General features: G+C 44.6%; 1 protein-coding gene across 2 annotated transcripts; it reads left to right on the top strand.

Annotated features, from left to right (window-relative positions):
* The first annotated feature begins 45,051 nt into the window (after nucleotides 1–45,051).
* Nucleotides 45,052–65,839, top strand: LOC123398743 (serine/threonine-protein kinase PCRK1-like). Of its 2 annotated transcripts, none has more exons than XM_045093197.1 (12): nucleotides 45,052–45,352; nucleotides 45,689–45,862; nucleotides 45,950–46,214; nucleotides 46,309–46,537; nucleotides 46,618–46,768; nucleotides 46,897–47,115; nucleotides 54,399–54,447; nucleotides 54,783–55,045; nucleotides 55,228–55,363; nucleotides 55,476–55,615; nucleotides 55,699–55,822; nucleotides 64,957–65,839. In XM_045093197.1, exons 2-12 carry the CDS (start codon nucleotides 45,734–45,736, stop codon nucleotides 65,379–65,381), a joined length of 2,130 nt encoding a protein of 709 aa, XP_044949132.1. In that variant the 5' UTR covers nucleotides 45,052–45,352; nucleotides 45,689–45,733; the 3' UTR covers nucleotides 65,382–65,839. The 2 variants fall into 2 exon arrangements, with proteins under 2 accessions (XP_044949132.1, XP_044949133.1); XM_045093198.1 differs by having other exon boundaries at nucleotides 64,943–65,033.
* Nucleotides 65,840–72,089: the final 6,250 nt, after the last annotated feature.

Here is a 72,089-nt window from a genome sequence, read left to right as displayed (position 1 = left end):
ACATCTCGCTAGCTATCTTACGATCATGCAAGGGCAATATGGAAGTGACGACACAAGTCATGAGACGGAACGGTGGGAGTTGCATGGCAATATATCTCGGAATGGCTATGAAAATGCCATAATAGGTAGGTATGGTGGCTGTTTTGACGAAGGTACATGGTGGGTTTGTGCACCGGCGAAAGTTGCGCGACACTAGAGAAGCTAGCAATGGTGGAAGGTGAAAGTGCATCTATACCATGGACTCACATTAGTCATGAAGAACTCATATACTTATTGCGAAAGTTTTATTAGTAATCGAAACAAAGTGCTAAATACATACTCCTAGGGGAAGGGTTGGTAGGTGTTAACCATCGCGCGATCCCGACCGCTACACAAAGGATGACAATCAATAAATCAAGGGATCCCATAAATCAATCTTGCTCTGACTTCCTAACATAGCGGTTCACCATACGTGCATGCTACGGGAATCACTAACTTCAACACAAGTATTTCTAGATTCACAACACCCTACTAATCATAACTCTAATATTACCAAATCCATGTATCAAAACTTAATTGTTAGGAATCAAACTTCTCTTACTAATCAATGCACTTGAATATGGAAGTTTTTATTATATCTTCTTTGGATGCCTAACATCTTTAGGACTAACTTCATAGCACACGCCAATTACCAAGTTACTTAGAGAGAGCACTCAAAAAGATATAAGTGAAGATCGAGAGTTTTTATTTCTTCAAAATATGACACCGCCGTGCTCTAAAAAGATTTAAGTGAAGCACTAGAGAAAAGTTATCTAGCTCAAAAGATATAAGTGAAGCTCAATGAGTATTCTAACAAATACACGATGAGTGCATGTCTCTCACAAAAAGGTGTGTAACAAGGATGATTGTGAAAAAAGAAAAAAAGACTCCTATAATACACGACGCTCCAAACAAAACACACATCATGTGGTGAATAAAAATATAGCTCCAAGTAACGTTACCGATGGATTGAAGACGAAAGAGGGGATGTCTTCCCGGGGCATCCCCAAGCTTAGGCTTTTTGGTGTCCTTGAATTTGGATTGGGATGCCTTGGGCATCCCCAAGCTTGAGCTCTTTCCACTCTTTATCCCATTGTCCATGAGAACATCACCCAAAACTTGGAAACTTCACAACACAAAACTTAAACAAAAGCTCGTGATATCATTAGCATAAGAAAACAAACCACCACTCTTTAGGTATTGTAGCAAACTTGATTTCTATTTGGATTGGTGTTATATTACTGTATTCTCACTTTTCCATGGCTAGTACCCCCCCCCCCCCCCGATACTATCCATAGTTTCATCAAAATAAGCAATCAACACAACAAAAACAAAATCTGTCAAAAACAGACCAGTCTGTAGCAATCTGTATACTTCGTATACTTCTGGTATCACAAATTCTGCAAAATTATGACAATTAGGGAAATTGTCATATCAACTAGAAGAAATAAGAATCAACTCAAAATCTCTTTCTGGATAGGAATTAAAAATAATTTCGTGAGCGCAAAGTTTCTGTCTTTTTGAGCATGATCAAACAACTATCACCAGAACTAATCATAAAGGTTTTACTTGGAACAAACACAAAAAGAAACACAAAAAACACAATCATAACAGAATTATGATGGTGTGGACACAACAAAACAGAAAGCAAAAAGCAAATATAAATTCATTGGGTTCCCTCCCAACAAGCGCTATTGTTTAACGCCCTTAGCTAGTCATAAGGCGATAGAATCAAGTATCATCGTCTTTGGTGCTCAAACCATAAGTAGCCCTCATCATGGATTCATAAGGCAATCTTATTTCATTTCTAGGAAAATGTTCCATGCCCTTATTTAAGGGAAATTTAAATCTAATATTCCCTTCCTTCATATCGATGACAGCACCAATAGTCCTTAGGAAAGGTCTACCAAGAATGATGGGACATGTCGGATTGCAATCAATATCAAGCACAATGAAATCTACGGGTACATAGTTCCTATTTGCAATAATAAGAACATCATTGATCCTTCCCATAGGTTCCTACATAGTAGAATCCGCAAGATGCAAATTAAGAGAGCACTCATCGATCTCATTGAAGCCTAGAACATCACATAAAGACTTTGGAATAGCGGAAACACTAGCACCCAAATTACACAAAGCATTGCATTCATAGTTTTTTATCTTGATTTTGATAGTAGGTTCCCACTCATCATGAAGTTTTCTAGGAATAGATATCTCCAACTCAAGTTTCTCTTCAAGATATTTCATCATAGCATCGACGATATGATCGGTAAAAGCCTTGTTTTGGCTATAAGCATGTGGAGAGTTTAACATGGATTGCGTCAAGGAAATACATTCAATCAAAGAGAAACTATCATAATTGAATTCCTTGAAATCCAAAGTAGCAATTTCATTACTACTCAAAGTTTTGATATCCTCTACTCCACTTTCAATGCTTTTAGCATCAAGATAGATAGACTCCGGATCATTGGGGCGTTTCTCAACCAAAGTGGATTCATATCATGCCCCATCATCATTAGGTTTGACATTAGAAAACAAGGATTCAATGGGAGTCACACCAAGCACTGTAAGATCTTCGTGATTCTCATCACATATTTCAGGTTTAGCAGCCATTTTATTGACTAAGGTAGCCTGTTTATCAGAAATCTGGCCTACCAATTTTTCAAGACGAGCAAACTGAGAATTTAACGCAAGGAATTCTTTGACCATATCATCAACTTCTTTATTCATAAAAGCCATAAAAGAATTTTGCTCCCTTAGTTCTCTATGAAAGTAACTATTATAATCAAACTGTGTAGGCATGAAGCCTTTAACACTAGTTTCAATCTCTTCCAACCTTTTATAGTAAGCATCATAATCCTTTGGTTGGTCCATACAAGTCTTAGCAGGCAAACAAGCGCACAAGCGAACAGAAAGCAAGCGAAAGAAAAGGGCGAACGAAAAAGGCAAATATTTTTGTAATTTTTTGTTTTTCGGAAGTGGGGGAGAGGAAAACGAGAGGAAAAAGGCAAAAAAGTAAATGCAAGAGATGAATTTGCGATAGTTACTTGGATAAGCTTCACTTAGAACAGTCCTCGGTGCCAGAAATTGACACGTTGAAGGAAGACTATTCTTGACTTGATACTCCCCGGCAACGGCGCCAGAAATTCTTCTTGCTACCTCTTGAGCTTGCGTTGGTTTTTCCCTTGAAGAGGAAAGGGTGATGCAGCACAGTAGCAGTAAGTATTTCCCTCAGTTTGAGAACCAAGGTATCAATCCAGTAGGAGTATCAAGACAAGTCTCCAATGTACCTGCGCAAAAACAAACAAACTTGCACCCAACGCTATAAAGGGGTTGTCAATCCCTTCACGATTAACTGCAAGGTGAGATCTGAAGGTGGAAAGTGCAACAAAGTAAAAGTGTAGAGCTGAAAATATGATGTGAAGTAGACCCGGGGGCCATAGTGTTCACTAGAGGCTTCTCTCATGATAGCAAGTATTACGGTGGGTGAACGAATTACTGTCGAGCAATTGATAGAACCGCGCAAAGTCATGATGATATCTAAGGCAATGATCATACATATAGGCATCACGCCCGAGACAAGTAGACCGATACTGTCTGCATCTACTACTATTACTCCACACATCGACCGCTATCCAGCATGCATCTAGTGTATTCAGTTCATGACAAACAGAGTAACGCCTTAAGCAAGATGACATGATGTAGAGGGATAAATTCATGCAATAGATATAAACCCCATATTTTACCATTGATGGCAACAACACGATGCGTGCCTCGCTACCCCTTCTGTCACTGGGTGAGGACACCGCACGGTATGAACCAAAAACCAAGCACTTCTCCCACTACAAGAATTATAGATTAAGTTGGCCAAACGAAACCCACAACTCGAAGAGAATTACAAGGATACGAAATCATGCATATAAGAGATCAGAGGAGACTCAAATAATATTCATAGATAATCTGATCATAAATCCACAATCCATCGGATCTCGACAAACACACCGCAAAAGAAGATTACATCGGATAGATCTCCATGAAGATCATGGAGAACTTTCTATTGAAGATCCAAGAGAGAGAAGAAGCCATCTAGCTACTAGCTATGGACCCGAAGGTCTGTGGTGAACTACTCACGCATCATCGGAGAGGCAATGGTGTTGATGAAGAAGCCCTCCGTGTACAAATCCCCCTCCCGCAGTGCACCAGAACGTGCCCTAGATGGGATCTTGCGGAGACACAAGCTTGCGGCGGCGGAAAAGTATTTTTGTGGCTCTCTCTGGAAGTTTTGCATTATTGGAGAATTTATAGGCAGAAGAAGTAGGGCAAATGAGCCACGGGGGGCCCACAAGCCTGCTAGGCGCGCCCCCAGGCCGCGGCTAGGGGGCTTGTGACCTCCACCGGGGTCATTTGCCTTGGTTCTCAAGTCCCCTGCGTATCTTCTGTTATGGAAAAAATCATTTCGCAGGTTTTATTCCGTTTGGACTCCGTTTAATATTCTCCTCTGAAAAAGGTCAAAAACACGGAAAAAAATAGAAACTGGCACTTGGCACTGAGTTAATAGGTTAGTCCCAAAAAAGATATAAAATAGCATATTCATGCATACAAAACATCCAAAGTTGACAAGATAATAGCATGGAACCATAAAAAATTATTGATACGTTGGAGACGTATCATAGTCACCTACTATGTGTTATGACCCGGCAACCCCGGAGTGACAATAACCGGAACCACTCCCGGAGATGACCATAGTATGAGGAGTTCATGTATTCACTATGTGTTAATGCTTTGTTCCGGTTCTCTGTTAAAAGGAGACCTTAATATACCTTAGTTTCCATTAGGACCCCGATGCCACGGGAGGGATGGACAATAGATGTCATGCAATTTCTTTTCCATAAGCACGTTTGACTATATACGGAGTGCATGCCTACATTACATTGACGAACTGGAGCTAGTTACATCTCACCCCATGTTATAACTGTGACATGATGAATGTCATCCGACATAAGTATCCATCACCGATCCAATGCCTACGAGTTTTTCCTACTGGTCCTTGCTAAGTTACTTTACCGCTATTGTTGTCACTACTGCTACTGTTACCGTTGCTACCGCTACTATCACACTACTCTGCTACTAAAACTTTGCTGCAGATACTAAGTCTTTTAGGTGTGGTTGAATTGACAACTCAAGTGCTAATACTTGAGAATATTCTTTGGCTTCCCCTTGTGTCGAATCAACAAATTTGGGTTGAATACTCTACCCTCGAAAACTGTTGCGATCCCCTATACTTGTGGGCTATCCAGACTATTTTCTAGCGCCGTTGCCGCGGAAGCATAGCTCTATTCTCTAAGTCAGTTGGGATTTATATCTGTTGATCACTATGAGGAATCCGAGAGATCCAAAAACTAAAGTCTTGCCCTCAACTACGAGGACAGGTAAGGAACTGCCATCTAGCTGTGTACTTGATTCACCTTCAGTTATGAGTAAGTTTGCGACACCACCACCTACTAGAAATTCTGATATGTGGCGTGTGCTTGATGATGCTACTTCTGCTATCCATGATTCTTATGATGATGCTTTGCTTGATACTGCTTTGCCACTGGGTGCATTTCTTGATGCACAAATTGCTAGAGTTGGTGCTGAATGTGATGATACTTCTGAAACTGGTGAAATTATTGAAGTAGAACATGTTGTTTCACCTGTTAGAACTAGCTCTCCTAGATATGAATTGCCTAATATACCTGAAGGTTATGTTATGGAGGGAGAGGTAGCTGAAGACTTTCTTGCTTGTAAGGATAGCTATGATCTTGAGAATTTATTGCGCAAGTGGAAAGAAAAATCCCTGAGTGCTAGAATGAAATACGATCCTAAGTTTGCTACTTCACCCATCTTTGTTACCGATAAGGATTATGAATTCTCTGTCGATCCTGAGTTAATCACTCTAGTGGAATCTGATCCTTTTCATGGTTATGAGTCTGAAACAGTTGTAGCACATCTTACTAAGCTAAACGATATAACCACCCTATTCACGAGTGAGGAAAAAATTCGCCATTACTATATCCTTAAGTCGTTTCCTTTCTCACTAAAGGGTGATGCTAAGACTTGGTTTACTTCTCTTGCTCCTGGTTGTGTGCGTAGTCCCCAGGATATGATATACTACTTCTGTGAGAAATATTTTACTGCCCATAAGAAACAAGCTGCCTTGCAGGATATATATAACTTTGTGCAAGTTGAAGAAGAGAGTCTCCCACAAGCTTGGGGGAGGCTTGTCCAGTTACTGAATGCTTTGCCTGATCACCCTCTTGAGAAAAATGAAATACTTGATATCTTTTATAATGGACTGATCGATGCTTCTAGGGACCACCTGGATAGTTGTGCTGGTTGTGTTTTCAGGGAAAGAACTGTGGACCAAGCTGAAATTCTATTGAATAATATCTTGAGCAATGATAATGCTTGGACTATTCCCGAACCACCTTCGAAGCCAACTCTGAAGAAAAGAGGTATTCTATTCCTCAGTCCTGAAGATATGCAAGAAGCCAAGAAATCTATGCAAGTGAAAGGTATTAAATCTGAGATGTTAAGAATCTACCACCTATCGAAGAAATACATGGTCTTGATAACCCGACACTGATAGTAGAGGTCTATGGTGAACTAATCACGCATCATCGGAGAGGTCATGGTGTTGATGGAGAAGCCTTCCGTGTCCGAATCCCCCCTTCGGCAGGGCACCAGGACGTGCCCCAGATGGGATCTTGCGAAGACAGAAGCTTGCGGTGGCGGAAAAGTGATTATGATGCTCCCCTGATTTTTTGGGAATATTTGGGAATTTATAGGCGCAAGATCTAGGTCAGGGGACCTCCACGGGGCCCACAAGCCTGCATGGCGCGGCCCCCCCTAGCTGCGGGGTGGGGCTTGTGGGGCCCCTGGGGCTCTTCTGGCTTGGCCCCCAAGCTCTCCAATCTTCTTCCGTTCTAGAAAAAATCTTTTCGGGGATTTTCTTTCGTTTGGACTCCGTTTCAAAATCTCCTCTGAAAGGGATCAAAAACATGGAAAAAACAGGAAGTGGCACTTGGCACTGGATTAATAAGTTAGTCACAGAAAATAAATAAAAGGCATGCAAAACATCCAAAGTTTGACAAGATAATAGCATGAAACCATCAAAAATTATAGTTACGTTGGAGACGTATCAGTTCCTAAGAGGCTCTTCAAGCCGTGACCCCAAGGAAGATGAAAATGAGAAGAAGAAACCCAAGTATCCGATCCCCCGAGTTGTAGAAGTTAGAGCGTGCGAGTCGCCAAGCGATGTGTTCTTACGTGTCGCCGGTCTTTATGAGGATTTTTATTCCTTAGTGGAGAACGCATGCCTTACCGCCTTTGTTGAAGATAAGTGTCCACAATACCTCCTCCTCACTAATATTTTCGTGCAAAGCTTTAATTTCTATCCAAGGAAGAATCCTCCTATGGATGAGTTCAAGTTATATGATATCCCCCAGCGCATGTCACTTCAGGATTTTTGCAATGTTTGCAATTTACCTTATGTTGGGGATATTCATGAACCTCGTCCACGGGACTTGGAGTCTTTCATTGATACAATTGTTGTAGGAGAGGAGAGAGGAGTGTCTTGCGCTAGAGCTGCTAGCATATATTTTCGAGTGCTTCGGTATCTCTCGTTATTTGTGGGGAAATGTTTGATTGGCCGTGGGAAAGCTGGGGCTCTTAGCTCCCTAGATCTTGCGGTTTTGTGCGAAGCTCTTTATAATGATAAAACATATAGCTTGGGCGCTATAGTGGGTCAACGGTTGAACACGAACCGTACTAAAGGCGTTGTTTATGGAGGTATCTATGCTACCCGTCTTGCTAAACATTTTGAGATACCTATTAGATTGTACGAGGGAGAAGAGATGCTTCTTCCTGAGAGGTATTTAGATTATGATAGCATGGTTCGCCATGACTTTCTTGATAGAGATAATAATAATAGGATGATTTATAACTTGGTATTTAGCCAGGGTACTCGTGAGACTATTACTTTGCCTGCTCCTTCTTTGTTCAACCTTCATCTAGGCACGTACATTATTATGCCCTCGGACATGTACACATACTGGGGCATAGCGCCACCACATGCGCCCGTGCCCGAGCTACCTGTCGAGTACCAGACGCCAGTTTATCAGTGGGAACCAGAGGAGCTCACCCAGCAGTGGCACCCTCAGTACACTCCGGAGTACCCCGGAGACGGTTATTTCCCTCAGTGGGGGTAGACCAACTTAGGCCAAAAAGCCTAAGCTTGGGGGAGTACGTGTTTCTCACCGACTGTATATTCATGCTCACACTTTCACTTTGATAGTCAGTGTTCACACCTTGCCATTGTATCATCCAGGCTAGTTTATTTCTTTTTCTCGCTTTCTTCTCGTGTGTTTGTTGAAATTGAGAAAAACAAAAAAAATTAGTGGTAAGTTTACTTTCCAGCTTGCGTAGTGGTGTTTAAAAAGAGAACCCAAAAAGATTTCCCTTTCTTCTTTTGCTTGTTGGGAGCTTTCCCGTGTAAATAGTTTTCTTTTTATTTGGGTCAAGGTAGAAGACCATGGTTAAAATATTTAGTGGCTCTCACATGCATAATTGTTTATCCGTCAAAGAGCCATATTACTGTGTCTTCTCCTGTGTGTTTGCTTGCAGATTCCAGCTTAGTCGAATGCACGGACACTCTCATTATGATTCACATCATTCGGGTGTGCAAGTGAAAGGCAATAATGACGATATATGATGAAGTGAGTGAGCCTAGAAAAGTTGGTATGAACTCGACCTATTTTGTTTTTGTAAATATGACTAGCTCATTGTTCCTAATTCAGCATTGTTATGAGATAAACATGTTTGCAATGACAACTTAGAGATCATAGTTTCTGATGACATGCTTAATTAGCTAGGAGCTTATAATGGTTTGTCTTGGATGCCAACATGAATTTCAAGATGATTATGATGTAGTATGATAGGATGGTATCCTCCTTTGAATGATTCAAGTGGCTTGACTTGGCACATGTTCACGCATGTAGTTGAAACAAAATCAACATAGCCTCTATGATATTCATGTTTATGGTGATTTATGTCCTACTCATGCTTACCAGTCTTTTGCTAGCCTTCACTTGTACTAAGCGGGAATACTACTTGTGCATCCACTTCCATAAACCCAAAGTTGTTCCATATGAGTCCACCATACCTACCTATATGCGGTATCTACCTGCCGTTCCAAGTAAATTTGCATGTTCCACTCTCTAAACCTTCAAGTAATAACATGTTTTGTATGCCCGAACCGCTCATGTGGTGACAAGGGGCGGTCAGTATCTTCCATGCTAGGCGTGTTATCCTCGATACGTGTTTATTCACTATCACTCACGAGAAAGGGGCCGGTAATTGGAATGCCCAGTTCCATGCTCAAATCGAAAACATAATTGCAAACAAAACTCCCCCTGGATTGTTGTTGGTATGGACAGCACCCGAGGATTCAACTAGTCGTGGAGTGTGATTGATTGGTGGTGGGGGAGTCAAAACTTTACTTTTCTGTTTGGGAACCGCCTATAATATGTGTAGCATGGACGATGGTGAAAACTCTTGGTCATCGCGTTGACAATGAAAGCATGCCACCCAAAATTATTTATCTCTATTTTAAAAGCTTGAGCTCTGGCACCTCTGCAAATCAATGCTTCCCTCTGTGAAGGGCCTATCTATTTATGTTTCTGTTGAGTCATCCTCTTCTTATCAAAAGGCACCGATTAGAGAGCACCTTCGTCATTTTTATGCTTTGCTATTAATTGATATTGAGTATGAGTGTGACTGGATCTTCTTTGCCATGAATTACAATGTTCACTCAGCCCTTGGTCTTTGAAGGTGCTCTGCATTTATGTTTTGCAGTCTCAGAAAGAGCTAGTGAGATACCATCTGTTCATATTGCTTCATGATTGTTTTGATTGAAGTGTTGACATTTGAAACTTTTTATTATTGCTCGCTAGCTGATTTTGCCATTGATATGAGTACATCATGAGACCTAAATGTTATTGCTTATGTGGTTAGCTTATGATCTTGCTGAAAATCCGAATATGTGTTAGACATAATTACAACAACAAGATCAAACAGAGTTCGTAAAAGTTTTTCTTTTGTCTCTTTCAGTTTGTCAACTGAATTGCTTGAGGACAAGGAAGGCTTTAAGCTTGGGGAGTTGATACGTCTCCATCGTATCTACTTTTCCAAACTCTTTTGCCCTTGTTTTGGACTCTAATTTGCATGATTTGAATGGATCTAACCCGGATTGACGCTGTTTTCAGCAGAATTGCCATGGTGTTGTTTTTGCACAGAAATAAAAGTTCTCGGAATGACCTGGAAATTTACAAGGATTTTTTGTGGAACATATAAAAAATACTGGCGCAAGAATTACCTGGAGGGACGGAGCCAGGAGCCCACAAGCCGAGGAGGCTAGGGCCCCAATGGCCGCGCCTCGCAGGCTTGTGAGGCCCTCGTGGCTCCGTCGCCTCCAACTCCAGCTCTATATAGTCTCTCTCGCCCAGAAAAAATTAAGAGAGAAGAGTTCATCGCGTTTTACGACACGGAGCCGCCGCCACCACCTGTTCTTCCTCTGGAGGGCAGATCTGGAGTCCATTCTGGGCTCCGGAGAGGGGAAATCGACGCCATCGTCATCACCAACCATCCTTCATCACCAATTCCATGATGATCTTCATCGTTCGTGAGTAATCTCATCGTAGGCTTGCTGGACGGTGATGGGTTGGATGAGATCTATCATGTAATCGAGTTAGTTTTGGTGGGGTTTGATCCCTAGTATCCACTATGTTCTGAGATTGATGTTGCTACTACTTTGCTATGCTTAATGCTTGTCACTAGGGCCCGAGTGCCATGATTTCAGATATGAACCTATTATGTTTTCATCAATATATGTGTGTTCTTGATCCTATCTTGCAAGTTGTAGTCACCTACTATGTGTTATGACCCGGCAACCCCGGAGTGATAATAACCGGAACCACTCCTGGAGATGACCATAGTATGAGGAGTTCATGTATTCACTATGTGCTAATGCTTTGTTCCGGTTCTCTATTAAAGGAGACCTTAATATCCCTTAGTTTCCATTAGGACCCCGCTGCCACGGGTGGGATGGACAATAGATGTCATGCAAGTTCTTTTCCATAAGCACGTCCGACTATATATGGAATGCATGCCTACATTACATTGACGAACTGGAGCTAGTTACATATCACCCCATGTTATAACTGTTACATGATGAATGTCATCCGACATAATTATCCATCACCGATCCAATGCCTACGAGTTTTTCCTACTGGTCCTTGCTAAGTTACTTTACCGCTACTGATGTCACTACTGCTACTGTTACCGCTGCTACCGTTACTATCACACTACTCTGCTATTGAAACTTTGCTGTAGATACTAAGTCTTTTAGGTGTGGTTGAATTGACAACTCAACTACTAATACTCGAGAATATTCTTTGGCTTCCCCTTGTGTCGAATCAACAAATTTGGGTTGAATACTCGACCCTCGAAAACTGTTGCGATCCCCTATACTTGTGGGTTATCAGTGCTTAACTCGGAGAACTGTCACTTCATGGTCAATGAAGGAATTGTTCTTGGCCACAATATTTCTGAAAGGGGAATCGAGGTGGACAGGGCAAAGGTTGAAGCCATCTAAAGGATGCCCTATCCAAAGGACATCAAAGGTATTCGTAGTTTTCTCGGTCATGTTGGTTTCTATAGAAGATTTATTAAAGACTTTTCTAAGACTTCAAAAACCCTCGCTAATCTTCTCCAGAAGGACATTCCTTTTGTATTTGATGAAGATTGTAAGGAATCCTTCGAAGTTCTTAAGAAAGCTTTGATAACCGCTCCTATAGTCCAACCACCTGATTGGAATTTGCCTTTTGAAATCATGTGTGATGCTACTGACTTTGTTGTTGGAGCTGTGTTAGGACAAAGGGTTGATAAGAAATTGAATGTTATACATTATGCTAGCAAAACCCTTGATAGTGCTCAAAGGAATTATGCTACTACTCAGAAAGAGTTTTTAGCAGTAGTGTTTGCTTGTGATAAATTTAGGCCCTACATTGTTGATTCCAAAGTCATCATTCATACTGACCATATTGCTATTAAATATCTTACGCAGAAGAAGGATGCCAAACCAAGGCTTATCAGACGGGTCCTTCTTCTTCAAGAATTTGACTTGTAAATTGTTGATAGGAAAGGAGCGGACTACCCGGTAGCCGACAACCTTTATAGGATGGAGGATATACCACACGATCCTATTCCAGTGAATGATAGCTTTCCTGATGAATAGCTAGTTGGTTTGAGGGTACAATCTAATTCCGATCCATGGTTTGTAGATTATGCTAACTTTATTGTTGTGAAGTTTTTGCCTCCAGGTTTAACCTTTCAGCAAAGGAAGAAATTATTTCACGACTTGGGGTATTACTTTTGGGATGACCCATATCTTTGTAGAGAAGGTGTGGATGGGATTTTGAGGAGATGCATACCGGAGCATGAGCAGAAGGATATCTTGAGACAATGTCACGATAGTCCTTATGGAGGACATCATGCCGGTGAGAGGACCGCTCACAAGGTTCTCCAGTCAGGTTTTTACTGGCCCACTCTTTTTAAAGACGCTATGAATTATGTTTTATCTTGTGATAAGTGTCAGAGAGTTGGTAATATTAGTAGAAGAAATGAGATGTCTATGAATTATTCTCTAGTCATTGAGCCTTTTGATTGTTGGGGTTTTGATTTTATGGGTCCTTTCCCTCCTTCATACAAATACACTCACATCTTAGTAGTCGTTGATTATGTGACCAAGTGGGTTGAAGCAATCCCACTGAAAGTGCTGATCACAAGACATCTTTGAAAATGTTCAAGGATGTAATCTTTCCTAGGTTTGGTGTACCTAGGTACCTCATGACCGATGGGGGATCACATTTTACACATGGATCTTTTAGAAAAGGCTCTAGCCAAATATGATGTAAAACAAGTGGGCAAGTTGAGCTCACCAACACAGAGATCAAGTTGATCTTGCAAAAGACAGTGAACAGTTCTAGGAAGGACAGGTCCAGAAAGTTAGGAGATGCCTTGTGGGCATATAGAACTGCTTACAAAAATGACATGGGAATGTCTCCGTATAAGATGGTTTATGGCAAGGCATGCCATCTACCTTTAGAGTTAGAGCACAAAGCTTTCTGTGCTGTTAGAGAGCTTAATGTCGACCCAAAGCTTGCTGGTGAAAAGCGTCTCCTGAACTTGAATTTGCTAGATGAGTGGAGAAGTGAAGCTTACGAGAGCGCGAAAATGTTCAAAGAAAAGGTAAAGAAATGGCATGACAAGAGAATTTTGAAACGTGAATTTAATGTTGGTGATAAAGTTTTGTTGTATAGGTCTCATTTCAGGTTTTCTCCACGTAAATTACTTTCCAAGTGGGAAGGACCATACCATATCGAGGAGGACTACCGCTCTGGTGCAATTAAGATTAACAATTTTGAAGGCACCAAACCAAAGGTTGTGAATGGGCAAAAGACTCAAACATTACCTGGCAGGAGACCCTATCAATGTAGAGGTGGACGTGATACAGATAACCACTCCCGAAGAACATATTGCAACATTGTGTCAGACACCGGGAGAAGCAGAACAAGAATAAGTATGTAATAAGGTAAGGAAACTTCGCGAAATCCAATAAAAAGTTCCATATTATGTATTTTTGCAAAAATAGGAAAATTCCGAGCCGAAGTGGAGCCGGAGGGGAACTCCCGATGCTCCAGGCGACCTGGTGGCGCGGCCTACCCCCTGGCCGCGCCGGGAGGCCACCTCGGCCACCAGGAGTCTGCCTCCGACCCTACTTTGGCTTGTTACCTTCCTTTCGATGCAGAAATTTTTCCTATATATTTTCCCGGATCGCCCCGGCTTTTTATGTTGCGATTCCGTGCGTTTTCTTTTCGATTTGTTTGTGCCGAGAGAACTTTCAGCAAACCTAAGTTCCATGGCTTCTCCAAGTTCCCCCAAGGACAAGTTCCTCGTCAACGTCATCAACCCTTACCTCGCAGAGGTAAAGAGACACCCTCAAACACTTTGGGTGGAGGATGGTGTCCTCCACAAAGAAGATTTGAAGGGACCCGTCAAGGAGGGGAGCACCAAGGCCAGGCTGGAAGAAGTGGAGCAAGAAGTCTTCAATTACAAGTTGATGATCGAGCGTGGTGTCGCGGCCAACTGCGACATCATCGTCAAGATGAAGAAACATCGTGAGGAGGAGATGAAGGAAGTGCGGTCAAGCATGACCGCACTAGAAACCAAAGTGTTCGAACTTCACGGACACATCTATGACCTTCAAAACCAGAACTGTGAGTATGAACTAAAGTTTTTGCGCATAGGCTTAGCTGCCGAAAGCAGGATCCGGGAGATTGAAGAATCCTGTGTGGAGGGAGGACCTTTACCATGGAAGCGTTTCGCCAAGGACTACGTAATAAACAAGAACAAGAATGCAGAGTAAATATTCATGGGTAATGGCATTCCGTTGGCTTGTTCCAAGCTTGGGGGGTTGCCCAGTATCTTTATCTTTATCTTTTATCTTTTGTGGTCAAGTTTAGTGTCGTACCATGTCTAGGGAAGTTATCTTATGAAATAGGTGTTTGCATTAAGGTGTGTCACTCCTTTGCGGAGAGTCTAGTATCCGTGAGCGTGCAATGTCTATGATGGAATTGTTGGAATTATGCCCTAGAGGCAATAATAAATATAGTTATTATTATAATTCATGTATCAAGATAATCGTTTATTATCCATGCTATAATTGTATTGAATGAAGACTCATTTACATGTGTGGATACATAGACAAAACACCGTCCCTAGCAAGCCTCTAGTTGGCTAGCCAGTTGATCAAAGATAGTCAGTGTCTTCTGATTATGAACAAAGTGTTGTTGCGTGATAACTGGATCACGTCATTAGGAGAATCACGTGATGGACTAGACCCAAACTAATAGATGTAGCATGTTGATCGTGTCATTTTGTTGCTACTGTTTTCTGCGTGTCAAGTATTTATTCCTATGACCATGAGATCATATAACTCACTGACACCGGAGGAATGCTTTCTGTGTATCAAACATCGCAACGTAACTGGGTGACTATAAAGATGCTCTACAGGTATCTCCGAAGGTGTTAGTTGAGTTAGTATGGATCAAGACTGGGATTTGTCACTCCGTGTGACGGAGAGGTATCTCGGGGCCCACTCGGTAATACAACATCACACACAAGCCTTGCAAGCAATGTGACTTAGTGTAAGTTGCGGGATCTTGTATTACGGAACGAGTAAAGAGACTTGCCAGTAAACGAGATTGAAATAGGTATGCGGATACTGACGATCGAATCTCGGGCAAGTAACATACCGAAGGACAAAGGGAATGGCATACGGGATTATATGAATCCTTGGCACTGAGGTTCAAACGATAAGATCTTCATAGAATATGTAGGATCCAATATGGGCATCCAGGTCCCGCTATTGGATATTGACCGAGGAGTCTCTCGGGTCATGTCTACATAGTTCTCGAACCCGCAGGGTCTGCACACTTAAGGTTCGACGTTGTTTTATGCGTATTTGAGTTATATGGTTGGTTACCGAATGTTGTTCGGAGTCCCGGATGAGATCACGGACGTCACGAGGGTTTCCGGAATGATCCGGAAACGAAGATTGATATATAGGATGACCTCATTTGATTATCGGAAGGTTTTCGGAGTTACCGGGAATGTGCCGGGAATGACGAATGGGTTCCGGGAGTTCACCGGGGGGGCAACCCACCCCGGGGAAGCCCATAGGCCATGAGGGTGGCACACCAGCCCTTAGTGGGCTGGTGTGGGCTGGTGGGACAGCCCAAGAGGGCCCTATGCGCCTAGAGAAGAAAATCAAGGAGAAAAGAAAAAAAAGAGGAGGTGGGAAGGGAAGGAAGGACTCCCTTCGACCAAACCAAGTCCAACTCGGTTTGGGGGGGGACCTTCCCCCTTGGACTCGGACGACCCCCTTGGGGCTCCTTGAGCCCCAAGGCAAGGACCCCTCCCTCCCACCTATATATACGGAGGTTTTAGGGCTGATTTGAGACGATTTTTCCACGGCAGCCCGACCACATACCTCCACGGTTTTTCTTCTAGATCGCGTTTCTGCGGAGCTCGGGCGGAGCCCTGCTGAGACAAGGTCATCACCAACCTCCGGAGCGTCGTCACGCTGCCGGAGAACTCTTCTACCTCTTCGTCTCTCTTGCTGGATCAAGATGGCCGAGATCATCGTCGAGCTGTACGTGTGCTGAACGCGGAGGTGCCGTCCGTTCGGTACTAGATCGTGGGACTGATCGCGGGATTGTTCACGGGGCGGATCGAGGGACGTGAGGACGTTCCACTACATCAACCGCGTTCACTAACGCTTCTGCTGTACGGTCTACAAGGGTACGTAGATCACTCATCCCCTCTCGTAGATGGACATCACCATGATAGGTCTTCGTGCGCGTAGGAAATTTTTTGTTTCCCATGCGACGTTCCCCATCAGTGGCATCATGAGCTAGGTTCATGCGTAGATGTCTTCTCGAGTAGAACACAAAAGTTTTTGTGGGCGTTGATGTGCGTTTTTCTGCCCTCCTTAGTCTTTTCTTGATTCCGCGGTATTGTTGGATTGAAGCGGCTTGGACCGACATTACTCGTACGCTTACGAGAGACTGGTTTCATCGTTACGAGTAACTCCATTGCTCAAAGATGACTGGCAAGTGTCGATTTCTCCAACTTTAGTTGAATCGGATTTGACCAAGGAGGTCCTTGGATGAGGTTAAATAGCAACTCATATATCTCCGTTGTGGTGTTTGCGTAAGTAAGATGCGATCCTACTAGATACCCATGGTCACCTCGTAAAACATGCAACAACAAAATTAGAGGACGTCTAACTTGTTTTTGCAGGGTATTCTGTGATGTGATATGGCCAACGATGTGATGTGATATATTGGATGTATGAGATGATCATGTTGTAATAGAAAATATCGACTTGCACGTCGATGGTACGGCAACCGGCAGGAGCCATAGGGTTGTCTTTATACTAACGTTTGTGCTTGCATATGCGTTTACTATTTTGCTAGCATGTAGCTTTAGTAGTAATAGCATGAGTAGCACGACAACCCCGATGGCAACACGTTGATGGAGATCATGGTGTGGCGCCGGTGACAAGAAGATCGTGCCGGTGCTTTGGTGATGGAGATCAAGAAGCACGTGATGATGGCCATATCATGTCACTTATGAATTGCATGTGATGTTAATCCTTTTATGCACCTTATTTTGCTTAGAACGACGGTAGCATTATGAGGTGATCTCTCACTAAAATTTCAAGACGAAATTGTGTTCTCCCCGACTGTGCACCGTTGCTACAGTTCGTCGTTTCGAGACACCACGTGATGATCGGGTGTGATAGACTCAACGTTCACATACAACGGGTGCAAAACAATTGCGCACGCGGAACACTCGGGTTAAGCTTGATGAGCCTAGCATGTGCATACATGGCCTCGGAACACATGAGACCGAAAGGTCGATCATGAATCATATAGATGATATGATTAGCATAGGGATGCTTACCACTGAAACTATACTCAACTCACGTGATGATCGGACTTGAGCTAGTGTAAGTGGATCATGAACCACTCAAATGACTAGAGAAATGTACTTTTTGAGTGGGAGTTTAGCAAATAATTTGATTAAGTTAAACTCTAATTATCTTGAACATAGTCTAAGTCCACTTTGAATATATTTGTGTTGTAGATCATGGCTCACGCGACAGTCACCCTGAATTTTAATACGTTCCTAGAGAAAGCTAAGTTGAAAGATGATGTAAGCAACTTTGTAGACTGGGCTCGTAATCTTAAGCTAATCTTACAAGCTGGGAAGAAGGATTATGTCCTTAATGCTGCGCTAGGAGGTGAACCACCCGCTACGGCTGATCAGGATGTTAAGAACGCTTGGTTAGCACGTAAGGAGGACTACTCAATAGTTCAATGTGCAGTCTTGTATGGCTTAGAACCGGGACTTCAACGTCGCTTTGAGCGTCATGGAGCATTTGAGATGTTCCAGGAGTTGAAGTTTATCTTTCAGAAGAACGCCCGGATCGAGAGGTATGAGACCTCCGATAAATTCTATGCTTGCAAGATGGAGGAAAACTCGTCTGTCAGTGAACATGTGCTCAAAATGTCTGGGTACTCAAACCGTCTAGCTGAGCTAGGGATTGAACTCCCGCAAGAGGCTATCACTGACAGAATCCTTCAATCACTGCCTCCAAGCTATAAAGGCTTTGTGTTGAACTACAACATGCAAGGGATGAACAAGTCTCCCGGCGAGTTGTTTGCGATGCTGAAAGTCGCAGAGTCTGAACTCCGTAAAGAGCATCAAGTGTTGATGGTGAATAAGACCACTAGTTTCAAGAGAAACGGCAAAGGCAAGAAGGGTAATTCGAAGAAGAGCGGCAAGCCTGTTGCCAATCCGATGAAGAAACCCAAAGCTGGACCTAAGCCTGAAACGGAGTGTTACTATTGCAAGGGTATGGGTCACTGGAAGCGCAATTGCCCCAAGTATCTGGCAGATAAGAAGGCGGCCAAAGAAAAATCAGGTATATTTGATATACATGTTATTGATGTGTACTTAACCGGCTCTCGTAGTAGTGACTGGGTATTCGATACTGGTTCTGTTGCTCATATTTGCAACTCGAAACAGAAACTGCGGAATAGACGAAGGCTGGCGAAAGATGAAGTGACGATGCGCGTAGGAAATGGTTCCAAGGTTGATGCAATCGCCGTCGGCACAGTTTCACTTCAGTTACCATCAGGATTAGTGATGAACTTAAATCATTGTTATTTAGTGCCTGCGTTGAGCATGAACATTATATCTGGATCTTGTTTATTGCGAGACGGTTACTCTTTTAAGTCAGAGAATAATGGTTGTTCTATTTCTATGAGTAACATCTTTTATGGTCATGCACCAAATGTGAGAGGATTGTTCATATTGAATCTTGATAGCGATACGCATATACATAACATTGAGACCAAAAGAGTTAGAGTTAACAATGATAGCGCCATATTTTTGTGGCACTGCCGCTTAGGTCATATTGGTGTAAAGCGCATGAAGAAACTCCATGTTGATGGACTTTTGGAGTCACTTGACTTTGATTCACTTGACACGTGCGAACCATGCCTCATGGGCAAGATGACTAAGACTCCGTTCTCCGGAACAATGGAGCGTGCAAGTGACTTATTGGAAATCATACATACCGATGTGTGTGGTCCGATGAGCGTGGAGGCACGCGGCGGATATCGTTATTTTCTCACCTTCACTGACGATTTGAGTAGATATGGTTATGTATACTTGATGAAGCACAAGTCTGAAACATTTGAAAAGTTCAAGCAATTTCAGAGTGAAGTGGAAAATCATCGTAACAAGAAGATCAAGTTCCTACGGTCTGATCGTGGGGGTGAATATCTGAGTTTCGAGTTTGGTACTCACTTAAGACAATGTGGAACTGTTTCACAGTTAACACCGCCTGGAACACCACAACGTAATGGTGTGTCCGAACGTCGTAATCGTACTATATTAGAGATGGTGCGATCTATGATGTCTCTTACTGATTTGCCGTTATCATTTTGGGGTTATGCATTAGAAACAGCTGCATTCACTTTAAATAGGGCACCATCAAAATCCGTTGAGACGACACCATACGAACTGTGGTATGACAAAAGGCCAAAGTTGTCGTTTCTTAAAGTTTGGGGATGTGATGCTTATGTCAAAAAGCTTCACCCTGAAAAGCTGGAACCCAAAGCGGAAAAGTGCGTCTTCATAGGTTACCCAAAAGAGACAGTTGGGTACACCTTCTATCTCAAATCCGAGGGCAAATTGTTTGTTGCTAAAAATGGAGCTTTTCTCGAGAAGGAGTTTCTCTCGAGAGAATTGAGTGGGAGGAAGATAGAACTTGACGAGGTTGTCGAACCTCTCATCCCTCTGGATGGTGGCGCAGGGCAAGGGGAAACCTCTGTCGTTGCGACGCCGGTTGAGGAGGAAGTTAATGATGATGATCATGAAACTCCAGTTCAAGTTTCTGTCGAACCACGAAGGTCGGCGAGACCACGTGCTGCTCCAGAGTGGTACGGTAATCCCGTCTTATCAATCATGTTGCTAGACAACAATGAACCTGCAAATTATGAAGAAGCAATGGTGGGCCCAGATTCCAACAAATGGCTAGAAGCCATGAAGTCCGAGATAGGATCCATGTATGAGAACAAAGTGTGGACTTTGGAGGTACTACCTGAGGGCCGCAAGGCTATTCAGAACAAATGGATCTTTAAGAAGAAGACGGACGCTGACGGCAATGTGACCGTTTATAAAGCTTGACTTGTGGCAAAGGGTTTTTCACAAGTTCAAGGAGTTGACTACGATGAGACATTCTCACCCGTAGCGATGCTTAAGTCCATCAGAATCATGTTAGCAATAGATGCATTTTTCGATTATGAAATCTGGCAGATGGATGTCAAAACGGCGTTCCTTAACCGTTTCCTTAAGGAAGAGTTGTATATGATACAACCCGAAGGTTTTGTCGATCCTAAGAATGCTAACAAGGTGTGCAAGCTCTAGCGATCCATTTATGGACTGGTGCAAGCATCTCGGAGTTGGAACAAACGCTTTGATGAGGTGATCAAAGCATTTGGGTTTATACAAGCGGTTGGAGAATCTTGTATTTACAAGAAAGTGAGTGGGAGCTCTGTGGCGTTTCTAATATTATATGTGGATGACATATTGCTGATTGGAAACAACGTGGAGTTTTTAGAGAGCATAAAGGATTACTTGAATAAAAGTTTCTCTATGAAGGACCTAGGAGAAGCTGCTTACATTCTAGGCATTAAGATCTATAGGGATAGATCAAAACGCCTGATAGGACTTTCACAAAGCACATACCTTGATAAAGTTTTGAAGAGGTTCAAAATGGAATAGTCCAAGAAAGGATTCTTGCCAGTTTTACAAGGTACGAGATTGAGAAAAACTCAGTGCCCAGCAACTGATGAAGATAGAGAGCATATGCGCTCCGTCCCCTATGCTTCAGCCATAGGTTCTATCATGTATGCAATGTTGTGCACTAGACCGGATGTTAGCCTGGCCATAAGTATGGCAGGTAGGTTCCAGAGTAATCCAGGAGTGGATCACTGGACAGCGGTCAAGAATATCCTGAAGTACCTGAAAAGGACTAAGGAGATGTTTCTCGTATATGGAGGTGACGAAGAGCTCGCCGTAAAAGGTTACGTCGATGCAAGCTTTGACACAGATCCGGACGACTCTAAGTCGCAAACCGGATACGTATTTATTCTTAATGGGGGTGCGGTAAGCTGGTGCAGTTCCAAGCAAAGCGTCGTAGCAGATTCTACATGTGAAGCGGAGTACATGGCTGCCTCGGAGGCGGCTAAGGAGGGTGTCTGGATGAAGCAGTTCATGACGGATCTTGGAGTGGCGCCAAGCGCACTGAATCCAATAACCTTGTTCTGTGACAACACGGGTGCCATTGCCTTAGCAAAGGAACCACGGTTTCACAAGAAGACCAGACACATCAAACGACGCTTCAACCTCATCCAAGACTACGTCGAGGGAGAGGACGCAAATATATGCAAAGTGCACACGGATCTGAATGTAGAAGACCCGCTGACTAAACCTCTTCCACGGCCAAAGCATGATCAACACCAGAACTGTATGGGTGTTAGATTTATTACAATGTAATTCGCATGATGATGTGAGGGCTAGATTATTGACTCTAGTGCAAGTGGGAGACTGTTGGAATTATGCCCTAGAGGCAATAATAAATATAGTTATTATTATAATTCCTGTATCAAGATAATCGTTTATTATCCATGCTATAATTGTATTGAATGAAGACTCATTTACATGTGTGGATACATAGACAAAACACCGTCCCTAGCAAGCCTCTAGTTGGCTAGCCAGTTGATCAAAGATAGTCAGTGTCTTCTGATTATGAACAAAGTGTTGTTGCTTGATAACTGGATCACGTCATTAGGAGAATCACGTGATGGACTAGACCCAAACTAATAGACGTAGCATGTTGATCGTGTCATTTTGTTGCTACTGTTTTCTGCGTGTCAAGTATTTATTCCTATGACCATGAGATCATATAACTCACTGACACCGGAGGAATGCTTTGTGTGTATCAAACGTCGCAACGTAACTGGGTGACTATAAAGATGCTCTACAGGTATCTCCGAAGGTGTTAGTTGAGTTAGTATGGATCAAGACTGGGATTTGTCACTCCGTGTAACGGAGAGGTATCTCGGGGCCCACTCGGTAATACAACATCACACACAAGCCTTGCAAGCAATGTGACTTAGTGTAAGTTGCGGGATCTTGTATTACGGAACGAGTAAAGAGACTTGCTAGTAAACGAGATTGAAATAGGTATGCGGATACTGACGATCGAATCTCGGGCAAGTAACATACCGAAGGACAAAGGGAATGGCATACGGGATTATATGAATCCTTGGCACTGAGGTTCAAACGATAAGATCTTCGTAGAATATGTAGGATCCAATATGGGCATCCAGGTCCCGCTATTGGATATTGACCGAGGAGTCTCTCGGGTCATGTCTACATAGTTCTCGAACCCGCAGGGTCTGCACACTTAAGGTTCGACGTTGTTTTATGCGTATTTGAGTTATATGGTTGGTTACCGAATGTTGTTCAGAGTCCCGGATGAGATCACAGACGTCACGAGGGTTTCCGGAATGGTCCGGAAACGAAGATTGATATATAGGATGACCTCATTTGATTACCGGAAGGTTTTCGGAGTTACCGGGAATGTGCCGGGAATGACGAATGGGTTCCGGGAGTTCACCGGGGGGGCAACCCACCCCGGGGAAGCCCATAGGCCATGAGGGTGGCACACCAGCCCTTAGTGGGCTGGTGGGACAGCCCAAGAGGGCCCTATGCGCCTAGAGAAGAAAATCAAGGAGAAAAGAAAAAAAAGGAGGAGGTGGGAAGGGAAGGAAGGACTCCCTCCCACCAAACCAAGTCCAACTCGGTTTGGGGGGGGGGGACCTTCCCCCTTGGACTCGGCCGACCCCCTTGGGGCTCCTTGAGCCCCAAGGCAAGGACCCCTCCCTCCCACCTATATATACGGAGGTTTTAGGGCTGATTTGAGACGATTTTTCCACGGCAGCCCGACCACATACCTCCACGGTTTTTCCTCTAGATCGCGTTTCTGCGGAGCTCGGGCGGAGCCGTGCTGAGACAAGGTCATCACCAACCTCCGGAGCGCCGTCACGCTGCCGGAGAACTCTTCTACCTCTCCGTCTCTCTTGCTGGATCAAGAAGGCCGAGATCATCGTCGAGCTGTACGTGTGCTGAACGCGGAGGTGCCGTCCGTTCGGTACTAGATCGCGGGATTGTTCGCGGGGCGGATCGAGGGACGTGAGGACGTTCCACTACATCAACCGCGTTCACTAACGCTTCTGCTGTACGGTCTACAAGGGTATGTAGATCACTCATCCCCTCTCGTAGATGGACATCACCATGATAGGTCTTCGTGCGCGTAGGAATTTTTTTGTTTCCCATGCGACGTTCCCCATCAGGAATATTAATGAGAAGTCTACTGGTTTCTTTGTTGCACTTGGTATTCTCTTCATGCAATCGACTTTATATGCTAATTCATATGGGAGTATTGATCTTATATATCAGGTATGGCTTTGAAAACTTTATTCAATCTTGGCAAACATAGCATTGGTCATAACAACAAGCATGAGTTTTTCTAGTAGCGACATAGCCAAAACCTTTATGTTCTTATTCTTGAAGTGTTATGCTGACAAGGAAGACAATTTGATGTTTTATGTCAATTCTCTATGTTAAACTTTATATTGTTTTGCATCCAAGTCAACATTATTTGTCTGCTTTCAAAAGCCTTTGCTAGCCAACCTCTGTACTAAGCGGGATTACTGCTTGTGCATCCATACCTTGAAACCTAAACCTTCCCAAGAGTCCACCATACCTTCCTATTTGTGGTATTTCATCGCCACTCCTAAAGTATTGTGACAACCCGAGACCGACGCTCTAGAAGATTTCCCTTTTATTCCGTTGCTAGTGTGTGATTATTTTTATTTGTTGCTTGATCATCGCATCATGCACATCATCTGCATTGCATTGGCATCCCGTTGCCGCCAGTTTTCAAACTTGCATCCGATATTAGTTGCCGGTTCTCTCTGTTTTTGTCATTGACCATTTTGAGCCCGACCACACTCGCACGCGCCCGCGGCATAGTCAAAACCTTGTTTTTAAAAGTGTATATAAAACTTTCTCTGATTGGGTTGAAACTTGGTGTGCGGCCTTATTTAGACGTAGGTAGACCGCCTGCCAATTTTTGTCGCGATCGGAGTCCGTCTAGTACCCGAACGGTCGACCGTAGCGACACCGTATTCGGTTTATCGTCGAACGTTTTTTGGTGTTTTAAAATACGTTGCCGGGCGCGATATTTCCCTCTCATCTCCGCCTAAGCCACTCTACACGGCCTAACCTAACCTTAGGGCATTCCCGGAGCGTCCGATCGAGATCGAAGGGTCTGAAAACACCTCATTTGGCAAACCCTAGCCCCAATTGCCTATAAATGAACACCCCCACGTCCAGAAATGGCCTTCTCCCAGCCGTGCCTCGTTTTCCACGCCACCCAAAAACCCTAGCGTCCCTGCCTCCCACCAGCCGCCGCCGGCCCGTCAGGCCCACATCTGGCCCGCCAGGGCCTCATCCACCGCCGCTCGCCCGCGAGCATGCCCCGATCTGCAGCTCCCGCTAGTGGCCACGCCGCCTCCGGTGCCGTCGCCGGTCCTCCTGCGCCTCGCGCCATCCCGCCGTCACCCGCAGCCTGCCGGAGCCCGGCCACCGCAGCATCCGGCACCGCCGCCGCTTCGGGTTCCTAAGCCGGATTCGTCGCCGCCCCTTCCATTCCTGGCCGCCGCCGCGCCTCCCGTTGCCCCTCGCCGCCTTGTCGTGCCGTGCGCCGCCCCGTTTGCCGCCGTCCCCTTCAGCCGGTGAGCCACCGTCGGCCTCCGCGCCTTTGAGGCCCGTCATCCACCGTCGCCCCCCATGCCCTCCTCGATCCAGGCGGGATCGGGAGGTGCACGATGGTGCGCTCGTCCCGTGAGCACAACCGAGTGGGTCGGCCAACCCGTAGAGGCCCACCAGTAGGCCTCCCTCGGCCCAGCGACCGGCCGACCTCCCCGGCCTCGGCCTAGTCGCCCGATCTGCCCCGGCCCACCTCCTCTCAAGCAGCTCCAGGCCACCAGCCTCGGGCCAGGCCCAAGGTGAGTGCTATTCCCCGCCGCCGGTGCATCTTAGTTAAGCTGCGCCATGTTGCTGTTTGGGTCCATTAGGAATTCGGCCCGTTTAGGGTTTTCTTTAGATTCCACGAATTTAGTAATTTCAGGTTTATTATATATTTCAGACGGCTATAACTTCTAATCCATATGTTGGTTTGCAACAAATTATATATGTAACTCATGTAAAATTTCGCGTAGAATATTATTTTGCAATTTACATGCATGTTTGGAGTAGTTTGACCCGCTGTTTGCCTAGTTTTGCGTGATGTCCTAATATGTTAGTTATTCCGTAGCTATTTTTGCGCATGTCCGGTTTGTTCCAACCCTGTAGGTAAATGTTCATGTTGTTCGGGACCCTTTGCCATTTATTTTAGAGTAGTTGTTTGCATTTTTGCATGTAGGTTCCGTCGCTAGTTTGTTATGTCGTGTTTAGGACATAATCTCGCATATATGTGTGGCGTTAGTTTTATTTTGCAACCCCACATATTATATATGTTTTCGGGGTAGAAAAATCCATAAAATTTAACTGTGCATTTAGTTTTAGCTTTTGAGCAAGTTGTTGCGTGTGATATTTTGCCATGTTGCCCTCTTGTCTATGTTGTGGGATTTATTCCGTGCATGATATGCATGAGTTGTGAATTAGAGATTTGCCCTTGGATATGTATGCTAGCCCCTGGTAATTTTGGTTGCAATAGAAATCCATGTTTAGGTGTTGTTTGCTTGTTGTCAACATGCTAGAAAATAGTGCTGATTTGGAGATGCTGAAATATTTCTAAGTCTGAAATCTGTTATATTTTGTTGTTGTCTTGCCATGAGTTTTGCTAGTGATCTATAGCTCTTCTGAGGTTGGTGCAATAGAGTTAGTTGTAGTCCTTAAGATTATCTAGCATGCTATGAATTTTCATGCCTTTTGGTGCCCTGTAGCATATAGTTTTGGTGCTGTCAATATGCCTTCCGATCGAAAACTGCACTATCAAAAACTGTTATTTTCACTAAGTGTGAAACTGTGTGTGAGATGCCATTTTGTGAGTTCTTTTCCTAGTGATCCATGCTTCCATGCTAGATGTTATTAGTAGTATGTTGTAGTGCATCTTGACCACTACCGCCTCATGTCTTGTTTGAGCATCTTTAGATTTATGTAGCTTGTTGTTTTGGGGTGTAGAAAATGTCATGTTGCTGTTTTCGGCAGATTATGACTATTTCTTGTGTAGCTTGTATTTGTTGAACCGTTGCTCCATTTTGATCGTGTCCTATATGAAACTTGCTTAGAATCTTGTGTAGTTTCATATTATCTTGCTGTTTGTACGTATTGGGATGCTGGTGACCATCATTGCATACATATTGCATTCATGGCATCATATCTTGCGGTGATCATATCTTTTGAACCGTAGCTCCGTTGGAGATGTTCTCTGCGTCTAAATTGATTGGAACGATGTGTAGTTTCACGTGAACCACTTTATTTTGTTGTTTAACAAATATTAAAACATGTTAGTTCAGATCTGGACATAATCCTAATTTAACGTATGAGGACAGTTCGGAGATGCTATATGTCGTTCCTCCGGCCTCATTTAAAATGCCTAGATAGGTAGATTAATTACGCTTCACCTATTGCCATGTTTAACCACATTTAATACTATCGTGTACCTGATCGGGATAGAACTAAATAATCCGTATGTGGAGTTTCGTCAATACGCAACAAGTTGCATATTAAACTTCACTTAATGTGTAGTGTTTGATTGTTGTGAACTGACATGCCATGTCTTGCATATATTCAACTGATCATGCATCATATGTGGATTGCATCTAGTCGTGCATGTGCCATGGTGAATATCTGTGTTGATACTTGTTTCCGGTTTGCTTCGTCTCGATAGAGTTCCGCAAGCGTGTCGGAAAGTGAGGACCTGTTTGACTACATCGATTCGTCTGCTTCATGGAGTCACTCTTCTTCCAAGAGGGATCTCAGGCAAGATGACAATTTCCCCATATACCATTACTATCATTGCCATGCTAGTTTTATCGTTTCTATCGTTCTGTCTCGTTGCCTACCACCTGTTAAATAACATCCTCCCAACATTGCCATGAAAACCTTCAAGTTGTTCAGAACCTAGCAACCACTGATTGGATATCTTACCGCTTGCTTAACCATGTGTTAGCATTGCTAGTTGCAGGTGCAGTTGCTTCCATGTGGTAACATGGGTTCCTTGTTATATCACCATATTAAATGTTATTTAATTTAATCCACATATATACTTGGTAAAAGGTGGAAGGCTCGGCCTTCCTAGCGTGGTGTTTTGTTCCACCTTTGCCCCCCTTAGTTTCGGCTACCGGTGTTATGTTCCATAAATGAGCGCTCCTAACATGCTTGGGGTTGTTATGGGGATGTCACGCCCAAGATGCGACCCTATCCTCAATTTGGCACGAAGGCCTCGTCAGGGATAGAAGCGCATCTCGTCGTGTCGCAAGAATGGATATCGTTACAAGTACATGTACAGAAAAGAAGAGATATACATAGAGAGTTGGCTTATACTCGCCCCGAGATCCAAGAATGAAAGGGGAAGAGGATGAGGAAGAACAAGAGGTAAAAACTTAGTCGCTTCTTTGACAAACGAGTGAAACCAACGATCCTTGAAAGTTGCAAAGAGATGAGGAATGATATGAGAAAGAAGCAAGAATTCACGGAAAATTTCGGCAGCACTTCGATAGGAAAATGGGACAAAAAATTCGATAAGATGGAAGAAATAGACAATATACACAACAACAAGTAGATAGAGTAAGGGAACACCAAGATCTTGATAAAACAACAAGATCAACCCAAAAGAGAAATATCACAATGCCTCCGGAACAATAGAATAGGAACTAGCTCATACGGAAGAAGAGAATGAAGAAAAGAATGACAACTATATCACAATTGAACTTGGCAAGCATTCTTGCAAGAAGAATTGAACGGAGTTGTTGGAAAAACAACAACGAAAAGAACAAGACAGTAGTGGGCTTATGAAAATCATCTCAACATCTATGAGGTGACAACCAACCACTACAAGAACCAAGGATAGATGAAAGCAAAGATATCAAAACTTCTTACACCAAGAGGATGCATCGAGAACTTGGATTAATGACAAGCACCATGATAGCACAATCCATAGGAAAAGCTTTATGTGAAATCCAAACCAAGATAACTCAATGAAAAAAATCATGGGTTGAAACTATCTCATGATCATAGAATTTGTGGGTTTAATTATCTCATTCTTGAAATAAAATCTCTTCGAGACTCCTACACTAGCAAGAAGGCTATAATACCACCTCAAAGGATAAAGGAAGAACAAATGCACTGAAATGCAAGGGAAGGAATGCTTGAGGTACTCCAACAAGAATCTTGAAGAACACTTGAGAATGGATTGAAACCTTGATGAAACACCATGAAGGACCTCCGTATACGAATGAATGATGCAAAGATAACAAGGTAGAAAAGAATAAGATTATGACCTTGCCAAGATTTAGATGGAGTCTCACGAAGAGATACTTTAGAAAACTTAGAACTCCGGAAAAGAAAAGATAAGAACACTTGAGAAAAGAATTGATATCATGAGCCGCTCCGGAAGAACAATTGAAATCTCTTGGAAGAAGGAAGAACAAGAATAAGATATATGTTATGCTTATCCTTCATCAAGTTTAATTGATGACAAACAACGGATTTAGCGTAGCACCTATTCCTCTTGAAAGAATCTTGAAGAGATAGAGAGATAAGCACCACTTAAGGCAAAATTGAAGGAAGCACCGGTAAGAATTCACAACTGAATAGGAATTCCAAGAATGCATGGAAACACATGAGAATGAAGAGATCATGAGCCACCTGAGAGAAAGAAAAAAAACTTGAACAAGGCACTGGATAAACGAGAGACGAACGAAGAGGCAACAATGGAGAAGAATTGAGGATGAAATCTGAAACCTGAGAACGAAGAATCTTCTAAAATGATGGCCTTCGGAGGATCGAGAATAAAAACAACTCAGAAATGCACCGAATAGCAAGAAACGGATTCTCATGATTGGAAACAAATTCAAAATGATAACACGAAGCTGAAATGATGAATCTCCAAGAGAATGGACCAAGATTTGAGAGAAACACCCCTTCGGATTGCAAGCTGAGAATGATGACGAGAACAAAACCACCAAGAATTAATGAGACACTCCGGAATAAAGAAGAATGAAATGGTGAGCCAAATATGAGAGTTAATTAGAATAGACTTTTGGAGAAGGGATATGACTGATGAAATTCATACTTACGTCATAGTTGAAAAAAAAATGATCTCCGGGAAAAGATTAAAAGAGCTAGGAAAGATCATGGGGAAAACCTGTGGGTTATGTGCCCACTCAAAGACACCACCGTTGAAAAGATTGCTAGAAAGATTGATATAGCACCGGTACAAATGAAGACTAGATGAGGTTAGCACCTCGAAATAATTAAAATAATTGAAAACACGAAACTTCCGAGATATCTTCAACACTCCGGATAGAAAAGAGAGGAATGAATAAAGAAGATAGGCTGAAAGAGTTTCCAACAACGGAAAGAATTTAATGGTTGAAAAGGATATGATGACCACGGATAACTGAATTGAATTCACCGGAAAAGATAACAAGACTGAATAAAGATGAACACGAAGCTCCTGAGAATCTTCACAATGAATCACCAGCTACGAAAGGAAGACGAGATAGCGGAAGCATCACTAGAAGGAAATGCACTTGGATGAAATCCAATCACTAAAGAAAAAGGGCGGGAGGGCGGGGGAAAACAAAGACAACTTGAGCTAGATGAGAAGAGATCCGGAAAAGAATTTAGAGAATGATCTTGCAAAATTAGATAAGATTGAATTCAGTTGAAGAGAAGCACACCAGTTGAATGGATTTGATACGATGACTTCGGTTGACAAGAATTGATAAGACGATTGATTAAGAAAAATAATTAATACTCTCATAAAATTATGAGAACACCTCTTAGAAAAGATCTGAAATCACCACTTGACATCGAAGCAACTCGAATTACCATATTCAACAAAACAAAGGATGAGGCTTACAATTAGCCAGAACAAACTCATGAGAAAGATTTCGTCCGATATTTTCGTGGACAGGATCGCACGGGCTCGATTTACAGTAGCCATCAAGTGCAAGGTAGTGCACCTGACATACGAAGCGTCCCCGAGTCTTAGCAAGCTACAAGGACTCTTTAAGACACAACGTGTACCGCTGTAAGTCGAACGTGAACAAACGAATCCACTAGACAATGAACCCCAACCTAACATCATGCATTTGTTGGAAGAATGTCCTATAAGTAGCTACTTGAATTCCCACCTATGAATTCCTGAAATATCTGGTCATGCAATCTGGTACACGGATACAAGGAGTAATATCACACAACTCCTATACTAACCCGTCACCGGTATCACATCCGTCAACACACAACCAGGATCTCGGACCTTCATCTACTACAGACCCTCGTGATCACAATGATACAAAGTATGGCAGTACTCCCGAACAATCTGCACCAGTACTAGGGACATCGGGGTTATCTCGCCACTACTAGTATTGAAGCAATTACGAACATCCTTCGGTCTGAGGTACTAAGAAATCTGAATGATAACGATGTGCTCAAGAATCCCCTGGAGCTCAACTCCCCTGAAACTTAAAGCAGATAGGAGGCACCAAGACAGAAATCCGTCACATCGGCATCATATAGATTCCAAGAATATCTGTGTGATCCTAAAAAAAATCTGAGTGGGAAGATAAGTAGAGTAAATTATTACGTCAAGATTCCTCACCAGAGCATAGAAGAGGAGAAAAAAGAATCCTACTCTCCGATATATAACTAGACTCAAATTAGTTTTTCACTAGACTCGACTCGGCCAAGTTCGATCAATCAAGGGGGCTCCTAGGTCGGTACTGCTCTGATACCAACTTGTCACACCCAAGATGCGACCGTATCCTCAATTTGGCACGAGGGCCTTGTCAGGGATAGAAGCGCATCTCGTCGTGTCGCAAGAATGGATATCGTTACAAGTACATGTACTGGAAAGAAGAGATATATAAAGAGAGTTGGCTTACACTCGCCACAAGCTACTTGAGAGTCACATCAGTACATTACATAAACATCAAGAGTAAGAGCAGGGTCCGACTACGGACGAAAACAAACGACAAAAGAAGAACGACGTCCATCCTTGCTATCCCAGGCTGCCGGCCTGGAACCCATCCTAGATCCATGAAGAAGAAGAAGAAGAAGCAACTCCAAATGTACAATCAACGCGCTCGCGTCAAGTAACCTTTACCTGTACCTGCAACTAGTGTTGTAGTAATCTGTGAGCCATAGGGGACTCAGCAATCTCATTTCCAAAGGTATCAAGACTAGCAAAGCTTAATGGGTGAGGTATGGTTAAGTGGTGAGGTTGCAGCAGCGACTAAGCATGTATTTGGTGGCTAACTTACGAGTATAAGAAGTAAGAGGGGGAAGATCTACGCATAGCGGACGTGAACTACAGATGATCAAATGAATGATCCTGAACACCTACCTACGTCAGACATAAGGGAGCCAGCCGGCCCAGGCCAAGGCCTTCCCGGGCCACAACCCAGCTGCCAGGCCCCAACCCTAGCGAGCCCCCTCCTCGTTCCTCTGTTCTCCCTCGCGCCGCCGCCTCCCGTGAGATCCCTCTTGCCCCGTTCCTTCCCCCCTCTCAGCCCCTCCCCTCTCCCGAGCTGCCCCAGCCTCGCCATGCCCCTGGCCTCCCGCACCCCGCCGCGCTCAACCCCTCCCTTGTCTTGTGTGCTCGCTAGCCCCTGCCCGTGGTATCGCCGCCGCCGACGCCCGGTGCCCTGCGCCTCCCCGGCGGCCTCCTCCCCCGCCGGTTCTCTCCCCGCCGCCAGCAGCCCTCTAGGGCCCAACCTCTTCAGTCCGTGTCGCCCTGACCTCCCGTCTCCCGGCTGATCCGTTCGCTGCGCCGCCTCGCAAGCTCCTGCGCGGTACCGACCTCGTCCGGTCCTCGCCGCCCCGCCGTGGCCATTCCTCGCCTCCAGCATGCCTCGCCCCTCTCCCTCGCGAGCTCACCACCGTCCAGCCGTCGTTTCCCAGTTGTGGTAATGTTGTTGCTGCTAGCTGCTTGCCCTGCCGAGGTGTTGCCGCCGTTGCTCATTTCGTTGCTTGCTGTGCCTTGTTGCTGGATGTTGCGCTGTCGATAGCCGCTATTGCCTGATGTTGTAGCTGCTGCCGAGCTTATGTTGTTGCTCTTTCTGCCGTGGCTATCGCCTGCTAGTTGCTGTGCCTGCTAGTATGCCCCTGCTGCCCTAGTTGTTGTCGTTGTTGCTACCATGTGCTAGGCTGCGTTAGAGTTGCCGCTTGCCTGCCATTGCTGCCTGCCGTCGCTGCCGAGTTGCTATGCCGGCTGCTGTTGCCACGTTGCCGTTGACTAGTGCTGTGCCGGCTAATGACAGTTGCTAGTTGCTGCTTGCATGCTTGCCGTTGCTAGCTGCCATGCATGCTTGCTGTAGCTAGATGTGCTAGTTGCTATTGCTAGCATTTCTAGTTGTAGCTGCTGCTTGCCTGGCTAGCTAGCTAGTTGCTGTAGATGCTAGTGCTTGCTTGCGTGTAGCTGTTGCTCTTAGTTGCTGCCGCTTGTAGCCGTGGCCTCCATCGCTAGCTTGTGCTGATGTATGCCGCCGCCGCGTGCACCATTCCCTCCTTCATGGTTCCGACGAGACCCGAGTACCACGACGACAACGACGTCCTCGACGACCCCCGAAACGAGTTCGTCTTCCTCGACGTCGCCGAAGACCCGTGTTCGACTACTGAGGTGAAGAACCTGTACGACTACCATCGACGAGACCGTGTATCACTACTTCAACTACCCGCGCGTGTACGACCACTTCCACGACGACAACGACTTCCACGACGTCCGCTACGACCCGATCCCCTCCTATTCGCACGCGTTGAAGGTATAACGATGAGACGTGTCATGTACCGAATGCATGTTGTATGAGATGAATGTATGTTTGTGCAGTATATTAGCCCGTTGCCCATTGTCTTCTTTTGTTGTGCCTGGACACATGGGAACCCGGTAACCAGGATCACCCCATTCTTTATTTAGCGTTCCCGCACACGCTCCCTATTCGTTGGCTCCGATACCCCGTTGAGTTATCGGGAAAGGGACGTTGCCATGGCATCGTTTCCGAATTGCCGCCATGGTTCCCTCTCGCTCGCCGTGGCGACACCTGTTTCTTTCCCTTCTTGCCCGTGTTGAAACTCGCATGCATGACGCATTCATGGCATATATTCTGTGTTGCATGTTCTTGTGCCGTAGCTCGATCTATGTTCCGCGTGTTACCCGACTAGGATGTCATGTAGGATCATCGCTCACCCCTTGCCATGTTAACAACGTTTAATATTGCCGAGTAAATAGACGGGAGTGAATTAAATAATTAAACGTGGAGTTTCGTCGATATGTAACTCGTTGCATATCGAGCTTCACTTAATGTGTAGTGTTTGATTGTTGTGATTGTCATGCCTTGCATTAGACCATTCATGCATCATATGTGTCTTGCATCGTGTGGTGAATATCGTGTGTTGATGCTTGTTTCCGTTTCCTTCCGTCTCGATAGAGTTCCGCAAGCGTGTTGGATGTGAGGACCGTTCGACTACGTCGGTTCGTCTGCTTCACGGAGTCATTCTTCTTCTCAACGGGATCTCAGGCAAGATGACCATTTCCCCAGATACCATTACTATCATTGCCATGCTAGTTTATCGCTTCTATCGATTATGTCTTGTTGCCTACCACATGTTAAATATCAGCCTCTCAACAATGCCATGGAAACCTTCAACTGTTCTCAACCTAGCAAACCACTGATTGGCTATGTTACCGCTTGCTTAACCCTGTGTTAGCGTTGCTAGTTGCAGGTGCACTTGCTTCCATGTGATAACATGGGTTCCTTGTTATATCACCATATTTAAATGCTATTTAATTTAATGCACCTATATACTTGGTAAAAGGTGGAAGGCTCGGCCTTTCTAGCCTGGTGTTTTGTTCCACCTTTGCCCCCCTTAGTTTCGGCTACCGGTGTTATGTTCCATAAATGAGCGCTCCTAACACGATTAGGGTTGTTATGGGGACCCCCTTGATAATTCGTTTTAGATTAAAGCTGGTCTGGCAAGGCCCAACTTTGGTATTACATTTGCCTAAACACCTAATAAAATTGCATAGGGACTTTCCGGACCCCGAGGATAATTTAATCAACCCATGGGCCAGTGCTCCTCATGAGTGTTGGCCCCACCTGAGCGATGTCCGGCGCCCCTCTGGTCACCCGGAGGTTTAGCGATCCCGACGTCTAGCTCATCCGCCGTGTCCTGAGAACGAGGTACGCGACTCCTACCGGGATCGTCGACACGTCGGGCAGCCTTGCTGGATTAGTTTTACCTTTGACGAGATATCTTGTGCATCGGGATTCCGGTGATGCTTTGGGTAATCTCAGAGTTGAGGTTTTCCACTAGGGAATCCGACGAGATCGCGAGCTTCGTGATTGAGGATTTCTATGCGGCTTGTGGTAATTTGTGATGGACTAGTTGGAGCACCCCTGAAGGGGTTAAATCTTTTGGAAAGCCGTGCCCGCGGTTATGTGGCAACGTCGAAGCTATGTTTAACACTGGTTCTAGATAACTTGAAGTTAACTTAATTGAAATATGCCAACTGTGTGCGTAATCGTGACTGTCTCTTTCGTGAGTTCCTTCTCCAATCGAGGACACGGTGGGGTTATGTCTGACGTAGGTAGGTGTTCAGGATCATTCATTTGATCATCTGTAGTTCACGTCCGCTATGCGTAGATCTTCCCCATCTTACTTCTTGTACTCGTAAGTTAGCCACCAAATACATGCTTAGTCGCTGCTGCAACCTCACCACTTAACCATACCTCACCCATTAAGCTTTGCTAGTCTTGATACCTTTGGAAATGAGATTGTTGAGTCCCCTATGGCTCACAGATTACTACAACACCAGTTGTAGGTACAGGTAAAGGTTACTTGACGCGAGCGCGTTGATTGTACATTTGGAGTTGCTTCTTCTTCTTCTTCTTCTTCATCGATCTAGGATGGGTTCCAGGCCGGCAGCCTGGGATAGCAAGGACGGACGTCGTTCTTCTTTTGTCGTTTGTTTTCGTCCGTAATCGGACCCTGCTCTTACTCTTGATGTTTATGTAATGTACTGATGTGACTCTGATGTAGCTTGTGGCGAGTGTAAGCCAACTCTCTTTATATATCTCTTCTTTTCAGTACATGTACTTGTAACGATATCCATTCTTGCGACACGACGAGATGCGCTTATATCTCTGACGAGGCCCTCGTGCCAAATTGAGGATAGGGTCGCATCTTGGGTGTGACAGGGACCCCCTAGATTCTCGTTTTAGGATAAAGCTTGTCTGGTGATACATCTCCATTGTATCTACTTTTCCAAACTCTTTTTCCCTTGTATTGGACTCTAATTTGCATGATTTGAATGGAACTAACCCGGAGTGACGCTGTTTTCAGCAGAATTGTCATGGTGTTGTTTTTGTGCAGAAATAAAAGTTATCGGAATGACCTGGAAACTTACGAGGATTTTTTGTGGAATATATAAAAAATACTGGCGCAAGAATTACCCGAAGACACGGAGCCAGGGGCCCACGAGCCCAGGAGGCGCGTCCCCCCAGGCCGCGCCTGGCAGGCTCGTGGGGCCCACGTGGCTCCGCAACCTCCAACTCCAACTTTATATAGTCTCTTTCATCCCAGAAAAAATAAATTAGGAGAGAGCTTTCGGGAAGAAACGCCACCGCCATGAGGCGGAACTTGAGCAAAACCAATCTAGAGCTCCGGCAGGGCCGTCCTACCGGGGAAACTTCCCTCACGGAGGGGGAAATCGTCGCCATCGTCATCACCAACACTCCTCTCATCGGAGGGGGCTCATCTCCATCAACATCTTCATCAGCACCATCTCATCTCCAAACCCTAGTTCATCTCTTCTAACCAATCTCCGTCTGGCGACTCCGATTGGTACTTGTAAGGTTGCTAGTAGTGTTAATTACTCCTTGTAGTTGATGCTAGTTGGTTTACTTGGTGGAAGATCATATGTTCAGATCCTTAATGCTATTAAATACCTCTCTGATCATGAACATAATTATTCTTTGTGAGTAGTTACGTTTGTTCCAGAGGACATGGGATAAGTCTTGCTATAAGTAGTCATGTGAATTTGGTATTCGTTCGATATTTTGATGCATTGTATGTTGTCTTTCCTCTAGTGGTGTTATGTGAACGTAGACTACATAACACTTCACCATTATTTGGGCCTAGAGGAAGGCATTGAGAAGTAATAAGTAGATGATGTGTTGCTAGAGTGACAAAAGCTTAAACCCTAGTTTATGCGTTGCTTCGTAAGGGGCTGATTTGGATCCACTAGTTTAATGCTATGATTAGACTTTGTCTTAATTTTTCTTTCGTAGTTGCGTATGCTTGCGAGAGGGGTTAATCATAAGTGGGATGTTTGTCCAAGTAAGGACATCACCCAAGCACCGGTCCACCCACATATCAAAATATCAAAGTAGCGAACGTGAATCATATGAACATGATGAAAAGTAGCTTGACAGAAATTCACATGTGTCCTCGGGAGCGCTTTACCTTATATAAGAGTTTGTCCAGGCTTGTCCCTTGCTACAAAAGGGATTGGGCCATCTTGCTGCACCATTGTTACCATTCTTACTTGCTACCTGTTACGAATTATCTTATCACACAACTATCTGTTACCGATAATTTCAGTGCCTGCAGAGAATACCTTGTTGAAAACCACTTGTCATTTCCTTCTGCTCCTCGTTGGGTTCGACACTCTTAGTTATCGAAAGGACTATGATAGATCCCCTACACTTGTGGGTCATCATCTGGCAAGGCCCAACATTGATACTATATTTGCCCAACATAATAATTCTGTTAATATTGAAAAGCATAGGGAGTTAGCTCTACCTGAGGAGTAATTCAACATAATACACGGAGAGCCAGTGCTGATGGTGCTGGTCCAAAACAGAGCATTGTGCGGGGCCAACCCAGGGCAACTTGGGTGATTTCTATCAGGCCACCGTACGCGTCGCTTATCCGTCGTGTCCTGAGAACGAGATACGCGGCTCCTATCGGGATCGTCGACACGCCGGGCGGCCTTGCTGGACTTGTTTTACCTTTATCGAGCATCTCGTGTGAGGGATTCCGAGGATGCTTTGATCTAAACTCGAGTTTGAGGTTTTCCAATAGGGATCCAAGGAGATCACGGGTTTCCCTGATCGAGGTCATTTCGTCGCAACGTGTGGTAGTTTGTGATGGACTAGTTGGAGCACCCCTGCAGGGTTAAATCTTATGGAAAGTCGTGCCCGCGGTTATGTGGCAATGTGGAAACTTTGTTTAACACTGGTTCTAGATAACTTGAAGTAAGCTTAAATTAAAACTTGCCAACTGAGTATGTAACCGTGACTGTCTCTTTTGTGAGCTCCTTCTCCGATCGAGGACATGGTGGGGTTATGTCTGACGTAAGTAGGTGTTCAGGATCATTCTTTTGATCATCAGAAGTTCACGTCCATTATGCGTAGATCATCCCCCTCTTTATTCTTGTACTCGTAAGTTAGCCACTAAATAAATGCTTAGTCGCTTGCTGCAGCCTCACCACTTAACCATACCTCACCCATTAAGCTTTGCTAGTCTTGATACCTTTGGAAATGAGACTGCTGAGTCCCCTGTGGCTCACAGATTACTACAACACCAGTTGCAGGTGCAAGTAAAGGGTTACTTGATGCGAGCGCGTTGACTATTCATTTGGAGCTTCTTCTTCTTCTTCATCGATCTAGGACGGGTTCCATTCCGGCAGCCTGGGATAGCAAGGATGGACGTCGTTATTTTCTCGTTTTTTTTCGTCCATAGTCGCACCCTGCTTTTCTTCGTGATATTTATGTATTGTACCGATGTGACTCTGATGTAGCATGTGGCGAGTGTAAGCCAATTGCATATACTCTTATCTTCAGTACATGTACTTGTAACGATATCCATTCTTGCGAAACGACGAGATGCGCTTCTATCCCTGTCGAGGTCCTCGCGCCAAAATAAGGATATGATCACATCTTGGGCGTTACAAGTATATTACTCATGTGCTATCTTTAAAACATCCAAAATATTATTCTCTGTTTTGTGCCTCTATTTTAGCTCATGAGTAAGTAGTAGATAATTCATGATCTTCTCATATTGGACAAGTTTTATCCTGGGTTCGCATGTTTAATCTGTGAACCCCTAATACGAGAAGGAATTGGCATGAGCGCGCCAGGCTCATAAAACAAAATAGTAACAAACAAAACCTCCTTCACACTTTATTCATGAGAAATCAGAAAACTTTGGTAGTGATAAACAAAGGAGACTAAGGGGATGTGATCGTCCCCACTTTGGGAGCCATTCCTCGAAACTTGTCCAGCATGAGAAGTATTGAGTTATCTGCTAGCATTCGTTGACAAATTATGCACCTCTCAAAAGCTTGGTTTACAATCTTATTAATTACAAAATCTCTGAAAGCTCTAGCACATGAGTTTTCCCTACTTCCCTCTACGAAGGGCCTTTCTTTTACTTCTATGTTGAGTCAGTAAACCTACTTCTTTTAATTCTACAAAGAGCAGACACCTTATGTTGACAAGGATGCATTCATTTATATTTTTTCATTGAGATTTGCCATATCACAACTTTGTTGACATTATCATTAAGATAAGTAAGTTGTTTGCTAAGCCTAGCTAAAGCAAACATCTTCCTTTGTGTTAGAATTTTCACGCCTTGACTAATAACACGCTCTTTCAAAAAGCTTCAATCAATCCCATCAAAACATAAGAGGAAGAGCAGAAGTTCAAAGTTATTAGTTATTCTTTGACCAAGGACATGTTTGCCATGGTTTGATGAGTTTCCTTAGCCCTACTTTTGGTTGTAGTTGATATTACTCTTTCATGTGGGACTTATGAGTTGAGATTGCTGTTGAGGATGGTTGAGTTTAGTAGAGAAATTATGATGCTTCTTGTTCGTATTCTTATTTATCGACACTTCACTCTCTAAACTTGTGGACAGGTTTACCGAGCTCAGTATTCGCTTGGGGACAAGCAAGGTCTATGCTTGGGGGGAGTTGATATATCCAAAATGCATCACTATTTTGTATCATAATTTATCTCTATTCATTGATATATTTCACAATAAGATGATGTACTTATAGTGTTTTGGCTTATTTTACACAGTTTACAACTTTCCGGTGCCAAAACAGCAGACGCAGGATTCAGCGGAGAAAATAGCACGAAGAGTTACCATATGAGAACATCTCCAACTGCACTGAAATTTTGTGGGAAGAAGTTTTCGAACACTTCACGAAAATTGGCTGAAGGAGGGCCGGAAGGGCGCCACAGGTCACCGAGGCGACCTGCTGGCGCCCCCCCCCTAGGCCGCGCCAGGTGCCCGCCTGGGTGGTGGGTCCCACCTCCGGCGCTCTCCTTTGGCCTATATGTCCCTCCTGACCTAAAAGTTACGGGGGGCGGAGAGTTTTCGTGATTGCTCCACCGCTCCTCGGCGGAAACCTACACAGAAGAAAAGACCTTTCGAGCGGGCAGATTCCACCGGGGAGAACTCCTCCCGGAAGGGGAGATCGTCGCCATCATCATCACTATCGCCACGGGTATCATCGAGATCATCATCACCATCATCACCATCACCAGCACCGTCTCCATCTTCACCTATCTCACCTTACCATTGCAATCGAAGTTGTACCTTGCACTATTCATCCCCTTACTCTATCGGTGTTGATTACGCTTTTGTGGTGAATGTTATTGAGTTTTGTTGGAGAATTATTGCTATGACCAGATTGTCTATCATATTCATATCACCTCTGATCATGATCTCTTTTATGTCTTGTGAGTAGTTCCTTTAGTTCTTGAGGACATGAGAAAAGTCTAGATGTTAGTAGTCATATGATGTTGAAGTAACATGTGTTGATTGATATTTAAGTTATGGTGTTATTCTTCTAGTGTTGTTATATGAACGCCGACTACATAACACTTCGCCTTTTTAAAGACCTAGGGGAATACATCGTGTATAAAGAATGCTTATGGAAGGTTGCCGGTGACAAAAACCTGAACCCCAGTTCGCATACTTTTGCATGAGGGAGTATTGGATCCTAAAGCTTATTGCTATGGTTAGGCTTTGCCTTATTTTCTCTCTTGTATTTGCGGACGCTTGCAAGAGGTATTAATCATAAGAGTGTACTTGTCTTAGCCTAGACGGTGCACTAGTTAAGATCCACCCACATAACAGTGATCAATACAAAACATGTTACTATACACAATATGACGAAAGCACTTGACTATCTCTCCCGTGTGTCCTCAGGAACGCCTTAGTCTTTATAAGTTCATTCCACCAGCTTATCCTTTGTGTTGAAAAGGATTGGGCCACTTGCTGCACCTCAGCATCATTTGTTTTTATTGCATTTATTTCCGATTGCTTATACCAAAAAATCCATAAAAAGTTATATTTCAATACTTGTAGTTATTCCTTGCTCAAGATCACTTGTCAGTACATTATGCTCCTCGTTGATTTGATACTCTTGCTTATCGAAAAGGCTACGATAGATCCCCTACATTTGTGGGTCATGAGGCGGCGGCGGGAAGTCACCTTGTGAGTTCGTCCGGGGCGCCATGAAAAGGTTGCGCGCAAGGTCGGTGCTCCTCCGCCGGCAAAACCGAAGGTCAACCCCGCGCAAAGGGTTTGCCGCGGCGACGGATGGGTCACGACGTAGGGAGGGTTGGGAGATGTTGGCGCGGACGTCCATCACAGAAATTTCACCGGCGAAGACGGACGCGACCAGAGCGATCAGGTGGCGGTTGGTGGTTCACATGGGAGATTTGCTTGTCCAACGCGTTGGAGCACGCGCACCAGATAGGCCGCATGCGATGTAGTTTTTCGTGTTTACTACGCGCGACATTATAAAACGACTGCTGAAGCGCTACTTTCAGCATATAACCGGTTTTTTAGCACATGGTTTATTTAGAGCATCTTCAACAGGCAGGCAACCGAGCGACGCGCTAAAATATGTTTACTACATGAGAATTGGCTCCAGCGACCACTAAAAAAATGTGCGCGCCGTTTCAATAGAAAAAACAAAATTTAAAGCTCACGGTGAGAGAGCGTGTGACGAGACAGACAACGGTGAGATGATGCGTGGAGGGACGGTAAATTTATAAAGCTTGCCGAACACCACGCGCCAGGCGCGCCGGACCGTTTTTTCACGCGTACGTGATCTTTTTCCGCCGGAATCTTCCACGCGACGGAATCTCCCGCACCGAGTGAAACGCACCAAACTGTTCCGCGAGCGTTAAACCCACATTTGTACCGCCGCTGTTGGAGTCTTGGAGATGATCTTAGCGCCTCAGATGCTCCCTCCTGTGTCGAGAACAAGAAGGGCGCGAGTCCAATTACTTGCAAAAAAGAGACGCGAGTCCAACTCAAACCTGACCAAACGGGCCGGGCCACCAGCCCGCCACGATAGCACGGCACGGGCCCGGCCCGACACGATTTAAACAGGCAGTGCTAGGCACGCGACACGCCTCGGGCCGTGCTTGGGCGTGAGGGCTGGGCACGCGGGCCGGCACGGCACGACCCATTTATTTTTTTACTTATTTATATATATATAGGATAAAAAATAACCTAATAGACCAAAATCGGCCAAAAACACAGCCCAATCTCCCCTAATAATAAAGCGCGCAGCGCTTCTGCCGTCCGTCATGGCTTTTTTGCAAAAAAGCCCCTGACGTTTTGTGTATTCAAACCGCAATCCCTTTTTAAGTGAAAAAATGTTTCGTTTTAGAATTTTGCGTTAGAAACCCTGCAGTTTTTTTGTATTCACCTCACATTCGTCCTCCTGTGCCCAAACTGCTGCTGCTCGGCCCATCCGCCATTACACAAAAGTTCCAGTCTCGTCGGTTTCAATCCCCTTCCCGGCCCATCCGCCGCCGCTCCCCCGTGCTCGGCGGCATCGCCGGAGCTTTCCTCTGCCGCCGCGCCATGGCCACCCCAGCGGATCGATCTAGCCCACGGGAGGACGGGCGGATATCAACTCGGATCAGGTATGCATCGCCATGAATCGTCGCGACCTTCCTCTCCCTTCTTCATCCGATCCCCTAACCTCTCTTCTCCATCGTTGTGTGTGAAGGTCCTCATCTTCGCCGCCCTGCGGCAGCGAGACGGCAGCTGAGAGGCTCACTGACGACCTCATCGTTGAGATCCTCTCGCGTGTCCCGGCCAAGTCGCTCTGCCGTTTCAAGTGCGTCTCCAAGCACTGGCTCGGCCTCACCAACGACCGCAGCTACCGCAGGAAGCTCCCCCAGACCCTGACCGGCTTCTACCAGGGGATTAAATTGGTAGATTCAGCTCTCCCCTTCACCAATCTCTCGGGGATCCGCTGTGATGTTCTGTGGTGACTCTCTTTTTCTAATTTAGTGAAGATAGATACGTAGGCTCGTACTGTAGTGACAGAAGGTATACCCTCCTAAAAAATAGTAATCAAGGTGCTTAGAAGTCATCATGTTGTACTAAAATAAACATGTTATGTTCTCCGATATCATGTCATCCTTATAAAATCGGTCTTGGTCTTTAGTGGAGTTGTCTAAACTTATTTTCTTGCTGTGTATGTATCGTAGTTTTGTGGGTTCCTTTCTTGAACCAAGGTAACAAGTTAGTAATGATCAAAGCTATCCTTAGAATTTTCATTGTAAATGGCCTCCGGAAAGAAATAAACTTCATGGGGGATGGGTTATTTTACTTTATCTTCCACAATACTCTACTAAATCCAATTTGCAGAGCCCTGTTAATCTGCTATTTTTTGTGGTGAACTATGCAGAAGTCCATAATCTTTCATCTTCATATGCATGTACTAATATGGATGTCTACACTATAAAGTGGACTGTAGATAGTTGCTTGTTTGCTTCTGTGTTAAAATGTAGCATTCCCTTTTTCAAGTGAAAATTAGCTGCTTTAATATATGTTTTCTTTCAGAGATTGCTAATTGGTTAAAAAAAGGTGTATGCGTTGTAGGCAGACTGGAATTGCTTTCGCAGTAAGTTAGACATGTCATATATTAACAGTCAAAACTTGCACATACGATCATGTTGGCTATTTAAAATGCTCCGTGCCGACATCAGCTGCACTTTTACTATAAACTTACTATGTGTTCCTCTTATATAATGTATGATCTGTTTAATGCACAGTATAATCTCAAATTTTATCTACAGGTGGTGTGATTATGTTTACAAGATCACTTGCTCCATTGAAACAGCATGGCATTCATGTCAACGTGATCTGCCGTGAGGTATTAATAATTGGCATGAGGCAAGAGAAATACTTAGCTTTCTATCTGTAACATACTCACTTATTGACCCGCACTATTGTACTTACATCCAGATAGTGCCTATTTTTCTGTCCAACAGTCGTGAGCATATTTTGACCGAGAGTGGTACTGTACAGTGCACTATATCTTCCATTGCATAAAGTTGTATGGACGGAAAAACTTAGGTTCAATAACCAGTGTGACTGGTCACTATTTTAATTCTTAAGGGCATGGGCTGGAGCCATTTTAGGGCCGTGACCAGCGCTAGAGTGACCCATGCACAATTAGTACCTTGTATGATTTTTTGTTCTTTAGTCGAGTTAAATTTGAATTGTGCATAGTTTCTTTTTTAAAAGCAAACAAGGTGACTGTGTGGACCAACTTTATTCATTGTTCCATCTGCAAGAACTAGCTGATGTTAGTGAGTTGATATCCACATTTCTTAGTTGATGACAGATGGAGCATATTTTAGATGTTGCAAGTCATGATAACTTTATATTTTAGATGCTGCAAGGAATGGGCTGAGTTGTCGGAGTGCTGCTATTCCGGCCTGGTGTCTACTGAACGCTTGTGTTTTGATCCAGCCGTGTCCCCTCATTTCCATGTGTTTTTGCTGCCGATGGTGGCCGATGACCGACATGGTTTCACCTGGCTTACCGGAGTGCATGTCTATTCATCTGAAATCGGGAGTTGGGTTCATAAGAAGAAGAGATGGAGCGACAATATTGATGTCGCTAATGATCTGACAACTATCTATCTTAATGGTTATCCGCATTTCTGCGCCATTGTTAATGGTTCTGCTGGTCGCATAGGTGTGGTGGACAAGGAGGAGAGAGCAAGGACTAACTTTCGTGTTCCTGGTGGTCTGGATGTTTACTAATAGAGTGCCATGCCTGTAAGGATTTGTTTTACCCGTTGCAAGGCACGGGCATTTTTTGCTAGTATATTAAAATAGACAAAAAAACAGCCTAACAAACCAAAATCAGCCTAAATAATAGCCTAAAAATAAATAAAAAACTAGCAGGCTAGCAGGCCTGGCATGCCTACGGACCGGCCCGTATAGCCTCCGTGCCGTGCCTGGGCCGGGAGGCTGCGCCGGTGGGCCGGCACGGCCCGGCCCGGCCCGGCTAATAATCAGGCCCAGGCGTGCCGTGCCGTGCCTGACACGATTATGGTGGGCCGGCCCGGCCCGGCCCGTTTGGCCAGGTCTGGTCCAACTCCGACTCTCCGAGGAACAACGAGAGGAGCCACGAACGCGGGATTGACCCCCTGCTCGCTTCCACGGAGACGCGCAGAAGCTTCACAAACCTCGCAGCCGTCCGGCGGTCCTCCCCAACTTCCTGCCTGCGGGCCTGCGGCCGTCGTGCTCGCCGGCGGTGCGAGGGGAGGGGGAGGGGGGCGCACCCACACCCACCTGTAGCGACCTGGCCAGCAGTTTCTCCGTCTCTACAGTAGCTACTGTCGTCCGTTGACGGCGACTCCCTGCGCCGTGTGTACCATGCCACCGCAGGTACAGAGGTAAGGCCCCAGATCTGTTCTTCGGTTCTTCCTCCCCCTTTCTCTGGTTTTTTTATGCCTCATAATATTTACTTCCCACACCTCGCCGGTGACATCCATGCACTCCTAGTAGTTTTTTTTTCCTTTTGGGGTATTTTCTGCTAAGTTGGGAGGCATTATTGTAATCAACTCTGACTGGACCCAAAGTTTAGGCTCTATCCGCCTTCAACAAAACATATGCTTGAATGTGTGGCTGCAGCAAAATGTCTATTCTTTGTGAAAAATTGTGCATATGAATTCCTCAAAAATGCATATACATGCCCATATCTTCTCTGATTTTTTCTTCTGTATTACTAGGTCGATGGTATGTCCAATTCGTCCTACTAGGAATTAGACAATACCATGGAGAACAATTTACAACATGCAAGTACGTCGCCAAGGGATTTTACATTCCAATTGTTAAAAAAAATTACAAATGATTTTTCTGAGGACAACAGAATTGGTGTTGGCGGGTACGGAGTAGTCTACAAGGTATGATCACTATATACCATTTTTCTTTTCAAGTGATACCATCACTAACTCTGAGGCCTGACACATATTAACAAGATACTTTAACAGGGAACACTCGACAATGGGGAAGTGATTGCCGTGAAGAAGCTTTATTACAAGCATCCAGGACTTGACAGCGACAAGCAATTTCAGAATGAGTGTATTAACCTTATGAGGGTCCACCATAAAAATATAGTAAGGTTTGTTGGCTACTGCCATGAAATACGTCATAAATGTGTAGAGCACAATGGGAAATATGTTCTTGCCACGGTGGAAGATAGAGCTCTCTGCTTCGAATATTTGGAGGGTGGAAGCCTTGACAAACATCTCTCTGGTATGATATTGCTCTACTTAGACAATATTCATTTTGTATGAATGCAACGATCCCCAAGTTAAGGCCTGGTGACATATTTCTGTTACCTCTGCAGATGAATCGTGTGGATTTGGTTGGCACACGCGTTACAAAATCATTAAAGGAATCTGTGAAGGATTAAATTACCTTCACAATGGATCAAAAGAATCGATTTTCCATCTGGACTTGAAACCAGCAAATATATTGCTGGATAGGAATATGATGCCAAAGATAGGAGATTTTGGTCTGTCCAGACTCTTCGATTCAACAGAAACCTATTCCACAAAAGGAATTATAGGAACACCGTGAGTTCATAACTGATGAAAAGTAATCAACTTCTGTGGTTATAACTTGTTATTAAAGTAAGTGTATCTGATACATGCAGTGGATACATGCCACCAGAATACATCAATAGATCCCAAATCACACCAAAGTTTGACGTGTTCAGTTTGGGTGTTACAATTATAAAAATAATGGCAGGACAAGAGGGCTACTCCAAATTTGCGGATATGTCTTCCCAAGAATTTGTTCAACTTGTAAGAAAATATACGTCGAACAATATCCCCCCCCCCCCCCCCCCCCCAAAAAAAAACATATTATGCTCTTTCCAATTACCAGTGTGCATATGTGTCACCTTCCAGCATATTATGTCTCAATTCTGCAGGTACTTGAAAACTGGGAAAAGGCATTGCAGACAACTGTGTTGTCACAGACATCACATGGAGTTAAGAAATGCATTGAAATAGCATCAAGATGTGTGGAGGCTGACCGAGTGAAAAGGCCTACTATAGCCGAGGTTGTGGATGAATTGAATAAGATTGATACTACCATTATCGATGAACTAAATAAGATTGATGCAGCCAGAAGTTCACCAACAGAGCAGGTATAAGCTCACACTATACTGGTGATACCTTCATCCTTGACATGGCTTTTTGTTTGTTTGCATCTGTCCACAGATTGTGCCTTTCTTCTTGCTATATGGACATATATGGAAGAGCTAAATTAAACACCTTACCATATTCTTTAAATAACCACTAATTTACAACTAATACACTCCTGCCATTTACTTATAATCTTCCCTTCATTACCTATACTATTTATTAACTTAACTTTCTGTATACCATTTTCATATAATTATGCGATTTATAAGAAATAGAAACAATATCTTCTATAACAGTATAAGTTGCTAGAGCTAAAAATAAGTTTTGTCATATGTGCTTATTGGATTGAATTGGATTTAATATTTAGTATAGGCAGATGGGTTTTACTCTATTCGTAAATGTAGTGAGCATAATATTTTGTAAAAGTCAAACATTATTTAGTTTGACCAAGTTCAGTCAGAAAAGTGTCAACAAAAATAATACCAAATAAAAATACTAAAAATACATGTTTAATGGTGCATATAAGGATATTTATTTAATATTATAGATGTAGATATTTTCCTCTATAAACATAGTCAAAGTTTAGACAGTTTGACTTTTGATTTTTTTTATGCGCACTACATTTAGGAATAGAGGGGGTATTATTATAGCCTGATAATTTAATTAGATCTGGATTTACTAAAATTGTTCACCATATTTGTCTAAGATGAATAACTAATTATGTTTTTAGATAACGGAACTTTTTATTGCTCGATGCGCACAGCCATAAAAGTTTACATCGCTGAAACTATGTTTCTGGTAATGGTTACACAGTCCAGTAACCAAGATATTGGATAAAAAGGTTCGGCAAAACATAAAATGTGGTGATACTTCGGTGACACGCCAAAACTATGTTGATGTTAAGAGGAATATCAACATATACACATACATGAGGATGCCAAAAGGCTACAAGAGGATGCCAAGAGACTAGAATACAAAAGGCCAAAAGACATCACTGATATAACTCTACCCCCCCCCCCCCATGGTGGATCCACAACACTGAATTTGGAGAGGTGAAATCCATGTTGTGCTCTAGTCTGAGCCTTTGTGAAGAAGTCCGCTAGCTGTAAATCAGAAGGCACATACTGAAGGGCAACAACATAATCCTGCACAACAACGCGCACATAAGAAGCATCAATGCCAATATGTTTGGTAAGCTCATGCTTCACGGGGTCTCGCGCAATACTGATAGCACCTGTGTTGTCCGACAGGAGGGTGGTAGGTGTAGTCCTCTAGTAACCATCGTAACCAAGTTACCTCTGCTGTCAGAAGAGCCTTTGCTCGCAACTCGGCCTCTGTACTCGAACCAGAAACTGCAATCTGTTTCTTCGTCTTCTAGGAAATGAGAGAACCACCAAGAAAGACACAGTAGTCAGAAAGTGAACGGCGATCCGTAGGATCACGCCCACATATCATTCGAATAGGCCTGGAGCTGTAACGAGCTAGAACGGGGAAAAGTAGACGATGAGAGATTGTGCCACGAAGATATCATAGAACGTGAAGAAGGTGACTATAGTGAACTGAAGTGGGAGCAGAAACAAACTGACTCAGAATATGGACGAGATAGGAGATATCTAGATGACTGACAACAAGATACACAAGACTCCCAACAAGATGACGATAACGCGTCGGATCAGTCAAGGCTCACCATCAGAAGCATGAAGGTGAACATTGAGCTCCATAGAAGTCTCAGCAGTGCGCTAATCACTAAGAACCGCACGAGTAAGAAGATCCTGGATATACTTTTCTTGGGAAGTAAAAAAGCCATCAGAGATGGAGGAAACCTCAATCCTAAGAAAGTAACAAAGAGGACGAAGATCAGACATAAGAAACTGTTCATTAAGACGGGCTTTGAAAAAGGTAATACTCAGAATCATCGCCAGTGATGATCATGTCATCAACATATAGAAGAAGAAGAGTGCGACCAGGAGCAGAAAGGTGGACAAACAACGCTGGATCGTGATCACTGGGCGAAAAGCCAACAACAGTGATCACAAAGGCAAAGCGCTCAAACCAAGCGCGAGGGGCTTGCTTAAGGCCATAGAGAGAGCGACGAAGACGGCATACCGTGGCATCGGGAACTGAATATCCAGATGGTGGCTGCATATAAACCTCCTCACGCAACTCACCATTAAGAAAGGCATTTTTAACATCAAGCTGGGACACAGACCAATGGCGAACAGAGGCCACAACGAGAAGAGTGCGGACACTGGTCATATGGGCCACATGAGCAAAAGTCTCGTCATAATCACGACCATGCTCCCGCTGAAAGCCACGAGCCACAAGATGAGCTTTATAACGCTCAAGAGAACCATCAGAGCCGAGTCGTAATCTTATAGACCCACTTACAAGTGATGGGGCGAACACAGGGTGGAAGAGAAACCAGATCCCATGTGCCGTTACGCTCAACAATCTCATCTGCCATCCCAAACTGCCATTCAGGGTGAACAACAACATCGCGATAAGAGGTAGGCTCAAGTACAACCGAAAGACCATATCGGCTAGGAGAATAGCGGTCAGGAGGAGGGCAAGGCCGAGCCCGAAGACCATAAGTCAGCTGGGAGGAAGACGACACATGAGAAGTAGATGGCACGTCAGTAGATTCATCCATAACACGTCGACGACGGGTATAATGAGAAGGAAAAGTGGGATGAGAAGGAACCACCAGAGGTGATGGAGATGGAGAAGACATCGGTGATGAAGGTGGAGTGACATGCAATAAGGGAGGAGAAGAAACCATAGGAGAAGACGGTGTTGGATCTGCAATAGTGGGACGAGAAGGAGTAGAGGAATATGTGGCACAGATGGAGGTGTATCAGGAAACGTGAAAAAAGATATATCCTCTACTGAATAGGTTAAAGAGGATGGTCGTGCGTAGAATGGACATCCGACCACCGATAGGATCCCAACACCGATAACCCTTATGCTCATCACTGTAGCCCAGAAAAGCACACTCGACAGACTAAGTGGTTAGTTTAGTGCGTTCTCATGGGGCAAGGAGAACATAACAAACACAACAAAACAACCGAAGAGCAGAATAATCAGGAGAATGATTAGAAAGACGCTCTAGAGGACTACCTCCCTGTAGAGCAGATGAGAGTTGAATGTTTATGAGATATGTAGCAGTGGAGACAACCTCAACCCAAAAATAAGGCGGACGAGAGGCAACAATCATCATCGCACGAGCTGTCTCAAGAAGGTGACGATGCTTGCGCTCAGCCACGCCATTCTGAGTGTGAGCACCTAGACAAGAGAACTGAGCAAGAGTTCCCTGCTCAGCGAGAAAACCACGCAACACTTTGGAAATATACTCGCCAGCAGAATCAACACGGAACACACGAATAGGTGTAGAGAACTGAGTGTGGACCATGGCGGCGAAATGCTTATAAATAGAGAGAACCTCGCTACGAGAAGACATAAAGTAGAGCCAAGTGTAGCGAGAGAAATCATCTATAAAAATAATATAGTATCGATGCCCCCTTTGGAAGCCAAGGGAGCTGGTCCCCACACATCGGAATGAACTAAATCAAAAGGGCGTTGAGACACTGACTCACTAGTAGGATAAGGTAACTGAACCTGTTTACCAACCCTACAACACTGATAATGCAAAGAGACGATCTCCTAAGACAGGCCCCAGAAGACCACGTCGAACTAAAGATGATAGCCGAGAACCACAAAGGTGACCAAGTCGATGATGCCACTGCTGGAAGGAGCTGATAGGTGAAGCAACAAAGGCAGATGTACTGGTGAGTGTGGTGGCGGCGGAAGGAACATGAAGTCAGTCTAACTCCCAAAGCCCCTCGGAGTCAAGGCAGCGAGGGCCAGCCCAACCAGAGCCTTCGTGTGACGATCCTGGCCAGTGCAAGAATCAAAATCAAGAATGACCCGACAACCAAAATCAATAAGCTGACTTACGGAAAATAGGTTCATGGTAAGGCGAGGAACATGAGAAACATCCTGAACATAAAATGAAGAAGTGGAAAGAGTGCCTCGACTAGCAACAAGAAGAGGAGTACCATCAGCAGTAGGTACATTATTAGGACAATCGAGTGGTCTAAGAGAGGACAAGACAGAAGAATCAGAAGACATATGAAATGAAGCTCCAGAATCCAAAACCCATGGGGATGTACCTGACTGTGTAGACGGTGGTTGCTCAGCACTAGAAGCACGAGTCATAGAGCCTACAGTACCCGCTGAAGAACCTGAAGCGGCAAGTAGATGCTTAAGCTTCACAATATCCTGCTCACTCAAGGAGAGTAGACATCGTCGAGGAAGAAGCTCGAGTCCCAGAAGAAGAATTGCGCTCCCTATTACGCATATCATGCTTCTTGAAACAATCAGACTCGTGGTGACCATCCCTATTGCAGTAGCTGCAATGAGTATGAGGATGAGAGCGGTCGTCACAAGAGCGGTCGTCACAAGAGCGAGCCTCACTAGCAGAAGGAGTGGGCAATAGCGGTGGAGCCCTGTTGGGAGAAAACACTGATGGAGCAGCTGCTCGGGTAGCAAGCACAGAAGGAGCCTGAATTAAACCAGCTCCACCGAGGCGAGTCTCCTCAGCACGTAGCTCAGAAAGCACCTCCGAAATAGGCACACGACCACGAGCAAACAACTGAGCATGTCGAGGCTCAAACTCTCCACAGAGGCGAGACAAAGACTCGTAGACGCGATGAAACTCCAGGTCTGACCTGACAGTCTGACAACACGGGCAAGTAACACAAACAGGAGAGCAAAGAGAGTCAAGTTGATGCCAGATAGCAGAACTCGAGTGTAGAACTCATCAATAGTAGAGTCTCTCTGCTGAAGAGCATGCTCCTGACGGACCACAGATAGGTAGAGAGCATCACCAGAGGGCTGATAGCGCTGGCGAAAATGAGTTCACATCTCAAAGGCAGTATTGAACCCCATAAACTCAGAAGCAAACTGAGGCAGCACACTGGAAGTGAGGACAGCCGCAGCACGGGCATAATCATCACACCACTGAGTGTTGGCAGTCAGATTATCTCGATAATCGGAAAGAGCATTCGTATCCTAATTTTTGGCCTAATTCTTCTTCTGATGATCGATTCAACCTCTGATAAAAAAGATAGACCTTGGTTCTATTTCATCTCTTCATCAAGTTTAGTAATAAGCATAATGGCCCTATTGTTCCGATGGAGAGAAGAATCTATAATTAGCTTTTCGGGAAATATCCAAACGAACAATTTCAACGAAATCTTTCAATTTCTCATTTTATTATGTTCAACTTTATGTATTCCTCTATCCGTAGAGTACATTGAATGTACAAAAATGGCTATAACAGAGTTTCTGTTATTCGTATTGACAACTACTCTAGGGGGAATGTTTTTATGTGGTGCTAACGATTTAATAACTAGAGTAATCCAAAACCTGTTGATTATAAGCAGCCTCTGCATCATCATCAACAATCCTGTCTGCTTCCGTATCAGCCTCAGAAGCACCCGTGGGAAGAACCTGTGGCGTCGGTGGGATAGGAGTCACAGGAGGAACTGGGCGCGGCGGACACGGGACCTCGCCAAAGAACGCCCCAAAGACGAATACCACGCATGTGAATGCGCATAATGAAAGCAAACTCAGCATAGTTAGCCCCATCAAAAATCACCGAGCAGCGAGGGACAACGATGTAGGCCGACGACGAAGACATCACACCCCACTTGTTTTTTCATTTTTTTTTGAGGAATATAATCTGGATCTAGATCACGAATCGGACTGGAACTAATAGTAGTTCCACGCCACACAGACACACACGTGTTCACCCGCGGAAGTCAGCAACACCGGATGGGCGGTCGGTGGCGACAGGCGGATGGCACCGGTGGACGGCGGCGAACGCGGCCGGTGGACGACGCTGGCGGCGACAGGACGAGCGGTCGGCGGTGACAGCCGGGCGACGGTTGGCGGGGAGCGGCAGGGACTCCGGCGCGACCACGAGGCTGGATCTGGTCGACGCAGGACCACGAGCAAGCGTCGGGACTCAATCCAGGAGGAACGTGGTGCTTCACTTGTGCGTCGACGGCAGGGGCGCCGAGGCGTGAGCGAGAAAGAGCGGTTCGTTGCTCAGACCAGGTTGGTCGCAGACCTTGATGGCGCCAGGCGTCCTCGATCTGAAGGCCGCCGACGGCGGGAACCAGTGATTGAAGATGGTCCTGCGGCGAATGACAGAGGCGGCCAGCGACGGGAAGCAAGTCGAGTATCGGCTCGATCCAGAGGGGTGGGTGGGAGCAGCGGCAACAAATGAACTGTACGCGGGGGCGGGGTAGCAGCAGCGGTATGGAGCAGCACAGCCGATTGTCTGGGCGTGTTGCGGCACCCACAAAAAGATCCCTAACCTAGGCTCATGATACCATGTTGATGTTAGAGGAATAGTAACGTATATTATTATGAGGACAAAGCCAGATATATACACATACATGAGGATGCCAAAAGGCTACAAGAGGATGCCAAGAGACTAGAATACAGAAGCCAAAAGGCACCACTAAGATAATTCTAACAAACTAAACTGCCAAGCATAGCTTATGAAAAGCAGTCGTACCGCTATGTCCAACCTTGTATGCGCTGAGAGGGCCATTCCCCTGCCCTCTTGCCGCAGTAGTCACACCCAGGTTCGCAGAGCGGCTCCACACCTTGACTGCCCAACATGTGGCCACTCGTCTGCTCCAATTAATAAGTTTTCCCTAAATCTTTTAGGTCCGGTATGAGCTAATTGCAAAAATATGAGTAGTGCTCTCTGATGGAGAATGCCGGATCTGACCACACGCAACGCAAAATGCGTGAACTAATAGTCAAAGAACAAATATTGGACAAATCCCTCATGTTTGTAAAAAGCACACTTCTTACTACACCCTGCCAATCTAAGTTACCTTTATCTATAAAGGAACCCTCATCTTACACATCCGCATATTTTATATCAGGATGTTTTCTAAGAAGAGATCGGGATGTTCTGATGCATAACTAGTTAAACTGTACATTATCCATAGAAATACATTAACTTCATGACATGCACAATAAGTTCAAAATTATTTGGTTGTGTCTTCTCACCTGACAAACAGAAAGCAGTTTGCCTGCTCTTTGATGTCTCAACCAATCACTGTAATGTGGTTTAAGTGTGTCTACAGAATAGGACTAATAATGTTTAAATACTGCTATACATTTTTTGGGATAAATACTACTATATGTTCAGTCTAAGAGAGACTCATATAAAAAAAGCTAAAGCTCTAAAGTTCTGTTGTAGGTCACCAACCTACGAAGCAATCAGGCCTTCAACCCATGCGTGCACTCAGGTAAGCATTTAGTACTTTTGACCAGACTCCAACTAAGTAACATACTGGACTCCCTCCTGGACCTTTCCAGGCAACTATGCTTCTCTCCGCTCATACCATTTTTAGATGATGGTAAGTGACCAAGCTTGCTTGAGTCTGTTCCTAGTTTCTGTGCAGTTTCCCTAAAGAATAGAACCAAACATTTAAATCTTGCAGAACATCATAACTATGGACCTGACGTAGATCAATACAAAAGCGTATCAACCAGAGAACATTTTCTTTTAAAATATTAAGCTAATTTGGTATTTTTTGTGTATGTTTTGTTCGTTAAAAAGTACTGAAGACATGATATGCAGGAATGTTAGGTGGTCGTAAAGATGGGAGTATTAAATGCCAGATCTTGCCATTAGCCAGTGTTAAGGTGTTCAGTTATGATAATCTCAGGTCAGCCACAAGGAAGTTTCATGTTGGCTGTGTGATTGGTGAAGGAGGGTTTGGAACTGTATATAAAGGATGGATCGATGAGAACACATTGTCATCTGGCAAATCTTGCACTAGTATACCTGTTGCAGTGAAAAGATTAAACCACGAGGGGGTACAAGGGCATCGAGAGTGGTTGGTGAGTATAACTGTCATTCTATTTTGTGGTGTTGTCCTCGAAGCTATGTAGATTCATGTGTGGTCTAAGTACACTTTCGAAATCTTATCTTGAAGTGATGAATTCTATTTTGGCAGTTACAGCTTCACAAGTGCTGATGAAATATTGCAGGATTTGTAACTCTGTTATGTTTCCATTTACAGGCAGAAGTCAATTACCTAGGTCACCTTTCCCATCCCAACCTTGTGAAGCTATTTGGGTACTGTTTGGAGGATAAGCACCGGCTACTAGTGTACGAGTTCCTACCACGTGGGAGCTTGGAAGAACATCTTTTTGGGAGTAAGTTAAATTAGGACTTTGTGCTCCACTGTTGTCCACTGTTATTCGTACTGCATAGTGTAACGCCATAGTGTGTTATATTTATAAATTGCTATATAAATCTTTGATATAGGAGGCTCATGTCAACCTCTTGCATGGAACCTGAGAACGAAAGTTGCACTTGGAGCTGCGAAAGCAATAGCTTACCTTCACAGTACAGAAGCAAAGATTATTGTTAGAGATGTTAAGAGTTCCAATATTCTCCTTGACAGCGTAAGTGGATCGTCAATACATCGCACTTCACCTTTATGATCATGTGATATCCACTGAAAGGAATGCATCATACTACTGTGCAGGACTATACTGCGAAGCTCAGTGATTTTGGATTCGCAACTGATGGTCCCGTTGGTGAGAAGAGTCATGTATCCACAATGGTTGTGGGAACATATGGTTATGCTGCTCCGGAATATATTACAACAGGTAATCTTCGAAATACAACTTCAGACACTATGCATATAGGTTTTTCATTTGAAATCGATGAGCAATAAACAAAGTAGATTGAAAACTCGAACATTTAATTTTCACATGGAATACCTTAAAAAGAACATTGGCACATGACGGTCATCCGTGATCTTCACTACTCCCTCCTATTTTGTATACATAGCCACTATCTAAAATATAATTTGCAGTTATACAAGGCCACCATATTTTTCCTTTTCTTTTTGAAACGAAGGTAGAGCAGTCTCTACCTTATGTATTTCAATACTGGCGTGAGCCTGGTCTGCTTTCAAAACTGGCATGAGCCTGGGGACCATATGGTCAATTACATGAAAGGTTACTTATGCGCTGCACGGCCATAACCAAGCCGGTTTAAGAAGAGGTAGGGGAGGTAATAACAGGAGGAGGGGTACAACCGTTCAAAAGAAAAAGGCAGCTCATGTATTAAGTATGTTTCTGTCTTCCTATCTCTCGAAACAGGATTTCGCCCCACTTTATATATAAAGCAACAACCGAACAAAGTACACGGCTGAACGATACAAGGTGGTGAGGTGGCCCTCTTACAAAGCCGATCCCGTGATAGTCGGAACACACACAACGCAAGCGACTACGCTACAAAAGATAACACAGGACTGTTAGGAATATACAACTTGTGTTCCCTGAGGGCCAATGACCAATATATATATATACATGTACAGGTGGTAAATATGCAGGAAACCCCATATAACGGGGAAAATATACAGGCTAGAATATAACTCTAAACCCCCCCCCCCCTCAAACTCATGGTGGATAAACAACATTGAGTTTGGAGAGATAGAAGTCATGTTGTGCTCTAGTCTGGGCCTTCGTAAAGAAATCCGCTAAGTGTAATTCGAAAGGCACATACTTAAGAGCAATAACATGATCCTGCACACCAGCGCGCACATAGAAAGCATCAACACCAATATGTTTGGTGAGCTCATGCTTCACAGGGTTGCGCGCGATGCTAATAGCACCTGTATTGTCAGACAATAGCAGAGTAGGTGTAGTGACAAAAACACCAAAATCCTGAAGTAACCACCGTAACCAAGTCACCTCTGTCGTCAACAAAGCCATAGCTCGCAACTCAGACTCTGCACTCGAACGGGAAACTGCGGTCTGCTTCTTTGTCTTTCAGGCAATGAGAGAACCACCAAAAAAACACAGTAAGCAGAAAGTGAACGGCGATCCGAGGGATCACTAGCCCACGTAGCATCCGAATAGGCCTGAAGCTGTAATGAACCAGCGCGAGGAAAGAACAAGTGGTGAGAGATCGTGCCCCGAAGTTATCAAAGAACACGAAGGAGATGACTATGGTGAACCGAAATGGGAGCGGAGACAAACTGACTTAGAATATGGACCGGGTAGGAGATATCCGGACGAGTGACAACTAGATAGATAAGACTCCCAACAAGATGATGATAACGCGTCGGATCGGGCAAGGGGTCACCATCAGTATCACAGAGGTGAACATTGAGCTCCATGGGAGTCTCAACAGTGCGCTCATCAGTAAGAGCAGCACGAGCAAGCAGATCCTAGATATACTTTTCTTGGGAAATAGAAAAGCCATCAGAGGTAGAAGTGACCTTAGTCCGAAGAAAATAGCGAAGAGGGCCAAGATCGGACATGAGAAACTGCTCACTAAGACGAGCCTTCACAAAGGCAATATACTTGGGGTCGTCACCAGTGATAATCATCTCATCAACGTATAGAAGAAGAAGAGACCGACCACGAGCAAAAAGGTGGAGAAACAACGCTGGATCATGAGCACTCGCTGAAAAACCAGCGATAGTCACTACAGAGGCAAAACACTCAAAGCAGGCGCGAGGGGCTTGCTTAAGGCCATAAAGAGAGCGACGAAGACGGCATACCATGCCATCAGGAACAAAATACCCAGGTGGTGGTTGCATGTAAACCTCCTCATGTAGCTCACCATTAAGAAAGACATTCTTAACATCAAGCTGTGACACAGACCAGTGGCGAACGGAGGCCACAGCAAGAAGTGTGCGAACAGTGGTCATATGGGCTATTAGAGTTAAGCATGAGTCCTAGTATGATTGGTATTCTAATCCAAGTAGGATTAGGAATACTAAATCAGCTCGGTTAGTTGCTAGCCTATGTTCAACATATATATATGCGTGTACCCCATCCTTGTAACAAAACCAGATCAAAGGAAAGCAATACAAAGTTAGACAGGCTCGACACGAGCCTGCGGCTATCAACGATTCAGTGCCTTCGCATGTTTACGTTCTTGGCGAGAGAGCCGACTTGATTCGTTCCCGCGTGCTTGATCCAATCAGCCGAAGCTAGCCAGCTGAAGCGTATTCATACGCAAGTCTCTGGCTAGTTGCACGTACGTGTGTACAAGGCGCTAATCGATCAAGCTGCCAGTGTGCTTGTTCGAGTTAGCTTTGCACGTACACATACGTGGTGCTCCTGGGTGATTTGATCTAGCGATTTAAAAGCCAACAATTGGTATCTAGAGCCTCGACGATATACGATCTACGATGACGGACAGCGACGCTGAGTCGGTCAAGTCTAGGAAAGGCGGTCCCAAGGCGAACAAGAACGGCGACATGGTGAAGAAGGGCGGCAAGTCAGCAACCAGTGGTGGAGGAACGGGCGGCGCCAACGTCCAGGCGCATCGCAACATCCCCATCCAGTACCCGATGCTCACCGACGCCAACTACGGCGTGTGGGCGGTGAAGATGAAGATTATTCTCCGATCTCTTCGAGTGTGGGAGGCCATCACGGACGATGACGTCGACGAGGAGCGCGACGAAGGTGCCATGGCCGCCATAGCCCAGTCTGTGCCGGATTCCGTGCTGATGACATTGGCGGAGTTCAAGACGGCAAGAGAGGCGTGGAACGCACTCAAGGAGATGAGGATCGGAGAAGATCGCGTCACCAAGGCTCGGGCACAAGTGCTGAAGCGCCAATTTCACAAGTTGCAAATGGAGGAAACTGAATCGGTGAACGACTACGCCATGCGTCTTACTACTCTGGTGGGAGAGATCCGCGCGCTTGGTTCAAAGCTCGAGGAGACCGAGATCGTGGAGAAGTTTTTCAGTTTAGTGACTGATAAATTCACGTACATCATCGGCACGCTCAAGCAGCTTTACAACATCGACGACATGACCATAACGGAGGCGATCGGACGCTTGCGGACATGGGAAGAGAATGCTCGTGGCTGTCGGAAAGGCAAAGGAGGAGGTAGTGACCAACTCATGTACTCGCGCGTAGATTGGGAGGCCCCAAGTAGCAAAGGAAGGCGTGACGGTGGCCAAGGCTCAAGCAACACGAAGGGCGATGGACAAACCGGAAAAGGCAAAGGAAAAGGCAAACCACAAGGTCGTGGTAAGGCGGGCCAATCTAAAGAGCAGAAGCCACGGAACTTGGACTTGTCCGAGATCAAGTGCTATAACTGCAATAAGATGGGGCACTTTGCGAAGGATTGTCCAAAGCCTAACAAGTGGGAGATCAAGGCAAATTTGGCAAAGCAGGAAGGCGAAGGTCCAGGTCTTCTGATGGCCGAAGTTTGTGATCTCGCTGAAACGGTGGTTGTGAAACCAAGCCGGAAGGTGCTACTTCATGAGAAGAAAGTGACACCGAAGTTATCCGGTGATCAGAACATGTTGTGGTATCTCGACACGGGTGCTAGTAACCACATGACGGGGTGCAAGGAGAAATTCCTCGAGCTGGAATACGATGTTGAAGGCTCGGTCAAGTTCGGTGATGGTTCAGCTGTGGAGATTTGCGGGCAAGAATCTGTCCTCTTCGAGGGTCTCACAGGCGAACATCGCATACTCACCGGAGTGTACTACATCCCACGGTTGCGCAACAACATCATCTCTATTGGGAAGCTTGACGAGAATGGATGCAAGGTGAATATCGAGAACGGAGTGATGACGATCTTCGACAACCTCCGAAACGTGCTAGCTCATGTTAATCGCACACGGAATAGGCTCTATATCCTCAACCTTGATCAATCTCAACCGGAGTGTTGGCTTGCCAAGAGTGATGATGATTCGTGGTTATGGCATGCTAGATTTGGACACGTTAACTTCTACGCCTTGAAGAAGATGTCAAAGATGGAGATGGTATCCGGGATGCCAGTTATTGACCATGTTGATCGAGTATGTGACGGGTGCTTGGTTGGAAAACAGCACCACAGGCCGTTCCCTGCTCAGTCTACCTATCGTGCAAGTGATGCACTCGAGCTGCTCCATGGTGATCTATGTGGCCCTATCACCCCGACAACTCACGCGGAAAAGAAGTATTTCTTCCTTGTGGTAGACGACTACTCGAGATATATGTGGGTCATTCTCTTACGACCTAAAGATGAGGCGTTTGAAGCGTTCAAGAAGCTGAAGGCTGCAACGGAGATGGAACACAAGTTGAAGGTTCGCGCTCTACGGACAGATCGCGGCGGAGAGTTTACGTCGAATGAGTTCAACGACTACTGCGAGAAGATTGGCATAAAAAGGTTCCTCACGGCACCTTACACGCCGCAGTAGAACGGGGTCGTTGAAAGACGCAATCGAACCGTCGTTGACATGGCAAGGAGTTTACTCAAGAGCAAGAACCTGCCGGGGACTTTTTGGGGAGAAGTTGTCTCGACGGCGGTCTATCTTCTCAACCGGGTTCCAACGAAGGCGGTGGTCGGCAAGACTCCGTATGAAGCAATTTACGGACGTAAGCCGAATGTGTCTCATCTACGGACGTTCGGGTGTGTGGCACATGTGAAGACGGCGGAGCCGCATCTCTCAAAGCTTGCCGATCGTAGCACCAAGATGGTGTTCATCGGATACGAGAGGAGTTCCGGCACCAAGGCATGCCGCTTCTACGATCCACAAACCAAGCGTCTACGGATTTCACACGACGTCGTGTTTGAAGAAAACAAAGCGTGGAATTGGAGCGCAGCAACCAACGATGCTCCAAACGGTAACATATTCACGGTTGAATTTCCAACTGACGATGATGCAGGAGAGGACGTCCACGTGGTTGGCAAGACGCCCAACCAAGGTGACCACCATGGTAGTGATCATCATGGTGCCAACACCGACGATGACGCGCATAGGTTGCAAGGAGATAGCGACAACGACGCGCATGGCACGGGTGGAGATCTCGACGACAACATCGACAACGAGGCGCATAGTGACGACGACGATCAAGATGATGGTCACGGTCACGACGACTACGCCGACGACGCGGATGTCGATGACACGCCCGGGACTCGGCCATCTCCCTCAAGTGCATCAACATCGACACAAATTGTGTCACCTCCTTCGCAAGCCACAACAGACTCCTCAGGGCCTCGTCGCTACAAGACCCTCAAGAAAGTCTACAAGTACACAAAACCAGTTACGCTCGAGTACTCCGGACTATGTCTGTTCGGAGTTGAGGAGCCGGCGAACTTCGTGGAGGCGAGCAAAAGTCCTAGCTGGACGCACGCCATGGATGAGGAGATGAAGGCGATTGAGAGCAATGGCACGTGGACTTTGGTAACCCGACCTCCAAACCAAAAGGCGATAGGTTTGAAGTGGGTTTACAAGTTAAAGAAGGACACGGAGGGTGCCATTGTGAAGTACAAGGCAAGACTCGTTGCAAAGGGCTACGTACAACGTCAAGGAGTTGACTATGATGAGGTGTTTGCACCGGTTGCTCGACTCGAGACGGTGAGAGTGCTCCTAGCTTTGGCAGCACAAGAGGATTGGAAGATTCATCATATGGATGTTAAAACTGCTTTCTTCATCGGTGATCTCACAAAGGAAGTGTACGTGGAACAAGCCCTCGGCTACGAGAAGAAAGGCGAACAAGCAAAAGTTTACAAGCTCAAGAAGGCACTTTACGGACTGAAGCAAGCGCCAATAGCTTGGAATTTAAAGTTAGACCAAAGTATGGTCATGCTCGGGTTCAAAAGATGTGCCCTTGATGGTTTGAAAGACAGTCTACCAAGCACCGATGAACATGTGAAGGTTGAAGACACGACCAACGAAAAGTATTGCTGTCAAGCTACCAATGAGTCGATGGCAGCAAAGCTGGTGAATGGGACGCTACAAGGAACGACGAAGGCAACGCCAAGGATGAAGCCTACGAGTAGTCATGTTTTGGATCCAGGTCGTAATGAAGACGTCCTGCTTAGGGGGGTGAATGTTAGAGTTAAGCATGAGTCCTAGTATGATTGGTATTCTAATCCAAGTAGGATTAGGAATACTAAATCACCTCGGTTAGTTGCTAGCCTATGTTCAGCATATATATATGCGTGTACCCCGTCCTTGTAACAAAACCAGATCAAAGGAAAGCAATACAAAGTTCGACAGGCTTGACACGAGCCTGCGGCTATCAACGATTCAGTGCCTTCGCATGTTTACGTTCTTGGCGAGAGAGCCGACTTGATTCGTTCCCGCGTGCTTGATCCAATCAGCCGAAGCTAGCCAGCTGAAGCGTATTCATACGCAAGTCTCTGGCTTGTTGCACATACGTGTGTACAAGGCGCTAATCGATCAAGCTGTCAGTGTGCTTGTTCTGAGTTAGCTTTGCACGTACACATACGTGGTGCTCCTGGGTGATTTGATCTAGTGATTTAAAAGCCAACATGGGCCACAGGAGCAAAAGTCTCATCATAATCACGACCATGCTCCTGCTGAAAGCCATGAGCCACAAGACGAGCTTTGTAATGCTCAAGAGAACCATCAGAACCAGTCTTAACCTTGTAGACCCACTTACAAGTGAAGGGACGAACACCGGGAGGAAGAGAAACAAGATCCCACATGCTTGTGCGCTCAAGAGCTGCAAGCTCCTCGGCCATCGCAAACTGCCATTCGAGATGAACAACAGCTTGACGATAAGATGCCGGCTCAAGAACAGCAGAACCAATGCTTGGAAAACCAAGGTGATCAACGAGCGGAAGTGGACGAGGACGCAAGCCATAACTAGGTTGAGACGAGGAAGATGGTACATCAGTAGATGCATCCACAACACATGGACGACGGGTATAATACTAAGGAAAAGAAGGAAGAATACGAGAAGGGATCTCCGGAGTAGGCGAAGGTAACGAAGAAGACACCGGGGATGAAGGTGCAGAATCCTGTAACAAGTGAGGGGAGGAAACCATGGGAGATGATGGCGTCGAATCTGCAACAGGTGGAGAAGCAGGGGCAATAGGACGGACGGGCAAGGGCTCAACGGGAGTGATCGGTGTGTCAGGAAAAGTGAGAAAAGATATATCCTCCACTGCAAAGGTCGAGGAGGATGGACGCGGGTAGAAGGGACAAGACTCATCAAAAGTCACATCCCGAGAAATACGCATCCGACGACCGACATGATCCCAACAACGATAGCCCTTATGCTCATCGCTATAACCTAAGAAGACACTCAACTGACTGAGCGGATAGTTTGGTGTATGCTCTTTTTGGATGATGTCGTGCTAGTCAATGATAGTCGTACAAGGGTTAATAGGAAGTTAGAGCTATGGAGACAAACCTTGAAATTGAAAGGTTTTAGGTTTAGTAGAACTAAAACTGAATACACGAGGTGCAGTTTCAGTATTATTAGGCACGAGGAGAAGGAGGTTAGCCTTGATGGGCAGGTGGTGCCTCAGATGGACACCTTTTAATATTTGGGGCCAATTTTGTAGAAGGATGAGGATATTGATGAAGATGTGAACCATCAAATCAAAGTCGAATGGATGAAGTGGCGCCAAGCTTCTGGCGTTCTTTGTGATAAGAGAGTGGCACAAAGGCTAAAAGGCAGGTTCTATAGGACGGCGATTTGACTCGGAATGTTGTATGGCACTAAGTGTTGGCCGACTAAAATTTGACATGTTAATAGTTAGGTGTGACGGAGATGCGCATGTTAAGATTGATGTGTGGCCACACAAGGACCGGTCCAGAATGATGATATACGAGATAAGAGTTGGGTAGCACCGATTGAAGAGATGCTTGTCCAACATCGTCTATGGTTTGGGTATATAGCGCAGGCCTCCAGAAGCTTCGGTTCATAGCAGACAGCTAAAGCATGCTCAAAATGTCAAGAAAGGTCGGGTAGACCGAACTTGACATGGGAGGAGTCCGTAAAGAAGGATTTGAAGGACTGGAGTATCACCAAAAAACTAGCCATGGACAGGGGAAACTTGCTATCCATGGTGTCAGAATCATGAGTTTGTTGCGAGATCTTATGGGTTTCATCACTAGCCTACTCCAACTTGTTTGGGAATAAAGACTATGTTATGTTGTTGTTGTTTTCCTCATTGTATATTTATAAAATGAGAGAGATGGCAGTTGATATAAAGTAGCATGACATTTTTTCATTAATTAGATCATATGGTATTTTTTTTGTTGGTGGCATTTTTTTTTAAAAAGAAGAGAAGTTAAATGGGTCTCTGGGTCAAACAGGAGTCACGCTAGAGGGAACAAAGAGCGAACCACCTGAAACGTTCGTTGGAGGCTGCCTTCACGAACGAATGAATCGCAGGAGGACAGACCCCCAGCTGACGCACCTCGGGTATTAGGGTCCAATACTTTAGAGCAACTCTAGTAGAGTTGCCATAAGTGTCCGATCTCCATAATAATCACCCTCGTTTGGTGATTTTGGCCGAAAAGGGCAGTCTAGCAGAGTCGCTATCTCCGTGCAATCGGCATATTTTTTGGAGGCTGCTCCAAATCAAGCCTGCGAGCCTCCATGTTTGATAGTTGTAAGGTTGCCTTCTGTTGCGTTACATAGGCTTGCCGATGCATAGGCAAGCCAAAAAGAACCGGCAACCAAATGATTGGTTGCCTACTTTGCCAACCTCGCATAACTAGCCAAATGTTCGTATGCCAAATATTCGCAAACCATTTTAAGGCTACCAAGCAAGCATGCCAATTACTTACTCTGGGTTCGAAAAGTTGTACATGGTATTCAGAATTTAGAGAAGGTGTTAAATGGCCTTTTTTTATTTTTAACCATTTTATTTTTGTTATTGCATTGGTTCACAAATGTTATTTATTTTGGTGCGAAGATGTTGCGATGGTGTCTTTCTTGTTTTGTTGTCAGCTTCATTCAGAGCTCATATTGAAGGTGTAATAAGCTTATGTATAACAGCTCTACACTTGCAGGTCATCTTACACAGAAGTGTGACACCTATGGCTTTGGAGTAGTGCTTCTGGAGATGTTGTCTGGTCGCCGTGTCATTGACCGGAATCGGCCAAGAGAGGAGCAAAAACTTGTGGAGTGGGCTAGACCATATCTCAAACATAAGCACAAGATACGTTGCGTCATAGATGCCAGTCTAGGTGGTCTGTACTCGTTCACCGCGGTGCAAAAAATCGCTGCCCTTGCCTTTGAGTGCTTGTGCTTGGACCCCAAGAAGAGGCCGACCATGGACTCAGTGGTCTCTGTCCTGGAAGGTGTTCAGGAAGACGAGGAACCAGAAGCAGAGGAGCGCCAAGAATTCCAAGTTGCAGGCAAAAAGGTTATCACTGCGAGTGCAAGCAGGAAGAACAAATCTCGCTGGAATATCTTCGGAGGGTGGCGGTCGTGATCCAAAGCCATACACTCGTCAAACCAGGATCAGGTTTTATCTGAGTTAGTAGAATGCAAATGAACCACAAGGATGCCACGCACGCAGATGCAGGAGCTAAATTAAGAAGCCATCCACACCGGCTATTATCAACTCTGGACACTGTCTGAAAGGCATTTTTTTTCTTTGCGATGAAATGCGTAATATATTTGATGCTGACGGCTGAAGCACCTCAGAATTAAGCAGGACTTTGCCCGCCGAGAGGCAAGATGACTTGCTACGAACACTGGTAAGATGAAGAAGACACCAATCTTTTTTTTTCTGTGGGGGTAGACGACACCAATCTTGATGTGGTATCGACGATGCAAAAGAAAAACATGTTTTAGCTGTAATTTCTGTTCATGATAGGTAATACAAACCAACCTGTATCAAGTTTGCAACTCAATCAAGAATTAACAGATGGAGAGGATTATCTTTTATTGCTGCATTAAACTCAAGAGCATTATGCAATCTCGCCGTTTGCCGTGGCTATTGGCTATTGGACATGGGAGTCCCTGGGCAAGTTGACAGCGAAGTCCATGTTTTTCCATGATTAAGATCGCAGCTGGGAATGGTCAGCGTGTGCTCTTCTGGCGGATAGGTGGATCCATGTTTTTTTACGCATAGGCTTAGCTGCCGAAAGCAGGATCCGGGAGATTGAAGAATTCTCTGTGGAGGGAGGACCTTTATCATGGAAGCGTTTCGCCAAGGACTACTAAATAAACAAGAACAAGAATGCAGAGTAAATATTCATGGGTGATGGCATTCCCTTGGCTTGTTCCAAGCTTGGGGGAGTGCCCGGTATCTTTATCTTTTATCTTTTGTGGTCAAGTTTAGTGTTGTACCATGTCTAGGGAAGTTATCTTATGAAATAGGTGTTTGCACTAAGGTCTATCACTCCTTTGTGGAGAGTCTTGTATCCGTGAGCGTGCAGTGTCGATGATGGAATATTAATGAGAAGTCTGCTGGTTTCTTTACTGCATTTGGTATTCTCTTCATGCAATCGACTTTATATGTTGATTCATATGGGAGTATTGATCTTATATATCAGGTATGACTTTAAAAACTTTATTCAATCTTGGCAAACATAGCATTGGTTATAACAACAAGCATGGGTTTTTCTAGTAGCGACATAGCCAAAACCTTTATGTTCTTATGCTTGAAGTGTTATGCTGACAAGAAAGACAACTTGATGTTTTATGCTAATTCTCTATGTTAAACTTTATATTGTTTCGCATCCAAGTCAACATTATTTGTCTGCTTTCAAAAGCCTTTGCTAACCAACCTCTGTACTAAGCGGGATTACTGCTTGTGCATCCATACCTTGAAACCTAAACCTTCCCAAGAGTCCACCATACCTTTCTATTTGTGGTATTTCATCGCCACTCCTAAAGTATATTAGGAGTGTGCTATCTTTAAAACATTCAAAATATTATTCCTTGTTTTGTGCCTCTATTTTAGCTCATGAGTAAGTAGTAGATAATTCATGATCTTCTCATATTTGATAAGTTTTATCCTGGGTTCACATGTTTAATGTGTGAACCCCTAATACAAGAAGGAATTGGCATGAGTGTGCCAGGCTCATAAAACATAATAGTAACAAACAAAACCTTCTTCACACTTTGTTCATGAGAAATCAGAAAACTTTGGTAGTGATAAACAAAGGAGACTAAGGGGATGTGATCGTCCCCACTTTAGGAGCCGTTCCTCGAAACTTGTCCAGCATGAGAAGTATTGAGTTATCTGCTAGTATTCGTTGACAAATTATGCACCTCTCAAAAGCTAGATTTACAATCTTATTAATTTCAAAATCTCTGAAAGCTCTAGCACATGAGTTTTCCCTACTTCCCTTTGCGAAGGGCCTTTCTTTTACTTCTATGTTGAGTCAGTAAACCTACTTCTTTCTATCCTACAAAGAGCAGACACCTTATGTTGACAAGGATGCATTCATTTATATTGTTTCATTGAGATTTGCCATATCATAACTTTGTTGACATTATCATTAAGATAAGTAAGTTGTTTGCTAAGTCTAGCTAAAGCAAACATCTTCCTTTGTGTTAGCATTTTCACTTCTTGACTAATAACACGCTCTTTCAAAAAGCTTCAATCAATTCCATCAAAACATAAGAGGAAGGGCAGAAGTTAAAAGTTATTAGTTGTTCTTTGACCAAGGACATGTTTGCCATGGTTTGATGAGTTTCCTTAGCCCTAATTTTGATTGTAGTTTATATTACTCTTTCATGTGGGCCTTATGAGTTGAGATTGCTGTTGAGGATGGTTGAGTTTAGTAGAGAAATTATGATGCTTCTTGTCCGTATTCTTATTTATCAACACTTCACTCTCTAAACTTGTGGACAGGTTTACCGAGCTCAGTATTCGCTTGGGGACAAGCGAGGTCTAAGCTTGGGGGAGTTGATACATCCAAAATGCATCATTATTTTGTATCATAATTTATCTCTATTCATTGATATATTTCACAATGTGATGATGTACTAATAGTGTTTTCGCTTATTTTACACAGTTTACAACTTTCCGGTGCCGAAACAGCAGACGCAGGATTCAGCGGAGAAAATAGCACAAAGAGTTATCATATGAGAACATCTCCAACTGCGCTGAAATTTTATGGGAAGAAGTTTTCGAACAGATCACGAAAACTGGCCGAAGGAGGGTCGTACGGGCGCCATAGGTCACCAAGGCGACCTGTTGGTGCGGCCCCCCTAGGCCGCTCCAGGTGGCCGCCTGGGTGGTGGGTGATGACCCACAAGTATAGGGGATCAATCGTCGTCCTTTCGATAAGGAAGAGTGTCGAACCCAACGAGGAGCAGAAGGATCTAACAAGTGGTTTTCAGAAAGGAAAAATCTGCAAGCACTGAAATTGTCGATAACAAGTGATTGTGTGGTGAGATGATTCGTAGAAAACAACAAGTAACAAAAGTAGGAACGGTGCAGCAAAGTGGCCCAATCCCTTTTATAGCAAGGGACAAGCCTGGACAAAGTCTTATAGGAGTAAAAACGCTTTCGAGGACACACGGGAATTTCTGTCATGCTAGTTTCATCATGTTCGTATGATTCGCGTTCGTTACTTTGATAGTTTGATATATGGGTGGACCGGCGCTTGGGTACTGCCCTTACTTGAACAAGCATCCCACTTATGATTAACCCCTCTCGCAAGCATCCGCGACTACGAAAGAAGAATTAAGACAAAGTCTAACCATAGCATTAAACTAGTGGATCCAAATCAGCCCCTTACGAAGTAATGCATAAACTAGGGTTTAAGCTTCTGTCACTCTAGCAACCCATCATCTACTTACTACTTCTCAATGCCTTCCTCTAGGCCCAAATAATGGTGAAGTGTTATGTAGTCGACGTTCACATAACACCACTAGAGGAAAAAACAACATACAACATATCAAAATACCGAGCGAATACCAAATTCACATGACTATTATTAGCATGACTTATCCCATGTCCTCAGGAACAAAAGTAACTACTCACAAAGCATAATCATAATCATGATGAGAGGTATAATGAGTAGCATCAAGGATCTGAACATAAACTCTTCCACCAAGTAATCCAACTAGCATCAACTACAAAGAGTAATCAACACTACTAGCAACCTTACAAGTACCAATCGGAGTCGCGAGACGGAGATTGGTTACAAGTGATGAACTAGGGTTTGGAGATGAGATGGTTCTGATGAAGATGTTGATGGTGACGAGTCACCTCCGATGAAAGGAGTGTTGGTGATGACGATGGCGACGATTTCCCCCTCCGGAAGGGAAGTTTCCCCGGCAGGATCGTCCTCGCGGAGCTCTAGATTGGTTCTGGTCAAGTTCAGCCTCGTGGCGGTGGCCAAACCACGAAAAAGCTCCCTTCTGATTTTTTTCCTGGACAAAACCCTCCATATAGCAAAAGAGGGGGGGCAAGTGGGCCTGCAGGGTGCCCACAAGCCCCCATGGCGCGACCTGGGGGGTGGCCGCGCCGTGCAGGCTTGTGGCCACCCCGTGGCGCCCCTCTGGCACTTCTTCGGCCTAGTATTTTTTATAAATTGGGGAAAAAATTTCCGTTGATTTTCACAGTGATTGGAGTTGCGCAGAATAGATATCTCAACTTTGCTCCACTTTCAGGCCAGAATTCTAGTTGCCGGTATTCTCCCTCTTCATGTAAACCTTGCAAAATAAGAGAGAAAAGGCATAAGAATAGTACTGTGAAGTGAAATAACAGCCAAAGAAGCGATAAATATCAACGTGAAAACATGATGCAAAATGGACGTATCAACTCCCCCAAGCTTAGACCTCGCTTGTCCTCAAGCGAAAGCCAAGCTCAATAAATATGTCCACATGTTTAGGGAGAGAGGTGTCGACAAAACAAGATACGAACATGCATGCATCATGATCATGATCAGAACAGCAATACCAACATATAATCTCTCATGCTAAAGTGATAATTCCTTCACAAAGTAAAGCATGGATCAAGAACCTTACTGAGAAGTAACAACCGATAGCCTTTAGTCATGGAAGCAATTGCAATTTATCACAACATCAAAAAGAGTCAAGTAAGAGCGCGTAAAGTAAATCCACATACTCAATCATTCTTTCGTTCTCTACAATTGCTACAACTCACGTGGTACTCATGAGATCAAAGTTTCAGCTGGACACAGAGAAAGATAGGGGCTTGTAGTTTTGCCTCCCAACTGCTTACCTCAAGGGTAAGGTCAACAATAATAATTCATGAATACTTACCTCCAAGTTGGCATATGAATATAGATCTTTCCCAAGCATGTGACGGTAGCCAAGACAAAGGCAAAACAAGGAATTGGTGAAGATCACCATGACTCTTTCAAGGGCAAAAAGTAAAGGTACAAGATAGGCCCTTCGCAGAGGGAAGCAGAGGTTGTCATGCGCTTTTGAGGTTTGGATGCGTGTCCTCTTAGTGCGGAGGAACGTCACTTTATATTGCCCCCTGTGATAAAGAACTTTATTATGCAGTCTGTCGCTTTTATGTCTTCCTCATCACAGGTTCATATAAAGCTTATTTTCCACACACTAATAGATCATACATATTAGAGAGCAATTTTTATTGCTTGCACCGATGACAACTTACTTGAGGGATCTTATTGAATCCATAGGTAGGTATGGTGGACACTCATGGCAAAACTGGTTTGAAGGTTTATGGATGCACAAGTAGTATCTCTAGTTGGTGCGGGAGTTTTGGCTAATATGAGGTGGAAGCAATCATCACATGCTAAGGGATCTCTAATCATATAACATTGTTCAGAGCCAAGCAAACACAATTCATTATGTTGTCTTCCTTGTCCAACATCTACTTCTAGGCATGCAATAGTTTGGTGAGTGTTCACAATCATAGATGGTGTCAGAGATGATATATTTATATGTGAACCTCTCCTTCCTTATCACTTCCTATTAATTGCAACCATGACCAAGGTCTACGTTTGCCTACCCTCAACAAGTTTCAATCCTCATTCTTTTTATATGTGAAGCCATCACTTCCCATAAGATCATTACATGATCTTGCATGCTTTTGTTCTATTCTCACTCTTTTGATCATGGCAAGAGGCAAAGCCCTTCAACTAAGACACTCTTTATTATATGGCTCACGAGCAAGAATACATCGGGGGTGACACAAAGCTAAACTCAAGACTAAAACACTAAGACTTATAAACTACTAGAGAAAAAAAGAAAACTGAAAAGGAAAACTAAAACAAAGGTAAAGGCAAAAGATGTGATGGTGATACGATACCGGGGCAACTCCCCCAAGCTTGGAAAAAGCCAAGGGGATTGCCCATACCAATGCTCAGTTGTCTTCCTTTGGTGGTGATGGTGGAGTTGTTGCAACATGAGTTTGATCCTCTGTCTTCCAAGGCATAGGTGCTTCATCATGGAAGGATGAACGAGTCGCCGGAATCCTCAAATCTGCAGCCAACCGTATTAATTTAAATCTATACTCATACTCACAGTTTTGGTTCTGCAGGTCATAGATTTGGGCCTCAAGCTGATCAATCCTGTCATAGAGCCTGGAGAGATGCTTCCCCATGTCATTGGCATCAATCATGTGCTTGTTGGTGAACTCCGTGATCATCATGTGGTTGGCGTAGAGTCCACGCTCAACCATCCCTTGGCACTTGAAGACTTGTTGCTCCATTGCTTCGAGCCTCGTCTCCATGCTTCTGGTCTTCTTAGGCCCCTCAACATCACGGATGTGCAACATCCCCTCACGCATCTCAATAGATTGAGGGTGTTGCAACACTTTCGTGAGGTAGGGATTGATGACCTTCTCGAAGATCTTGTCCTTAGGAGCTTTTGGGGAAGTCATGGCGATCTAGATCTGCAACAGAAACAGGCTCGAAACGAAAAACACAGGAAATCTACGTGATGCACGGGTCAGACCAAACGGAAGTATATATAATGACTTTTTTCAGACCAGAAGGAGTCCCCTGCACGAAAACGGAGTCCGGGAGGCGCACGAGGTGGCCACAAGCCCTCACGGCGCGGCCAGGGGGTGGGCCCGCGCCATGCAGGCTTGTCGCCTCCTCGCGCACTTTCCGGACTACTTCCAATTTTTGTATTTTTTCAAAAATTCCAAAACGGAGAAAATTTCCTATTGGAAAAGTTTTGGACTCTGTTTTCTTACCGAATCTCATACCTCTTCGTTTTCGGAGTCTGAAACAGG

The sequence above is a fragment of the Hordeum vulgare genome, chromosome 5H (assembly GCF_904849725.1).
Source record: "Hordeum vulgare subsp. vulgare chromosome 5H, MorexV3_pseudomolecules_assembly, whole genome shotgun sequence".
Lineage (NCBI taxonomy): Eukaryota > Viridiplantae > Streptophyta > Magnoliopsida > Poales > Poaceae > Hordeum > Hordeum vulgare.
Note: the sequence above shows the minus strand (reverse complement) of the source record. Positions and strands in the feature narration are given on the sequence as shown.

Coding starts and splice junctions, on each gene's coding strand:
- LOC123398743 (XM_045093197.1), top strand. CDS start 45,734: ATGGAGAACAATTTACAACATGCAAGTACGTCGCCAAGGGATTTTACA. Junction 54,448..54,782: donor CAACCCATGCGTGCACTCAG/GTAAGCATTTAG, acceptor CATGATATGCAG/GAATGTTAGGTGGTCGTAAA. Junction 55,364..55,475: donor GGAAGAACATCTTTTTGGGA/GTAAGTTAAATT, acceptor TCTTTGATATAG/GAGGCTCATGTCAACCTCTT.